Here is a 72,089-nt window from a genome sequence, read left to right as displayed (position 1 = left end):
TGAGATGGTTACATTGCCCCAACTGTCAAAGGAAAACAGAAGCACCCTAGAGCGGGAAATACAGCCAGAGTAAATAACTCAAGCTATCAAGAAGCTCCCAAAGAACAAAGCCCAGGGGCCAGATGCTTACACTGAAGCATTCTACAAAACGTTTCCAGCCTCGCTGGTCCCAAGACTCACCGTATTATTCAACAGTTTTAAATCACAGGGAAATATAACGCCCTCCATGAACGAAGCAAAGCTGGTGATATTCCCCAAGCCGGGAAAAGACCCAGTCCTACCAGGTTCATACTGTACAATCGTCCTAATTAATCTGGACGCCAAACTCTATACCAAGATACTCGCGGATAGGCTGTCAGTGCATCTAATGATCTTGGTGGATCCAGATCAAGCAGGTTTTATGCCAAAAAGACAGACAGCGGATAACACGAGAAGAGTCTGCTATTTAATAGAAAAGGTGGAGCGAACAAACATTCGAGCAATACTAGTAGCACTAGATGCTGAAAAAGCATTCAACAGAGTCGAATGGACGCATCTCTTCCTCACGATGGAGCACATGGGATTCGGGAGATCATTCATGCAAATGGTCAAAGCCAACTATAGATCTCAATAAATGGTCTCCTGTCGGCCAGCGTGGCCCTGACAAGAGGTACGAAACAGGGTTGCCCACTGTCTGCCCTTCTCTACGCCCTATTCTCTGAACACCTGCCAGCAAAAATACGGATTCAACATTGGATCAGGGGTGTTCAGATGGGGGGAAAGGAGCATAGAACTATGGCCTTCATGGACAACATGCTACTGGCCCTGTCGGAACCAGATCAATCCTTCCTGGCTCTAATACAGGAACTAGAGGAATTCAAGGCCATCTCTGGCCTCAAAATAAACAAAAACAAATCAAAGATATGACATTTGACAGCCAACCCGGTGGTGATTGAAGAACTATCCCGCACAAACTATATGAAAAAAGACAGTATAACTTATCTCGGCATCAAGCTGACCCAATCAATAACACAGATGTACGCAGCCAATTTCTCAAGCTTTCTCACCCAGCTGCAGCATCTCATGGATAAATGGAATGCCCTCAACTCACCATGGTGGGGCAGGATAACGGCAATCTAAATGACCATTCTTCCGAATGTCCTCTACTACTTCCAAGCGCTCCTGATAAAACTCCCAAAGTCATTTTTCAGGACTTTAAATAAGATGACATCTGCATACGGTTGGCAACACAAGAAGCCTAAGGTGGCAATGACAACAATCACAGCACAGGCTCAAGAAGGAGGGCTCGCACACCCCCACTTCAAGAGGTACTATGAAGCAGTACAACTAAGAGTAATTGAGGAATGAGTGGCTAGCTCCCCTCAACACACGTGGACTAAGCAAGATGAAGCAGTGGCCGGCTCCCTGCTATCCAATCTCCTGTGGTGTGATAAGAGACATTGGGCCTCATTACGAGGTAGGAGTTAGCTATTAGCACCATGGCTACCCCCTTACCGCATTCCAAGTCCGGGTTGTTGGAATAGGGACTTACCGGGTCATTCCAACCTTGGAGGACCCGGTAAGTCCCCATTCTGAAGACCATTCCCCATTCCTATTCAAGCCCCCATAGGGCTCAATGGGAATGGGGAAGGAGCTATTAACGGGCCAGCAAACAGCGGGCCCGTTATTAGCTCCATGGTCCCTTAGCGGCTCCCGCTAAGGACAGCTGGTAAAACCAGCCGGCCTTAGTGGGACCCGCTAAGGGACCTCGGAATACGGAGGTAAGGGGTTACCGGCACCAGCATCCTTACCGGTGCCGGTAACCCTTTACCTCCAACCTCGTAATGAGGCCTATAGACACCCGAATGCCAAAAGCAGTGTAATCATGAGTGCAGGCATGGACACGGCAGTCGAGAGGGGAAACCTGACCACACACCATCCCCCTTCATTCCGATGTTTGGGAATCCAGATTTCTGGCTAGGGATGGACCCTAAGGCATATATTTCCTGGAAACAAACGGGTTGCACTAAGATCTGAGATATGTATAAAGGCCAGAAAATAAGAACTTTCAAGGAAGAGTTGGGGGTGACAACAGTAGAGAAGTATCAACATACACAATTAGCAGACTGGCTCTCAACCTCGGAAAATAAGGAGGCCGGAACAAGACAGCTAACAAGGTTTTAAACATTCATGACAACGGATTCAGGCTCCCGTAAACTAAGATCGAATCTATACAATCACCTGAACGAACAAGGGGAAGAGGTACAATGGAATTATATGAGAAGATGGGAACAGACATTGGGGGAACCAATACCACAAACCCACTGGAAAGAAGTATGGCGCAACGTTCCCAAACTGCATGATCAATACAGCTGAGGGAAATGTGGCAGAAAGTCCTATTGCAATGGCATCTAACCCCAGAGAGATTGCACACAATCTACCCCAACTCCAATGGGAGCTGCTGGCGAGGCTGTCAGCAGCAAGGGGATTGGATACACATATGGTGGACCCGTCCAGCCCTCTCCTGCTTCTGAAAAGAAATCAGAGATCAAATGGGGAAAATGGTCCACAGAGCTGAAAACCTAGAGGAAAAGGTGTGGTTGGCGGGGTTGTGGGACCCAACGCAAAGAACACACACCAAACAACAGCGGAAAGCCATAATGGTCCTCATCATAGCTGCATGGCTAACAATAGGTCCGCGTTGGAAGCAGAAAGAGCCCCTGACACAACTCCAATGGCTCCAGAAGGGATGGAATTTTATTTCAATGCAGTGGATGACATGCTAGATTCAGGGCACTCCGGAAGAATTTCAGGTGAACTGGGGCACCATTTTGATGTACCTACAGAGCGATTACATGCTTCAGTGGTGCCCACATAAGATCTGTATCCTGAACATTCTTTGATCCTTTAAAACAGAAAGACTATGAACTCATAGACGGTTTCCGCCGTCCAGAGTTACAGGGGAGCAAGGGGCACGTTGGGAGGGGGTATGAGGGGAGGTTCCATTTGAAATGTTTATTCGAAATGTTATTTGCAATGTTAGACAAAATCAATAAAAATATCTTGAAAAAGAAAATGGAACTGAAGTTGCCCTCACACTCACAGGTGGCTCCATTTCGGAGACTACTGTGTGCTAAAACCCCTAGGCCACAAACAAAATGGTGTGACTATGAAGTACGTACAAGCTACTTAAGGGCATAGTCAGCACATCATCATAGGCTACCATTTCTCCTTGCACATTGGCAGTGTGGTTTGCATCTAGGAGAGAGTGGAGGAGTGCAGTTAATTTTTATCTTTGCCTATCAGCAATAGGGAAAAAGAACAAAGTGCCAGATTGTGCTCGCTAAGATAAAGGGTCTTGTAAAGTGAAAAATGGTCCATAGTAGTTATTACAAATGTTATTGAGAAGTAGAGTACACTATCATTGCCTTCACTTTAAACATATACGTTTCTCTCAGAGGGCTACGTGTAAGAACACTATATTGAACCACAATAGTCCTTGGAAAATAGCTTTAAGTTTATGTAATATTGCAATTACATGTCCCTCCGGCCTAATAGTAGAGAAGAACTATAGTCATAAAATTAAAAAACGCTCAGCATTCTCTGAAGACTGATACCTGTCTTATCTAAAAGGACAGTATTGTCTGTATACATTAAGCATGTAGGTATGGGATTTATGAAGTGCACACCTAGCTGGGAAGCAATGGAGTGCTCAATAAAATGGGACACCCCTGGTGCTACAAGTTGGTTGCCGAGGCAACTAAGGAGCTTGGGTGGGAAGCAGAGAAGAGGGGAACTCCAGAGAAGAATGGATTAATTAGAGTGATCAATGATTGGAGTGATGTTATTTGCAGAGAAGGGCTTTAAGGTCCTTCCAGAAATGTAGGATGGAGGGGGTCAGCCCTATCTGTGTTGGTTACATTTTCCAGAGACAGATAACAGGAAAATACTTTTTCCTGTTTTTTCCCTCTTGCAGGTTTGTCTTTCCAGCCTTGCCATGTTGTGGCTGCTGGTGGTGCACTGGTCTCTGAAGATGGTGAGTTTCATGGCCACTTAAAGTGTTTCTTGGTTTTGACTGCTTTTCGGGTGATGCAGTCTTGAACGTGATGCATGGTTGAAGGGGTAGCCAGTGCAGTTCCTTGTTGATGGGGGTGAAGTGGTAGCATTTTCTTTGTGCTGTGATGAAGTTGTGCTGCAGCATGATGGATAGACCTATGAGGGCCCAACATGGCATCTGGGATTCCTGTGCATATGATATTTCCACTGTGGGATGGTAGATTACCATGTCTTGGACAACTGTACTAAAACTCCGGGCAGGGAATAAGGGCTTGATGTTGTCGAGCAGTGCAAGGTGGTCCATGCTGCAGGGATCTTTTTAGTGATGTGTGTTTTGAAAGGAAGGTCACAGTCTACAGTTAACCTGAGAGATTTTGCATTAGGGGAGAGTTGAGGTGTGTATCCACCAGGATTCATGTCAGTATGCCAATTCTGATCGTGGGTACTTGGTGGGGTTTCCTAGGAGAATGAATTCAATCTTTGTAAGGTTAAGCTTCAGGTAGACACTTGACAGCCAGACGTTGATGAGCGACAGACAGTGCTTGAGTCGATGGATGCTGTTGATGTAATTGATCTGTAGGTACAGCTGTGTGGCATCTGCTTAGTTCTGTATCTTTAAATAATATTAATTATTATTATAATGGTATTTAATGACTGTAGACCTAGCTTTGAGAAGCAATGGAGCGCTTGACAGCCGTGTTCCACTGTACAGATACATAACATAACTCTTTACAGAGGTTTACAACAGTACAGGTGCATAAAAGAGCACTTTTCAGAGGTAACGATAGAACAGTTATACAGCGGTAGTAGGATACAGAGGGGCACAAGAATACAGAGGGGTCAGAGGAGGGGTACCGCTGATCTGGGTGGAAGGGAGGAGAGGGGCAAGAAGCATCTAGTGTGTCAGGTGGCGCAAGGGGCGATGTGATGGCCTAGCTGTTGAGGAGGAGAGACGCCTTGAAGAGGTGGGTCTTGAGCTCTTTTCTGAATTGTAGGAGTGTGGGGGAAATTCTAATGCTGATGGGGAGGAGGTTTCATAGTCTTGGGGCATAGGCAGAGGCAACTTGTTTTCTGGTCCTTTCCTTTTTGCTGCAGCAGATTTCAAGTCTGCACATGTCCTGGCTTCTGGTGGTGCACTGTCCGCTGAAGATGCTGAGTTTCTCCGTAAGGTAGCTGGGTGACTTGAGGGCGACTGCCTTATAGATGATGCAGCTAGTCTTAAAGGTGATTTGTGCATGCAGTGGGAGCCAGTAAGGGTTGATGAGGGCTGAGGTGACGTGGTCATATCTGTGTAGACCCTTGATGAGGCATGCAGCCGCGTGTTGGACACTTCCCAGTGGCACAGGGGAGGATGACAGGAGGCATTCCAGGAGTGCGTTGCCCCCTCCAGGTGGGATAGGACCTGTGCTTGCTTGGTGGATCTAGAGCTGTCCGGAGGGATGAATGGCTTGACTTTCCGCAGGAGGCAGAGCTGATACCAAGCTTCTTGATGTGGGATTTGACAAGGGCTTCCCCAATAGGTTTCATGTAGAGGTTAAAGATGACAGGGCACAGAATGGCGTCTTGTGGAGCACGACAGGTTACTAGGAAATGCCAGTGTCTGTTAGGGCCCATCTGGATGAATCAGTCTATGTTGAAGTGGTAAAATGCACACCACTTCAGTACTGTTCCATCAAAACCCATTAACATGGTGAGGATGTTAAGGAGTGATTTATTTTCAACAGTATCAGAGTCAAAAGTGAGATTGAGAAAGATGAGTAAGCAGGGATTCTCTTTGCAGAGGATGTGTAGAACATCATAAATGATAGCCCTTTCTGTGCTGCATCATGTTCGGAAACCAGATTGGTAATCCTGCAGGAGATTGTGCTGAGTGATTCTTTCATTCAGCTGGATGGAGGTGGTCTTCTCAATCATTTTGCTGAGGAATATTAGATGTGTGGTGGGGCAATAGTTGTCCAGGTTATCTGATTGAGTTTGGGGTTCTTCAGCAAGGGGAGAATATGTCCCTGTTTAAGTGCATAAGGAAAGGTGCCTTCTGTTAGGGGTGCATTTATAAATTTGAGAAGTGGTGTTTGTGCTTGACCTTTGATAACTTTCCCAAAGGATGAGAAGAAAATGTCATCTGTGTAGTTATTAGATTTCAGGACTGCAAGAGGTCTCTTGGGGAAATTGTGCTGAATTCGGTCCATAGGTGTGATCTTTGTGTTGCATTTGGAATCCCCAATGTCATGTCTATCATGTCAATGGAGAAGCTGCTGATGGCATTGTATTTGATTGTGGTATTGCAGGGTCTGGCACAGGATTAATGCAGTACTTCATTGCTTGGAAAAATACTCATCTTGCTGGATGGTTCCATGATTTTTTTGAAGTAATAATTGCCATTGGTTATAATTATAATTGTTCTTTTATAAAGCGCTTAAAACCATTGAGTGGTTTCTAAGCGTGGGATCTGGATTCTCTGTTGCTTCCAAGACAAACATGTTGCCCTTCAGCTATCCTGCAGCTTTCCTGCAAGCAGATCAAAGGTTCTTACAGTGGAGAGGTCTTCTGGCTGGAAGGATTTTCTCCAGAACTTTTCCTTGCTTCAGATCATGAACTTGTTGTTGATGTATTCCTGTGTTGCAAGGTGTGAAGGGCATATGTTTGTTGAGAAGACATTTTAGTGGTCCATGGGTCTTGGTTGTTGCAGTTAAGGTTTGGTTGAGTGCACTGAGCTGGGGTCAGATGTGGAGGCCAAGGTGATGAGGTTTCCTTTCATTTCATCCATGGGAAAGCTCTGTGATGTGGTATCTTGGTCTAATTGGGTTGGCCTCAATTGTGGATAGGTGTTTGATGGAAAAGGATATGAGTATGCGGCATGGTGTGTCCAGTTCAAAGGTATGGGAGAAGACCTGTGATGGCTGGAGACGTGGTGAATACCAGGTCAAGTGTGTTGCTTTGTTGTGGGTTAGTTCTGTGATGATGAGTTGCTTGATTTTCATGGTGTCAAGCAGTTTTAGTAGAGTCTCTCTCGTTTTCTTGTTTGCTTGGGTCACTTGCAGGTCTCCAAAGAAGATGTTAGTTGTGTTGTCAATGGAAGCTGTTGTGATAAGGTCTGTAATTTCATCGAGAAAGGCCTTGTTGGTTTGGGGTAGTTGGTAGATCAGGTGGAAGGTACCTGTCTGAGTGTGGGTGAGTGGGAAGTTGCAAAAAAGGAGTTCCATTGTTGCTTTGTGATGAGCCCCTTGCGTGTGCATGTCCACGAGGTCTTTTGGATAATAGCAAGCCCTCTCAAGTCTTACATTGGCAGTCCTTCTTTTGGATATGTGTGCAGATTGGGTGAACTAGGTCTCTTTAACAGAATGTGCATCTAAGTTGTGAGTATTAATAAGGTCAACAATGTGTACTGCATGTTGTACCGTGGAATGAGCAGTGATGAGCATGAGGTTTTGTGTGTGGTTTTGAAGTGGTGTGTAGATGATGATGTGAGTGACATCAATTACATTGTGTTGGTTGGAAGTGGTGAGTGTGGGGTACATACTGAAGGTTTGGGTGTAGGAGTGAGGGTCTGGATGTGAATGAATGAGTGGAGCTTGATTATCATGCTGCTGGGTAACCTAGGATGTGTCATGTAGGTGTTCTGGCCCTTTCCAGGCCCTAAAAGGATCAAAACGGAAATCTCCCTTTTCTTCATCTACCCTTCACTTCAGATGCTCTCATGGCAGGCACCCTGTAATTTAACAGTGATGGAAGGAAAGGACGGGATGTAGCTAAGCAGTTGCATGAGGCCACATGACATAGGTCCACTTGCACCAGTTGTACAACTGTAAAAGAAAATATTCTGCAAGGCCGCTTATATAGGGAAATACAGCAAACATTAATTTCAAACAATAGGGTAGAGTGCAGGTGAAATAATATTAGTGCCCAAACATAGCTCTGGCCAAGACCTTTTTTCGGACAATTGCACCTAACTACCACACCTAAGCCTCACAGAGGTGTAGTTATGGAGTTTTTGAAAACAGATACCCAACCATGTAAAAGATGCCCAACTATCTAAGGCAACCTAATGCATCTAGATGTTGCCATATGGATAATAAATTACCCTTGGTTCTAATGTCAATGCATGGATATCAAAAGAAACTCTTCTCCCTTACTCTTCCAAACACTGACAACGTCGACAAATTTTGCAAGGTATATGCTTGAGTAAGAGTTCCAATTCCAGCTCTCAAATCTTACTGATGGATAGGCATGCAACCAGATAGTTTTATCCTATCTTGGATAATACCTTGAAGCCATTTTGTAAAGACATTTCTTGCAACAGCTAATACATATATTAGCATATATGCTGCAGCTTGAGCCTATTTTCTCTTTTGAATAGGGAGTGGACTATTAGTGCCCATTCCTAAGGACCTTGGAATCTTGCCAGTCTTTAGCATTTCGGTATTCATTTAAGTTAGCAAAGTGGGCAACCACTCCTGAATCTTGTTTAGTATGTAGCTCGATTCACCATCTGGACATGGAACATGGCTAGCTTTTAGGCCTCTCAATAATTCTTAAATTCAATTTTCATCAGCACACTATTGAGGCATAGAAAACAATGGTCCACTTGAGTGACTGATATTAAAAATATATACATTGTTTAGGAATTCTTGCCCAGCTGCTTGCATGGCTGGACTAGTATTTCTTTCTGCTTTCCTCAATCCAGAGGCCCCTGTTGCCAAGATAGTCAGCTATTAAGGGATCAGACGACCTTCACCATATTATTGCACTGAAGTAACATTTTTTGTCCATCAAGAAAAAACCTATAATGGCACAATTTGGCCTTCTTCCATTCTGCCCTGAGTTTTGGATCCCAAAACTCTGTTACTGACCAAATTATGGACCTCATTTCTTCTGTTGCCCTGCTATAGATACTATTGAACCATCCTTGTCTATTCTAATGTTCTGATACTATTTAGTTATAAGTATCAGGTCTCTGATGCTCCTTTGCAATTCCTACTACCACTTGATAGGGAAGAGATTATAACAATCTGTTACCTGCATTACATTACATATATAAGTGCTGGGGATGTTCCTAAATGAAACCATACAGGCAGATTCCATTTAATCAGCCCACACTATCCTTTGGAAGAATTAGAGTACCAATTACCACTATCATGACTCCCTTTGAATCTCTTTGTGTGGAAACCTATTTTCATCATTTGAGGAGTTCACTTCCTAATGTCTGCTCTAATTGAAATTTCATGATGCAATTTAAATAAGAAAAATTAACAAAGGACAGCAAACATTTAGATCATGCATATGTTCAAAAAATGCTTTTCTCTCTTGAAAATATGGCTATCCTCAAAACAAGGTGTAGAGGAGCTGCTGATTGCATCTACAGGAAGTCCCGCCCCTATTCTGCCTATATTTTGGATACCGGAAAATTGCAACATGTGCAACGCCAGTAATGATACCTATACCGCAAAGAGTCTTTGAGATGAGGTACCCATTAAGAATGCCCTATGTGAAGTATCCCGAAAGACTGATGATCTCTTGAGAAAATCACCTAAAGAAGTGTGAAGATGTGAAAAGGAGAAGCTGGTGTTGTCATGAAGAATGAGAATGATGCACTGAAATGGATGAACAGAAAAGAGAATACATAGGTGATATAAAATCTGATGTGAAGTAAAGAATTGAGAAAATGTTATGTGCAGAACGAAGATTGCATGGGTGTGAAGATCACTGAAGAAAATGCAAGCCGTTCAATAACTGTACAGATGCCGTAACACAAGTAGTCTAAGTATTCATAAGGCTGGCTATCCATAGTATATAGACTGCAGGTGGTGCCGCCAACATGTATGTATATAGTATCCTGGACATTCAATGACATATTTTAGTAAGCGAGTCTCCATGAAGAAAGGTGGATTTGAAGCTATGTGTATCACAACAAAGAATAGGCTTGAATTCGAAGCAAGATCAGAGAGGCTGTCTGGCTTGGTGTCAAAGACTGGAAGCAGCCAAGAATTGGTTATCAGAGTGTGAAGAACAGTACACGTGAGAAGCCAATGCATCTGTTGTTAAAGTTGCAAAGGAGGAACACCATGGGTGCCAAGTTTCTTCATTAAAGACAAACAAATGCTATAATATGAGCAAATTCATGGTCTCTGATCACGCGAGCTGAGGATGAAAACAGATGAAGAGCATGGTGCACCGGACTGAAGCTCGCAAGTGCTCATGCTCCCAAATATTCCCAGAGATGAGGAGCTACTGCAAGGTCAAGTTCAAAGACCATGTGAATGGCAGACGGCATGAGTGATGAGAGATGGCAGGCTAATTGGGTGGGAATGCTTCCTGTCCCACCTATGGACTCTTTCTCGACCTCTGTGACTCTCTCTCTCTCTTTCTGTTCTCCCCTCTGACCTGATTCACACTGCAGGGCAGAACTCTGGATGTTCTGATCGCCTCAGACCTCCCCCTCTCTATCCCGCTCACCACTCCTCTCTCCTGGGGTGATCATGTTCTACTTTCCACCCATATCTCCCTCTCTATCCCTCAGGCCAAGCCAACTCCAGCACTGCCACCTACCTTCTCAGGCATCAGACCATGAAGCGTGTGTCAGTTGAGGCTTTCGCCACCACTTTCTCTCCCCCTCCTCCTACTCTTGCTGACTCACATCCTGACACAGCTCTTTCCATGCTCCACTCTTCTATCTCCAATACTCTTCATGTTCTTGCCCCTGTTATGAGGATCTGCTTGTAGCCCAAAGCCAAGTGCAACTCCTGGTATGACTCTGACATTGTCACCCTTAAGCACAAGTGCAGGATGGCTGAGAGGAAATGGCTAGCATCCTGCGCATTCTCTGACAACCTGGCCTTCTGCCTGCTCCAAAGGCAATATGGCTATCTGTCCGCACCAAGAAGAGAGCCCACATCCAAGCCTGCGTCTCTGTGGCATCTAACAACTCAGCCAAACTCTTTAAAATCTGCAAGGGGCTGGCCAATCCTGCTGCAGGCTCTACCTCTCCTGTCCCATCCCAGGCCCTCTGCACAGCCCTGGATTCTAATTTCATCTTTAAAAACGAGGACATCGTGTCCACCCTCTCTTCCTTTCCTCCTCCCTCTACTCTCTCCTCTACCTCCGACCCCCCTGCGGCCACCTCTCCTCCCTCTTTCTCTTCCTTTCCTCTGTTCTCCCCTGACGAGGTTTATGAACAAGTACAATCTATGAAAGTTTCATCAAAACAGGTTCTTCCCTGTTCTTCCAAAACCATCAAGGACCACATTGACACCCTCGCTCCTGCCCTGGCTGACTTCTGCAACCACTCCTTCACCACTGGAGCCTTCCCTTCCCCCCTGAAGCACTCTCTTGTGCACATTCTTCTCAAGAAACCCTCAGGCGACCCCTCCTGCCCGGCTAACTATTGCCCGATCTCCATCACTCCTTTCCTGGGCAAACTCCTGGAAAAGCTGGCCATCTTCCAGCGTAATCTTCACACTGAATCTGTTGATTGTCTCCATGACCATCAGTCTGGCTTCAGAGCAGCCAGAAGCATGGAAACGGCTCCCCTGAACATCCACAAAGGCCTGCCCTCTAACCTTGATTCTAATCTCCCCTCTGTCCTCATCTTACTCAATCACTCTTCTGCCTTTGACACTGTCAACAATGCCATCCTGCTCAATGGTCTCCATGATGACATGGGTATCACCAATCAGGCCCTGGCCTGGCTGACCTCATTCCTCTTTGATCGACCCTCCCACGTCCAACTTGGGTCCTTCCTTTCCTCTATCTCACTCTCTACCTGAGGTTTTCCCCAGTGGTCTAACCTCTCTCCCTGGCTCTTCAACCAATACCTGGCACCTGTCGCCCACCACATTGCCGCTCTCTGCACCAACTTTCAGTGCTATGCAGATGACACTCAGCTTATTTGCAGGCTCCCCTTTGCCACCTCTTCTCCTTCTCTCATCTCTGACTGTCTGTCTGCTATCCAGGAGTGGTGTGCCACCAATGATCTCTTCCTTAAGGCCAGTAAGACAGAGATTCTAATCATCGGCACACCTGCACAATCCTTTCCTGTAACTCTCTGGCAGGCCTCCCTTGGTTCTCTTCCTGCTCCCACCTGTGAGGCTAAGAACCTCAGGGTCATCTTCGACTGCACACTCTCCTTTTCTCCTCACATCTCTGTCGTCTCTAAGAAGTCAAACTACCAACTGCACCACCTCATAGGTATTCTTCCTTTCCTTCCCCCAGAAGCTCACTGTCTCTAGAGCTCTGGTTCTCTGTGGGCTGGACTACTGCAACAGACTAATTCTAAATCTGCCTGCTTCTACTCTCTGCCCTCTGCAATTCCAATTCTCTCTTTGTAAATACCTTCCTTCTGCAGCTCTTCGCTCCTCCACCTCCAACTCCCTCAGGGTCAGTCGCTTCTCCAAGCAACAAGTTGGTGGTAGATCTCTTTCTCTGATTGGGACCTCCTTCTGGAACAGCCTCCCTGCCTCTCTGAAATTCGAGGAGAACCATCTCCGGTTCCAAAAGCACCTCACAACCTTCCTCTTTGCTTCTGCCTTCTCTCTTCCTCTCCCCTGCTAATTTCCTGTCTTATACTACACTGGTCACCTGACTACCCTCTGATTTCGGGCCCAGGTCTCTACCTGCCCAGTTGCACACCTGCACTGCCTCCCAGCAACCCTTTCACTTGCGTCTGTATCTGTAACCCTACAGTCCCCCTACCCGCACGTTTGGACAGCTGCTGTCTGCACTTACCCTTGCACCTGCCACCTGCTGACTGCACTTCTTGTTTTGATCCCATGTACAGCACTGCCCCCTCCCTTCCCCCTGGCACTTTTCCCCTCCTCGTCCCTTGCACTTGTCTTTGTCCTCCCTCTGTTCCCCCTTCCTTGCCTCGTCACGCCTTGAAACACTTGTGTGTAGGTGCGTTACAAATGCCATATCATATCATATCATATCAAGATAAGGGCAAATCCACCCACCAGCACCTGGGGTACCAGCTTACATGCTGCTAGAGCATCAAATGTTCCAGAAGGGTACAAGCATGACAACCAATTATAGATGGCCGTATAACAAAGAGCCTTATAGTTTAAGAGCCAATGAGGTGTTGTGTTTTAAATAATTGTTGAAGATGGCTTACACGAAGGGAAGGCATGAGTGGCCCACCTGACTATAGAGACCCAATCACAGCCTCAGCCCCTATAGAAGTATACTTAGATGTTCCACTTGAGCCAACCACAATCTTATGTAGGTTTTCTTAATTTGCCACGCAATATGATATCATGAATGACAGGTTTTTGCTATAAAGGTGTGATTTTTTGCAAGAATCGCTGAGATCATGCTTTGTGACGTCAGTTGATGTCCGTTGTATTCCCTGTTTTAGATAATTGTTAATAAAAACAGTGTTATCAGCCAACTTCCTGAGTCAGTCTTTGTGCATAGTTTGAGAAGTCATTCTCTGTACTCTTCCATAGTATGACATGTTACCTTGAGTAAAAGGGCCTAAGGGTTCAAAATAGTACTGATAGTGCCAAATGAAGCAGTCACTCCATCAACATTTACAGGTAATATATATACACCAGAGTACCTAATTTGTATTTTACATTGAAGCATACCATTAACAAGATATAATCCAATGGAAAGGAACCAGTGTAATAATCCATCAGGCCTATCAGCCTCAATATCACATTTTTACTTTTTGCTTGCATACTGTTTATTGTTTAAAACAACAATTAACAGATTATTAAACATACTTTCTTTTTTTCATTTAGGTATGAGAAACAGAAATGTTTAAATGATGGACCAAAATACCCACGGGTGAAGGCAACAGCAAATCAACATCCATGGAAGATGGTCTCCTAAACATATATCTATATCACCTTTAGTGAGGATCCCTTGCAAAATCAAAATATCACATATTTCTAGATCAGGCAAATGTTTCAGTTCAACCAAAAGTCACTTAAAACGTTCCGCCTATTCCTATTAAGGACTTGAGTAGCAGCTTGTGTAGTATCACTCAGATTGTCAAAGTAGAGTTGCCCCATTTGGGGAGTGAGCTTAGCCCTACAGGTCTGTAGTCTTTCTGAGCACACACAGGGTCAGCAAGCCTAATTTTATAACAGTCAATATTTCAACCTAGTTATCTTTTCTGATACATTTTGGAGTCAATCCAAAATTAGCATTAGAGCATCCAACTACCTAGACTCTTGTGACATTCCTTGTATTTTTCTGTAGAATATTTGGGTTTTATTCCAAAACTTCAGGAACCATTCTGTTTGTTAAACCTGAAAGCCTTTTCAGTTGTGCTTGTTCTTTGCATACCCATCAACATATAGCCCTTCCTCGATCTTCCTAGCTCTTTACTGATTAGCTCTGGACAGATGTATGTTAAGATCTCATCAGCCCTTATGAATGGTTTTAGCTTGCCTTCATGTTGGTCTTCCTTGATGTTCTTAGGATTATGTTTACCTGAAATGTCTTAGTCATTTCTGGTCCCTTGTTTCTGTTATTAAGTATGCTCTATTTGTACTCCATTGAAAGCATGTCCCTTGGTTTCCTATTCACTCTGTTGGAGGCTCCTATCCTTGGGCTCTAGTCACTTCCTGCCCTTGGGCTACTTGGGTGGAAACTTGATTCTGTGTACTACAGAAAATCCCTAAACTTGTTTCTTTTAATTTGGTGAAATGACACACATGCAAACTATCTATTGTCCCAACCACGTGTCCGAGATTTCTTTTTATCCAGTGATTTAAAGCTACCATCTTTGACTTTGTTAATTATAAACCATATTTGGAGAACTGTTTTGTGTCTGGTGTGTGTTGAATTAGTTTTCATCTCACCATTTTGTATCCAGAAGGATGCAAGCCAGAGTACACAGAAAACAGAAATCACATTTTGTGTCCCCCAATCTTTACATGGAAACACTTGGACCACTCCTCACTCCATACAACATCCACATATACCATTACACAGATGACACACAGATCTGTACTCCATCGAAGACCTCCATAGGCTTAAGGTCTGGCTCACATTGATCCAGTCCTCGATGTCCAATGCTTACCTGAAGCTCAATCCCTCCAAGACTGAATTCCTACTGCTGACCAACAACAATGTGACATCCAAACCTGGATCCTTGGTATGAACCTCAAGGACTTCACACCCCAGCTGTGAAGGAAGACACACATGGCCTGGTACCAAGGTTCTCTCCTATGGAAAATCAAGCCCTTCATCCCTGGAAACCTTATATCCACAGTCCAAGCCTCAGTCCTCTCCCACCTGGATTGTTGTGATGCTCTTCTGAAAGGCCTTCTGGCGACTACCTTGGCACCCCTGAAATGTGTCCTGCACGCTGCAGCAAGACTCATTAAAGGACTTCGCAAATTGAACCACATCACCCCGGGCCTCATCGAACTGCACTGGCTCCCACTGCAAGCCTGTATCATCCTCAAATCCTGTTGCATCATCTACAAGGCTATTATTCTGATGTCCCCAAACTACCTCACTGGGTAATTCAGCATCTACGGTGGCCTGCGATCCACCAGAAGTAGGGAAATGTGCAGATTTGAATTACAGTGGTGCAGGAAGGAAAGAACCAGAAGACAGTACTTCTCTGTCTACACTCCAAGAATCTGGAACCTCCTCCCCATCAACATCAGACTTACCCCATCACTTCTACAGTTCAGGAAAGATCTCAAGAATGTCCTCTTCAAGGAATGGCTCCTCGTTAACACCTAAGTCCACACACCCGCGCTCCCTATCCCACGTGAGACTCGTTGATCTGATCCCCCCCGGTTGCTTCTAGATCCCTTGCTGCCAGTTGCCCACCCCCGCCCTCCCTTGTTAGCTCCCCGCTCCTTTCTTCTCTGCTTCCCTCACCCATACATAATGTCTCCATACATAATGTCGCTGTAAAAAGCCATTGGCGACATTATATATGGTGACATTATGTATGGGGATGGGTTGCAGGGATGTCCCTTACTCCCATTGAAATAAAATAAAACAGGGGTTGTGGGGGTGTCCCCCTCATGTTCAATGTAATAATCTCTCCTCATAAAATGGTGACTTTTTTGTCAGGGGACATGTTCGCGGGGATATTATTACATGGAACCATAATAATAACATAATAATAACATTCCACACAATCGGCATCTTGTTTTGTTATGGTCTTTCAGTTCACAGCAACAGAAAATTGTGGTAACTTTGCAAATGGACAATTGGTGCCAACAAATTCCCTAGCTGGAGATAACTTTACTTACATTGATTAAACACCATGCATACTAAGATGATGAAAACTGATTAAGCATTTCATCCACAAAAATGTATTCTTGATAGAGCCAGTAAACACCCACTACTTAACGTGTCCCGCGAGGGGACCTCGTAATGTGGCGGAACGGGTTGAACGGCGCCGTCACCTTTGACAGCGCCGTTTAACCCATTCTGCCAGGGTCATAATGAGGCCCACTGTGTTCTTGCCACTATGATTGTAAAGTGCTACGTTGCTTCCCAAAGCAAGTCTCTGCTCAATAAATACCCTAATAATAATAATGTGGTGGCAAAGGGTGATTTTATTGTACCCATCATAGTGGTGCCATTAGCCCAGAGCTATTACTACACCGGGCGCAGGCAATTGCCCCGTCATTATATGGGGCTGATTCTGGGGACACGTGAGAGTGAAATCTTTGAGCACACCTGAAAAGAAATTTCTAAAAACGGTGCTCATGTCACTAACTTCTTCGCCCAGGGCTCGAACATACAAGGAATGTGACCTACAACCAGTTGAAGACCAGGCCTGGTTGAAGCCCCTTTTGTACTTGATGAGGATTTGGAGCTGGCCAGATTTGGTTACATATAAAGATGTCTTGGTGCATGTTCTGTCGCTTAGGGGAGCCAAGTCCCTTCAAAGGTTTAAGTTTGTAAAAACAGAACTTTTTAACCTGGACCAATATTGGAGAACACCCGATTTTTCAATAGGTCCTTGAGACAACAGATTAATTGTGTGGGTGGTGCCCGCTCCCGTCATAGGCTGGAGGAGGAAAGAACTATCCTTTGCACCGGCATGTACTATTTACTGCACAGATCCGATTTGGGGTTTCAATCCTATTTGGATGGGATTAGCCCATGATTCGCTTGATCGTTATACATGCAGTTTCACCTCAATATCTTAAAAATGTGTCATCCTCAAGGTGGAACACTTGCCTGGTATCTGGAGTTAGTGATGAATCGATCGTTCACTTTTTGTTTTTCTTCGAAGGATACAGTTCTGACTGAGTAAAATACCTTCTTCCACTTTTTAGATTAGCTGAAATCTGTCATGAAAATGATGCTTTATCCTAATGCAAGTATACTAGTAACCTAACAATTGTATATTTTGTATCCAAATATATCCATAGGGCATGACTTAAAAGAAACAAAGTGGGTGATGATATAATAGTGCCTTAACTAGATATTGATTCTGCACTAATTTGCATTCTGTTTATCACCACTGTCATTTGCCATTTACCTTTGCAATAATAATTGCATTTGCTAATTCCACATTTTATTGATTTTATCTCTCTGAATTTGTTGTCTTTTTGCAAATACTGCCGGTCAGTTTATCACTTGTAATTGTCTATTGTTGTATTTATATGTTGCTTTTTGGCTATCGCCATAATAAAGCTTGATGACTGGCTGATAATCTTTAAAAAAAAAAAAAAATCAGGTGGTAAATACATCAAATATAAGCAGTGACAAAGCAATCGTTTTTGGCTTTTATAAGGATTGTGTGGCTAGTTGTCAGATAGGGTAATCAAATATGTTTTTATGTTATGCTACTTTATATTTGTATAGCCATTGTTATGGATCTGAATTGCTGTGGGTTAAAAGTTCCTTTGGCAGACTGTAGCCTCAACAGACATGAAATCCAAAGAGCAATACATTGCACATCATTAATATTTATAATGTATAACAACTCTTCAGTTATTAGCCGGGAAGACTAGTGTAGTGCCATCATGATAGCTATTGTATGAAGAGTGATCAGGTGTGATGTGGATTGCTGTGGGCTATATGACAGCTGTACTCAAGTTTTCATGGGACTAAAGGTGGAACGGAGCTGGTATAAATCAGTCCATCAATCCATAAGGGCAACTGTCTACAGTTGATGGCTTTGCTATACTGTACATGTACATTTAACACATGAACAATAAATAGCATGCAATCACATGCAAATTGCATGCACATCTAAGTCAAAGATACATTCAGTGAATGTATAGTAATGCCGATAAGAGAAGTATTTGGCAAAATCAAAATTGGGCTTTTGATCCTAGAAGCATTAGACTTGGGGCACACCAAGTATATATGCCAATGATCATTGTAGGCTATTGAGTCTTCACATATTTTACTCCCAAAGCAGTTATGGCTCTGTTGCAATGGTTTATGTTCTATGTCAAAATGGAATTGATTGTGTCTTGAATGTCTACTATAAATTCATGTAATATTTTCTGATATCATGTAATCTAATATTATTTGTCTTTGTATCTGAAGCAGTAAGAGTGACTGGACAACATTCATAAGGCCAATTAACCCCTTTGAAATAGGTATATCAAGACAATGTGCAGAAACAGACTTAAACAAGTGCATGGTGTCTGCCAGGAAGAAACATCAGACGTCCTTTGCTGTCTAGCTGAATCAAAACGTGATACAATGGGGGCTGGTTAAAAAAACAACCTCCAGTCTGCAGGCAGCGTTGGTTCTGTGGCAGGAACAATTCATCTATCATTTCTTGATGAAGACGAAAACATTGAGGCAACCCTGCAACAGCGGAAAGCTCGGTTTCACAACTCACATATGTTGCAGTTTAATTAAACAAACTTTCAGCAAGCAGAAAAGAGGAAGATGCCAACAAAAGGCATTGTTTATAATTCGAAGTTCACCTATAAGAATGATGAAGAAAAAAAGTTTGTCTAGTTCAGAAATATGCTTTTCTTTGACCTATATGTCCCAACTGGTGGGCCTTTGAGAAAAGCACCTACCTTTGGCCTTGACACTTGTTTTCATCATTGTACACCATAACAAGACACCACACACACTACTTGCAACAATAAGTGCAGGAGGTCTAACGGTACTTAATGCCATGTACCATATACATTGCCTCATCTTACTGTATAATATAGCAAGAGACACAAAACACAAGAATATGGCGTTGAGCAAATTAACCAGATATTTGCCTTTGCAGAACTTTTACTATGCACTGAAGATGCTCAAATGGACAGTGAAGTTGCACACACAAACCTGTGGACGTTTGAAGTCTATAAAACTTCAGAGGAAAAGATTTGGATTGGTGCATTCTCTAGCAAAACTGAGAAACAGGATATTTGCCTACCTTCCCAACAAGGAAGTGCATAAGCAGGGCAAAAATGTAGTGCTAATTTGTAATCAAGATATTGGTTCTGCACTGGGAAAGCAAGCAAGTACAAAGCAGAGAGTGATGGTGGCCATCTTGTTCAAGTAGCTAATTTAGTGAAAAGGGACAATTTTAAAATTAAAAATCCGTTTGGCGTATCGTTTGGAGAGAGTGGGCCTCTTTATGAGTTGGGTAGTGCAGTAAATATCGGCAGCAATACATCAGTGATACCATATACTACTGCATAAACGCACCAACAACCTATGAGTTTGGGGGTAAAATGGAGGAAAAACCTCAATTTATAAGCTGGAGATAATGCCTCCACCTTACTGCCCACATGTGGCCAAATTGACGAAATTACCACCAGCAGTAATACCACTGAAATCCCCCATGGATTACTATGGACTCCAATTAATGTGGACTAACACCGCCTACCACCACTTGAAATCGGCAGTAATACTACAGGCCCAAGCGGCGCTTATGGTAATTCTGTTTGGTGGTATCTTGGCAGATTTACCGCTGAGATGCCACCAAGCCTGTTATGAGGCCCAGTGTCAGGAAGGCTCTTTCCCAGCATCTCTCCTTAGCACTTGTTGCAAGGCTAATGAATGGACAACACATTAAAGCACAGTCAGGTTCTTCAAGTATACCACAACAATTTCTCAATATTGTGCAGTTACGTAGGTACAACTCTTTGATGTGATGTCGGGAGTAGCTGTCTGTAAGTAAGGTCCTGCTCATCCGAAAACAGGAAATACCCCTCCAACACACAAAAACTTGCAAGAGTGATGTAGTTGAAAACGTCTGTAAGATAGGGCTGAGTATATCATATGATCATACGTGCTACATATGTATCAACAGAGCTAGGAAATACAGCATGTTATGATTATAATTTGAAAAAAGCTATTATTATTCTTCAGCTCAAGGGGCTCACTACAAATAGTGTGTCTGACAATATTGATCATAATCCCATCTCTGCTACTGCTTGTGAGTCATTTAATAGGACAGGAACATCACTGTTTCAGCACATTTCAAACAAACCGATTAGACCATAACCAGACATTATGATACTGTTGCAGAAGAGAGTGTCCTGTACCAATGCAAGACATCCCAAACAAAGTTGAATAGCAACTAATAAAGCAAGCCATGGAGAAAGAATATACATAGCTGGAACATGTGACATAGTCCTGACTAGGGACAAACTCCAAGGGAATCGAACAATCTCCTGAAAGGCATACTTACAAGAAAAACCTCCAAAAGATGGTGAATTGACAAATCTTATCAGTTGCCTTTATTTTCAAACCATGCCATATGAGTAGGTATGATTCACCATTCAATTGATATTGTGCAGACAAATGGTCACACCCTTAATCCTGGGCAGGGGTCAAACATCACATTCAAGCAGCCACTCCACTCAGTGTCGAAACAAATCCAGTTGAACTGGCCAAATATTCATGTTAAGGATACATTGAGATCAATGTTTGATGGGTTCCTATGATGGGCTCGATATTTAGATGGCAATTATCAAGGTACTTGGACATTTTTTGGATAAAAGTGGGCAGACTGGGGTGTTTGTACAGACTGGTGCTACCACAGCTGGAAAAGCTGATTAATTCATATATGTGTTCCATGTGACAGGCACCCATAGGGCTCATCGACTCACAGTCAGTAATCTCTATGTACTTCTCTAGCAGCCCTTTAATGAGCACCACCAGGACTCATAGCAGTCTAGTTACATTGCCAGAAGACAGGTGTAAGGAAAGAAATGTTGTATGTCGAGAGTTCTGATTCTGGTATGTCTTTCTACAGTTGGAACCTCTATTGATGATTTTAAAAAAATAGAATGATACATGAGGAAGACATCTTGCTCTTTGTAAAGGCAATGATTGTTTCCTGGGTGTTTGCTGTGGATCCCACTATGCGAGCTGGATTCCTGACCACTTACGAGATAGGATTTCACTCAAGGAGCACCATTGTAACCCATTAAGATAACATGCAAGGGACAAGACAGCGTTGAGCAGAATGTGTTCAAAATGGGTTCCCATACGTTGAGGTTGGTCTGGCATGAAGCTTGATATAAAAAAAAGTCTAAACTTGCATTCACTGCTATTGCCATTGAGCAAGCACATGAGCAGAATAATGCATTTGGGAAAGGAAATGGTGGGGTTGCAGAACTAACAAGAAATCCAGCAGCTTTCTAGTTAGATGATCTCTGGCCCTGAAATGGCTTCTTAATTGAAGAAGTTGAGAGATCAACTAAGAATTGATACAATATGGATTATCATCATAATGAAGTTAACAAAATAATCACAGATACAAAAGATGTCACATCTCTTGCCCGAGCAGTAGAAGATATAGGAAACCCATGTATTGAAACCAACTGTGATGTTGTTGTATTTAACAGTAGACATATAGCTATCCTGAAGTGGCAGGCCCATTGGAGTTTTGGAGTTGACTGATATTCGACATATGTCAGTGAGAGGCATGTTAACCAAACCAAATGTATCACAGTTATGTACAACTCTATATCTTCAGTTGTTCCCTATCAGAGAACAAAGAGTACCTTTGTCCTCATTAAAGAATGACTGCTTACTCTTGTCTACACATTGTATTGCATCCCAGATATGTAATAGTGATCTGGATGCCTGCTCTCCTTATTAAAATCATGCCTATCCACCAGAGCTTTCAAATATGGGTGTTTGCGAACCAGAACAAAGTTTGATTTATTCCATTGCCTGTTACAGGTGACGCATGTGAAAGGAAAAATCTCCACACCTGTAGTCCAGCTTGCCATTCTGAACATGCTGCAACCAGATTTCTCAAAAACATTCCAGGATTATGCAACTATTGTTATGGTGACCTGCATCAAATCACAGCTTCAACCTCCGTTTAAATTTCACATAATTTGGGATGTCTATAGTCCTGAAAGCCTGAAGGTTGATCCATGCAGTAGGGAGGGAAACTGTGTTTTGAAACAATTTAAGCTAACACGTCAGTTTCAGTAAACTAGCAAACGTTTCTCCACATTTATGAAAACACATCTGTTCTCCTTCTTTGCAACAACTGCAGGAGCTATTGCCATAAACAAACATATAATTACCACAAGCAGTACTAATGTGCTTAGTATACATCATCAAGATGTCTTCATTCTTGCTCAAGGCTCACATGAAGAGACAGACAGACCCTTGCATTCTACTCCATGTGAGTGATGTTGTGCAGCAAGGGTATTCTGAAGTCCTAATATGCACTGTAAACACCAGTGTTGTAGGTCTCATCAAAAGTCAGCACATTGTCTCAACATTGATGAAATATAGGTTGCAAATGTAGTTGGGAACAACTTCTGGTTCTTTGCTGTTCATGATTTAGTAAGGCTTCTGGGCCCTGATCACTGCATTGCCTTGCCAATGTCCCTTACAATTACTGGCTGCAAACCTGTGTCTCTTTTTGGAGGCAGAGGCAGTAGGATCACTTGGGATACCTGAGATACATATGAAGATGTCACTTCAGCATTCTGTTCATTGGCTAAAAGGCCAACTCAATAGTTAGTAAGAGAATTGATGAAGCCTTTGAAGCGATTTTGATTCCCTATGTAGCCATATGAGAAGAGCATGTCAATGAGACAAGATATCATATGATCTCGCCGAAAGGTAAAGCAATTGACAGTCTACTTCTACATATGATGCGCTCATTCAGCATATCAAACGCGCTGCATACAAGACACATCAATTATGGGCCCAAATGATGATCACATAACTGCAGCTTCCCTTGTCTAATGATTGGGGGTGGAAAAAGATGGATGGGGGGATGGGAAATATGCTGGACAACCCTACAAAAGGCTATGCAAGATTATAGGGAACTCGCATGATGAGTTCAAGGAAGGCTGTATGGGACATTTCAAGTGTCTGAAGGCTTCTCTACTTCTCTTTGTTTTGGTGGCACACTGTGTGATTACTAAAGTAAAGAAGAGGGTATACAAGTAGCAAATTGTATTGGTCTAAAAAAACATTTACTGAAGTAGGCATAATAATGACAACCTAGTTTTTAAAGGCAATAAAGAGCAAGCACACTTCAATACTCATTACAATGCCCAACCATTGAAAACAATAAAAGCCTCTGTTATGTTATACACTTAACACTTCTATGGGCTAATTCAGTCATCACAAACACTAACATATGTACAATTATCCAAAGATTGACAAACCGTAACAGCAATTGGTGGACATATATCAACATGTCTGGCAGGTTTATTAAAGGCAAAGGGCCTCATTACATGTTTCACGAATCCCGCTGTTGTTTCTGGCGGGATACCAGCAGAGGCGTTGCTAGGGGGGGGGGCTAAGGGGGCTATAGCCCCTGGTCTTTTGGTTGTAGACCCGGATAGAATCTCAGGAGCTACAGCCAAAAGGCTAGCTAGCCCCCAGTCCCAACAGTTCCGATATCAGCGTAGTAACACCCCTGGATACCAGCAAGCTGTAATACCATTTCCACCACTTGATCTGCCAAACTTACCGCCAGATTCCAAGTGGCAGAAACACCAGTAAATCCCCATGTACCAGTATTACCGGCACTAGTGTTACTATAGGTCAAAGCTGGAGGTAAATCCCCATCCTACCTGCAAACTTGGAGTGTGCCAGTGCAGTAATGTTCTAGTCTTCGGTAATACCAGCATTTCATTACCGCACCTGGACACTCATAATGAGGGCCAAAATCGGAGATAGCCCTATAGCCAAACATCTTCAATATGATAAGGACTAAAAGTGTGGCAAGGTTCATGCTTCTATCATCAAAAGCATGCCAGCAGTACTAATATGACATTCAGAGGTTGAATAATTAGCATTTGCCGTGTCTGCATACAGGGTGAAATATGCAAAATGAATGAAATGTAAAGAAAGCATGTTTTAGCGAAACGCTTGATACTAGAGGTTTTTATACTTCTAAATGCTATCAAGGTGACTATTCAATGTTCTATTCTTGAACGGAATTCCATTCGTAGGGTCAGCTGTCCAAATAGGCCTAATTCAGTCATCTTTGTGATTACTTTATAATTTTCAGTATTTATCCTGTAAGAAAATATACTTAAAAGAAGGAAAGAGTTGTTCCCTTAGTGGCCAGAAGAACTTAATGTACTTCACTATTAGTCTGGTGGTAATATGTTATATCATGCTATTGATATCTGTTAGCCATGCAGTCAGTTCAAGGTGAATCTGGCAAGGCAGAGCCCACTGATGGAAGTGTCAATGCCACGAATTAGCTGTGTGTAGAATGAGTGCTGGCGAGCACACATGAAGACTTTGACAAAAAGCCTTCCACCCCAAGCCATACAAGATTGGACTCCTGTGGACTGCACTGCTAAGGAGAATTAGGTAGTGAGAGGAGCCAGGAATGAGACACAGACACAGAGACTTATGATTTTGACCATAAACCTTTATTAACAAAATAGCTTGTTATTGCAAACATTTTTAAAGCAGCGATTGCTTGTAATACTTGACGGTACAACAGATTCCTGTCAATGAACAAGTAAAAACAATAAAAATACTGGAATGTATACAGACAATATTATTGAAAACACAGCCCTCCCCTAAAACTAATTTCACAAGGTTTATAGTCTATAACATGGCAATTGTGTAAACCGGCAGCATCCGTACCATGGAGGCTGTAACACAGCAATCAGCCTATAGACAAATGAAGACGAAAACCAATGGTCTTGGTGCACTCAGTAAATAAGATTATTTTTTATTTTTAAATATGTTTCTCCAGCATGGGGTCTGGCATGGATTCACATGTTCATGAATATTCCCCGTCGTCAGGCTGGGAATCCTCGGTAAAGAAAAAATCAGTATCAGTTTCGTTTCTGATCTGTCTTTCTTAGTAGCAACCAATCACTGATCTCTGGGTCATACTGCCCCAGCCAATGACTGCCCTCTCCCTAAGCACCTCCCCTGGCAGCCATCCTCAGATTTTTACCGCACGTTCAAGTGTTGGGAGTCCTCGTGCTATAGCTCTCGAGCTTTTGCTGCGTTTTCGCGCTTTTTCCAGGAGATTTTCTCATTTTTTGGTTTAATCGAGCCTCAATCTCCACCGTTTCTACTTCCGATCAACGGGGACCCATTTCGGAATTTTCTACGCCCCTCAAGGGTGAAGTTTTCATCGAGTGATGCTTCTTGGAGGATTCCAGAAGATCAGAGGCCTACCAAGGATGCGGTCCAGGACAAGGGAAGCTCGACGCCCGGATCCAAGCTGTTCAGGAACTGCCCTGGATGCGGGTTACAGAATGTTTTCAAGGAGGACGAGCACTCGAGATGTCTCTACTGCCTTCATGTGGACAAGTCGCACGTGGAGAAGGACTGTGCGTTCTGCAGGAACCTATCGGAACGGACCATGAAGGATCGTCGTTCCCGCCTCGCCAGCTGGCTGGAGATGGGCCCAGCAGATGAGAAGAAGAAAAGGTCCGAGCGGTCTTCTAAGTCCTTTGAGGGTGCCCCGGCGACGGGGGCCCAACAGAAGGCTAAGCACCGCGAGTCCGCGGGCACCGGGAGCGCCGAACGGTCGGGCTCTTCGGCTGCCAGGCATGGCACGCCTTCCCCGGCACCATCAACCATGAGCCAACGCTCTGGTTCGGGGAAGAGGAAATCCGAGAACCCTGGTAAGCTTCTGGAGAGCCCCCGGTCGATCTCGAAGGATTCAGCCGAGGGGGAGCGAGGCAGTGACCCTCCCCCCAAGGTGAAGGCCTCAAGCGCACCCAAGGTGGTGAAGGCCTTGATTCACCCGGCTAAGGCCGCTATCGAGGGACTCGCGGCGACCCTGATGAAGCCTGTGGAGGCTACACCAGTGGAGGTGACCTCGGGGCCCAGAGTTTCCCTGCCACCACGGAGGGAATCCTCTTTCCAGCCCATCGACAAGACCCCCGTGAAGACCCCAGTGGAAAAAGAGGGGGGGCCGGTGGCCATTACAGACACGGATTCAGCCTCTGAGGAGGAGCTGGTGGAAGCCATGAAGAGCCTCAACGAGAGGTTCGAGAAGGTACGATCCCATGGGAGAGATCCCGAAGAGGTGATCGAAGATAGCGATGGTGGCGCCAACGAGGCCCCAGTGGAGGAGCGGCCATACCTCCCGTCGCAGCCATTGCCCGAGTTTCAGGACAACTCAGTGCCCATTTTGATGGCAATCCAAACCTTATGCATGGAGATAAGGACGAGATTAACACAAACCCTGGCGGACGATCCAGAACCAGGCCGTCGGGAAGCCCTCCGAGCAAGCGGAGGAGAGTTCATCCCCCCCTTCATGCCCTTGCGGCCCGTGGAGCCTTCATCCCCCTCTCCGGATCCCATTGATGACACGGCGACGGACACGACGACGGGGACGGATGACGACAGTGGTGACGACGGGACAGACCTTCCATCACCACCCCCTCGGACTTCCCCACCCGACGAAATTGGCTCCTTTCACGCCATGATCGCCAGGGCATCCGAGCTCTTCCAGCTCTGCCCTGAGGAACAGAAGAAGGAAGGTTTCCTCTATCAACGGCAAGAGCCAAGAGAAAGACGGTCCTCGTGGTACCGTTATTCGACGATATCTGGGACGAGGGACTTGCGGTCCTGAAGAACCCGACGCCGCCCCCTTGTGCCTCAGGGCTCAGCTGATGCCGGATTCGGTCGTCTCAGCGGCAGCCAAGAAGAAGGCGGCAGGGGCGACAGCTTCAACCTCCACTTCCCCACCTGACGGCGAGGGAAAGAAATTGGACGCCATGGTGCGACGGGTCATCTCGTCGGCGTTGACGACAATTAAAGCGGCCAACGCCTTAGCGATTGTGGCCCGTTACGATAGGGAGCTATTGTACAAGATAGCTCCCCTACTGGACTTCCTACCAGACGACAAGAGGGCGAAGGCCCTAGAGATTCTGCAGGAAGGTGAGGTGGCATCGGACCACGCCATAACGGTGGTAACGGACGTTGCCGACACCGGGTTTTGCCAGTTAGGCAACGGTGTTTGCCTTCGACGACGAGGCTGGCTCAAGGCAACAGACTTCCATCAGGACGTGCAGACCAGGGTGTTGTACATGCCGTTCGACGGCAACAACCTGTTTGGGAAAACGGTGGATGAGTCACTACAGGCCATCAAGGCCGACACAGAGACAGCCCGAGTCCTGGGAGTCCTTCAGCAACGATGGCCCTTTCGGAGCACCGGAGGCAGACAGGGGGCCTCCTAGGGATCAGGCGGTGGCTCCTCTATGTACCGGCAGGCGGCCCACGCCTCGTCCCAGGAGGCCTACAGAGGGCGCGACAAACAAGGAGGATCTCGTCGTCGTCACCAAGGAAGCGAAGGCGCCAAGGCCGCCTCCAAGCAAGATTGAACCGGCCGTAGTGTCAGGCCCCCACCAAAGTACCCCGGTGGGAGGCCGGCTGGCGAAGTTCGTCAGTGTGTGGGAGTCCATCTCCACTGACCGTTGGGTGCTGGATGCTCTGGCCCACGGGCACACTCTCGAATTCCAAAAGAAGTGTCCCCGCATTCCTCCCGTGGCCAGGAAGGAAAATCACATCCCTCAACTGCTGTTGGAGGTAAAGGCGATGCTCAAGGATGGTGCCATCGAGCTCGTCCCCAAGAGGCTCCGGGGCTCCGCAGTATACTCAAGATACTTCCTCGTCAGAAAGAAGACAGGCTGTTGGTGCCCCATCCTGGGCCTACGTCGGTTGAACAAATACATCAAGGCACAGAAGTTCAGGATGGTCACTCTCCAGCACATGCTGGGACAGCTGGAGGAGGGCGACATCCTATCGTCGTTGGACTTGGAGGATGCTTACTTCCACATCCCCATCCTAAAAGGACACTCAGATTCGTAGTTCAAGGACGCCACTACCAATTCAGAGCTCTGCCATTCGGATTGAAGTCGGCACCCAGGTTTTCACCAAGTGCATAGCACCAGTGGCGGCGCGGCTGCCCCTGCAGGGCATCCACGTCTACCCCTACCTGGACGACTGGCTCATCCGTGCAAGGACAAGAGAACTCACCGTCGAGCACACGGCGAAGACCGTCCGCTTACTCACGGAGCTGGGTTTCTCCATCAACTACCCGAAATCCCATTTGGTTCCGTCGCAGGTGGCATGGTTTCTGGGAGCGAAGCTTGATACAGTGGAACGATTGGCATCTCCGTCGGAGGAAAGGACGAAGGCCATCTTAGGCAAGGTGCAGCGCCTGCTAGCCACGGACGTGGCCAGGGTGAGATCCATCAAGTCCCTCCTCGGAATGATGTCCTCGTGCATCTACCTAGTGCGCCTGTGCAGACTACGGATGCGTCCTCTACAGGAGTTTCTCGACAGCCGCTGGATGCAAGCGGCGTGCAGCTTCGAAGACAAGATCCCGCTCAATGAGGTTTTTCATCGGACGATTCAGTGGTGGGGCACCCGTACGCACCTCACGGTGGGCACGGACTTCCAGACCCCGGCACATCAGGAGACGGTGACGATGGACGCCTCCCTGGAGGAATGGGGTGCGCACACCGGAGATCTCAACGCAAGAGGCCTTTGGCTCCCGGAGGAGAGGTCTCTCCACATCAACATCTTGGAGCTCCGAGACGTGTTCTGGGCGCTCAAGTCGTTCCTCCCGTCCCTCAAGGGCAAGGTCGTGAGGATCTTCACTGACAACACCACCACGATGTTCTACATCCGGAAGCAGGGAGGCACCAGATCCCCAGCCCTATCCAAGGAGGCCCAGCATCAGTGGCACTGGGCCGTCACCCAGGGGATGTTTCTGGTTCCCTTCCATCTGGCAGGAATAAAAAACACCATATTCTCGGGAACTACAACAGGATCAAGTGGATCAGCTCTTCCAACGATGGGGCAACCCCAGATCGACTTGTTTGCGATGGCGACGAACTCCAAGTGCCAGAGGTTCGCCAGCACGTTTCTCCAGCCGAGGAGCAAGGGCGATGCTTTCTCGTTCCCCTGGGACGGCCTGTTCCGGTATGCATTTCCTCCGTTGCCGCTGCTGCTTCGACTCATCAGCCAGCTCAAGAGGTCCCAGTGCAGGATGATTCTCGTTGCACCGGAGTGGCCGAGACAGATCTGGTTCCCGGACCTTCTGGACCTCTCAGAGTCCCCACCAGTCAAGCTGTCGATGGACGTAGATCTTCTCTACAGAGAGGGGGGCGCCATTCTTCATCACGACCCGGAGTCGCTGAACTTGCAGGCCTGGCTCCTGCAGCACTAGAGTTTGGAGGGTACGATATCCCGGCTGACTGCAGAGAGGTTCTTGCAAAGGCCAGGGCGTCCTCAACTCTCAAGTGCTACGGACAAGAGTGAAAGAGGTTATCTGTCTGGTGCCGTGCACAGAAGATCAACCATCTATGGTTTACGGCACCGCAAGTGCTACCATAGCTACTGTGGCTGGCCAAAGCTGGACTAGTTCACACTTCCATCAAGATACATCTGGCAGCGATCTCCCGATACACCAGAACTACAGGACGGCTGTCCTTGTGGTCTCATCGACTGGTAAAGGAATTTATGAAGGGACTGTTCCAATTGTTCCTGCCGGTGAAGGCTCCAGCCTCGGCGTGGGAGCTCAACGTGGTGCTGACCAGGTTCATGGGGCTGCCATTCGAGCCTTTGCATTCGGCTCCGTTGAAGTTCCTGTCATGGAAGACAGCGTTCCTTGTGGCCATCACCTCCGCACAATGTGTGGGAGAGATTCAGGTCCTATCCTGCAAGCCTCAATACTTGACTTTTCACGATATGAGGGTGGTGCTGAGGATGCACCCCTCCTTCATGCCCAAGGGGCCATCGGACTTCCACCTTAACGAGCCCTTGGTGTTGCCAGTTTTCTTTCTGTCGCCTTCGTCGCCGGCCGAGAGGACTTTGCACTCGCTGGATGTAGCTAGAGCGCTTAAGTTCTACGTGGACCGAACTAAGAGTTTTCAGAAGACATCACAGCTGTTTGTGAACTTTGGACCTGTGAACCAAGGGAAGGCTCTCTCGAAGGCTTCCATTTCCAGATGGCTCTCCGGCTGCATCATGCACTGTCATCGGTTGGCCAACCGACCGGTGCCTGGCCGTCCGAGAGCCCATTCGACCAGAGCGATCGTTGCTACTACGGCGTTCTTGTCTGGTGTGCCCCTGCTGGACATCTGCAGGGCTGCTACGTGGAGGTCGACGCACACCTTCACACCTTCACAAGATTCTACTGCGTCGACCGGGATTCCAGGCAGGAGTCCAGAGTCAACCAGGCAGTGCTGTTCAACCTGTTTGCCTGAAGGTGGGCCTGGTGAGGAGGTAAGAGTTGCTTAATGTTGAGTTGATGTAATGCTTAATGTTGAGCCTTTTGCCACCTCCCATGGTTGTCCATGTGTGTACTGCTATGTATTCTTATATTCATGAGCATGTGAATCCATGCTAGACCCCATGCTGAAGAAGGAACAAGTTACTTACCTGCAACTGTTGTTCTCCAGAATGGGTCTTGCATGGATTCACATGCAAACCCTCCCTCCTTCCCCTCTGCGGCTCTTCACTTGGTCATACTGTCACTTTACGTGCTACCAAATCTGAAGATGGCTGCCAGGGGAGGGGCTTAGGGAGAGGGCAGTCATTGGCTGGGGGCAGTATGACCCAGAGATCAGTGATTGGTTGCTACTAAGAAAGGCAGATCAGAAACGAAACTGATACTGATTTTTTCTTTACCGAGGATTCCCAGCCTGACTACGGGGAATATTCATGATCATGTGAATCATGTCAGACCCATGCTGGAGAACAACAGTTACAGGTAAGTAACTTGTTCCTTACCATGTACCTTAATAGCTCTTATAGTAGTTTGTTATATATCGACCATGTACCTATACCCTAGTGTCTGCATTGTACCCTGTCACCTCTAACAGTGGTGTGTGGATCATCAACCTTGTACCCTAGCGTCAACATTCACCCACTGGTGCACTTGCTAATGTTTTGCCCTTTTTGGTCTTTGTTTAATACACACATAATCCAACTATATTAATGTACTCTATTTATCAATTCTTGTTATACTTGTATGTACCTCCCTCCACAGCTTCCGTGGCAAGCTATGGCTATGCTTGCAATTCCCTCGTATACACGAAAAGGGAGGGTTTAAAAAGAATCGAGTCACTCCCTAATGTCAACAAAATCTCATGGTGACTTATATATGCAGGTGTATTGTAAGATCTTTCAAGAATTTCGACCAACTGTATTAGTAATGTACAGATCTTTCAAGCTCTCTGATATTCGTATGGAGTTGAGATATCTCTGACCTCAGTCATTTTGTTGATTATTTCAAGAATGGAACGCCACCCCAAAACAAAATCGTTTAGAGGACACATTCGATTGTTAAGTTTAATACAGAAAGCTTACCATATAAATAGAAGTTTTCATTTTGATTTTGAACCGAATTAAGCTGTTAAAGAAGTCAATGGACACAATCTTACAGATGTGGGAACCCGCTAAAGGGTTATACCAAGGAATGTATGCACAATCCTCTATATGAAGAGGTTGTGTACCTCTTATTATTTCATGAGAAAGTTGCCATTACAGAAAGCTGATGTAACCTTTGCAACTACTGAGGAGAGGTTTTGAGAAATGGTATTGTGAATCTAAAGGAAGAAAAAAAAAACTGTAAGTCCCAAAAACCAGATCTTGGAGGTAGAGAGAGTTACAATGAAAATATACTTCTATACTTCAATATTCAATATTTACAAGAGTCCTGTACACTTCTTAAGGACAATTGTCCTTCCTTTTGCCTGACTGATAGCATTATAAGTCACATTAAATGCTGCAAACCATGTACCGTCATGAAACGTGAGAAAGCACTGCTTTGCAGGGTCATTCGTGGCTTGTCTCTTCAAAGGAAAGTGTACTAGCAAGTTCCATGAATTGTCTATTCTGGCTGTGCACCATACCAAAATGTGTCACCTTCATTTGGATTTGGATCGTTGCAAGACACTATCTGTCACTCCTTTTCACTGCTGAATAAAGTCTTCATTCCTGGAACAGTGAGTGAACTGAACCATGTTTTGAACTCTGCACAAGACATGTGTTAGCTTCAGATTCTTACATTGAACAGTCAGATGTTGGAGCAGGGTGTGTAGGTGGCAGAGTTTCTTCAGAGACCACCCTGCAAAACCTTGGCAAATGAATAGCTGTCTCTGAGTCTATTGCCTATTTTTATATCTGAAGACTTTCACACTCAACATCCACACTCTAACAGACAAAAGGAAATGCCATAGCCTACTTCATTTAAATACACATAGCATATGTTCCATTAAGTACTTCTTGAGCTGGCTTTCTTAGCAGAAAAGTAGCGACACTCATGGTGAGCACTGCTACACAATTAGATATGGCATTCTAATTAGACAAATGCAATGCTCACTGATTCTTGCAATTAGAGTATTCCTCACAGACCAACAGGAAAATCCAGTAGAGTCCCTATATTGATGTTATTGAACACAACAGACTTTCATTCCACTGGGCCTATGCTAAAGGACAGATACAATTCTCTGCATAGACACACACAAACGGCATCCAGTACATACTTCTCTGCTGTATCCATAGGGCGCTGTTGCAAACCATGCTCCTTTTGGTTTTCCTTTCATTTGAGCCATTTGGGTGGCTGTTGTCTTTCTACTATATCCATAGATTGTCAATTGAAAAGTACTTAATTATTTTTCAAGAAACAAGGTTATATCTCGTGTACATTCACTTCTTGTACTAGATCCCAAAAAGGATTCTACTCTCTTCTTCTGAGTGTTCAGGAGGACTGAAAGACTGATCGTCCACTCTGAGGCCCAGTTCTACCGGTAATGAGAGGGAAGTTCACAAAAACTAGCCATTTGTTTGATAGCTGTTGGAAAGTGCGAGGTAGACCAACAGATCCTCAAATATTGAGTCCACGGATGGAGCACAAAGAATAAGTTCACTACTAGAGTACCTGCTGGGTTCCTCTTACTCTTGCACAGAATACCCCAGTGCCCCTGGCACACATTATCTGGCCAAGAACAGCTGCCCTGAAATGATTCATTCAGCCCTAAAGTGCTATTTCTCGCTTTACCTTGATGCATATACCCTTAGCTGCAGTTTCTTGGCGTGCCTTATTGTGCTAACAGGTAGATAGATTATTGATTATTTTTTTGAAGTGTTATGTTAAATGTTGCAGAGCAGAGACTCATTGAAGAGGTGGGTCTTGAGTTATTTTCTGAATTGTAGAAGCTTGGGGGCAAGTCTGACGCTGATGGGGAGGAGCTTCTATAGTCTTGTAGTGTAGGCCGAGAAGGCTTGTTTTCTGGTCCTTTCCTTTTTGCAGCGGTGGATTTCAAGTCTGCACGTTTCCTGGCATCTGGTAGTGCGCTGTCTGCCGGAGATGCTGAGGTAGCTGGTTGACTTGAGGGCGACAGCCTTACAGATGATGAGCTGATCTTTGGAGTCTATACTGGCTCATCCACCTACAAAAGCTGAAAGGCCAGAAGTGATGCAACAAGGAGCATACCCAACCACAAGAACCCTGCAAACCAGTTCCACCCCTAAAGTACCGAAGTCATACTGCATCATGCGAGATACCCATCAGGTATTATCCTCTCACATGCATTCTTGCTTCAGGTTCACTTTGGCCCAATTATTGTGGAGCAACCCATACGACTAAGGCCCCAATCAATTGGGTACACCACTCTGTTTTAGTCAAACCTTGCTGTCTATCTCTGTAATCCCAGACGCAGGTATTGAATTAGTCCCATTGCAACAGAGCAACTAATTCAAAACAACCACAACTCAATAGGGTGAGCCACTCCCAAACAGGCAATTGGGGTGATGTGGATTTATTTTCCTTACATTGAAAATAGTATCTTGTTTGTAAATAAAAAGGTGCTTTCCTTGTTGGGAAAATGTCCCCTTTAACCACAAACTTATGCAATTATGCTACAGTATTTATTAGGGATCAGACTGATATTGAAGTCCCTACAGAGATGGTGTTCTGTGATATTTAAGTCCCAACATGGACAGTGTGTGTTTTCACAGCACTGTTGTGTGATGATTCTAAAGTCCCCACAGAGTTTATGGTGATATTAACTAGAAACCATCTCATTACTCTTGGGTTTGTGTCCTTTCTCAGGGTCATCCAGGTTAATGGTGAGTGGTCAGTAGTAAGCAACCTGAATATCCTTCCTGTGAAGTAGTACCTAAGATGCATGATGGCCGATTTGATGGTTAGGGCTTTGAGCTCCACCATGGCATAGGACTACTCTCGGGAAAAGAGTTTTTGGCTGCTGTATAAAACTGTATATTCAATTACATCATACTCTTGAGAGAACACTGCACCTGAGCCTACTTTCTATCCTTCTGTTTGCAGAATACATTATTTATTAAAGTCTGCCATCTTAAGGACAGGCTCCTGACATAGAAGGGTCTTCAGGCCTTCGAAGCTCACTTTGTCTTGTTTATTCCAATCCACTTTCCATGGGTGTGAATTTTTTAGTTTGTCTGTCAGAATAATGGCAGGGTTGGTGTAGTTGGGGTTAAAGCTTCTGAAATGTCGGGTTAGACCCATGAAGGTTCGGAGATCGTATTTGGTTTTACGGGTTGGTGTTTGTCGCACTGCTTTTACCTTCTCCGTTTAAGGTAGGATTGGACTATTCCCCACAAAGTATCTGAGATATTTTACAGAGGAATGGGCCAAGTGACATTTTTGGAGGTTTGCTCATAGACCTGCCTTCCTAAGAGCATGGGCGATCGAGTAAATAGGTGTAAATGTTCTGGCCAGTTATTATTATGGACCACTATGACGTCCAGGTAGGCCCCACAGAAAGCAGTGAATAGTTTCAGTATTTTATCCATGAGCCGTTGAAAGATGGCAGGAGCTTGTGTGATCCAAAGGGTAAGACTTTGAACTTGAAAATGCCTTGTGGTGTTGAAAAGGCTGGCTTTTCCCTATCTGCTGAATTTAAGGGAGACCTGCCAGTATCCTTTTGTTAAATGAAGAATAGAAATGTACTTGTGTGTACCTAACTTCTCAATGAACTTGTCAATGCATGAAATTGGATAATGGTCAAAGATGGAAAATGAGTTCAGCTTCCTAAAATCTATACAGAATCACCCCAAGTTATCAGGTTTGGCAGCTGTGAAAATAGGGGATGACCAAGGACTCTCAGAGGGCTCGATGATATCAGCCTTGAGCATAGTTTTCCCTGCCAGTGTACTGATGAAATGGAAAGAATTATCGACCCGCCCTGGTTGTTCTGAAAACACTTAAGGGAATTGAACCAGTAATTTGCCTAGGTCTTCTTGGTGGGATAATGGCAACTCAGATAAAATCAATTGGGTCTCAATTTCCGGATCAGTAAAGAGGGTGGCCATAGTGACTGTAGTAGTCACGCTGGGATCTACTTTCCATTCTTGCAGGAGATTAACAAGATATAATTGGGTTTTCTGACACCTATCAGCTTGGGAGATTAGATGGTACAGGGAAACCTTTTTTTATAGGACTTCATGGCACATTATCTCATTATCCGATGTCAGAAGGAGAACTAAAACTTATTGCCTGATAGAAAAGCATTGTGTTACAGTATGTTTATTATATGCTGCCTTTTGCTGTTCTTGAGCTTGACCTAGGTGTCTTTTTACAATCTCCCATTCTGACGCCATATGGGCTTTTAATTTGTGGACCAATTGGGAAATGGGGTAGGATGGCCTCCTCCCGTTCTCCTCCCAGGTTTCTTCAACATGTCTGAAACATCCCAGGTTCCCTTCCATAGAGTAATTCAAAGGGAGAATACCCCAGAGAGGTCTGAGGGGTCTTCTGGAATGCAAATAGGGCCCCAGGTATCATCACATCCCAATTTGCCCATTAGTTTTCACCAGTTTCTGCAAAATTCTTTTTAAGGACTGTATAAACCAGATTGTTTGTCTTTCCTTCATCACAATGCTTTCCTTGCATCTGCACATCCCGGACCTCCAGTGTCCTGTTTTGGCGTTCTCTGCCATGTTGAACGTCACGGTCTCTGTGACTTGCCTTTGCTCCACCTCCACAAGGCATAATGATATCAGTGGACTTCCCCTGCACACAAGGCTCTCCTCCTTCTCTCTTACTTTTCCAAGTTAGATATATGTCCATTGTTAAAGACACATCTTCCATTTCTCTTCCAAATGGGCTTCTTTTTGCATTGCCTTCAGCCAACAGTAAAGATGCCACATTATTTGTTTTAACATGTATGTGGCCATGGTAGATGGACTAGGGAGTTCCTCAATGGAACGGGAGAGCACGTCCCCAAAGGGGGCACTTGCTTCGATCCCTAGGCAGGTATTGCGGAGCAGGCTCATCTCTCTAGCGTCACAGGGGGGTTTCCCCCTTGGGGAAAAGGGCCAAAAACCTGCAATTCATCACATAGCCCTGTTTTTTTTTTTATTCTGGCCAGAGTAGGGTACAGAAGGCATTAGGTGATAGACAGTGGTACCTTCCAGATGCAACAAGGTATATATATGAGTGGCAGAGACTGAGGTCCTCCTAAATTCCTCACTCCACCTCTGTAGCCGGGCTGTTTCTAGTGAAAACACGGGTAGGCCTCCTGCCCCATGTGGAGAGGGATCAAGCCCCCACCCCACTACAGCTTGACTAGGTCAAATCCCTGACAAAATATAATCTATGCAATTTCATGGAGCTTCGTTCGCCATATCCTCACTTAGTACACTATTACATGGAATATCACCTTCAGAAATTAAGCAGCGCTCTAGGATTAATAACTGCACCAAGGAATATATGGGCAATTCCTTTATATTACCTGCAGCCCTATAGCATATTGGAGGAGCCCCCTTGCACATGTGGCACAACGGTGCCATGCTGGCTTAGCAGAACAGTGTTTGCCATGCCAAACTGTGTCCTTTTGCACATCTGTCATACTCAGGTTTCTTGTCCCATAATGATCAGTACTGTTACATTGTATTATATGTGGCATCACTGTGTTCTATTAAGTACAACTGTGCATAACAAGTATAGTTTTTTCACATTAGCACATTCCAGAATTCACGTATCGAGTGCTAGAGGTTATCAGATCCCGCTTTCCTCTGCATTTTGGGACATGCATAGAACAAAAGAAGATGTTGCCATCAGATTTCAGTTAATTACTTCAATCTTATAGCTCCATTAATTATTTAACTGAGAATGTTCAAAATAACCGTTGTGCACCATTGCATGTTATGTATAATGTGAGGGTATATTTCTCATGCTATGTAGCATGCAGCATTCATCCCATCCTAATGTTATATTTCACAGTGTACTAAGATGTGGTTGGATTTGTTAGTCATTTTAATGTGAGTTGTGTTATGAAAATCAATCCAATAAAAAAATCTTTCCTTCACCCACCGTCTTTTACCTTCCACCACCACCCACCTGTGGCCATCAACTAGGCTTGTGCCTATGCCTCACCGACCTTACTCTTTTCGTAGAGTTCTAACTGTGTTCTGCTTTAATGGAAACACACTTTTTCAGTTTCTTTACAAACTTCTTTTGGTGCAAAGTGTGGACATAATTGTCAATATTTAAAGTGGTTACACACGTGACATGAAAGATTCCATTTTTGCTTTAGCATTAGCAATACAAGTATATTGTTATTTGCAATACATTTATATTGTTAAACTCGCCACAATATAATTAATGTTTTAAATAAGAAACCATGAAAATGTTTAATTACAGTAAATAACTGTGCACTTTAAATATGCTTAGATTATAAAGTGAGCAGTGTTGTTTCACTTCATGATCCTAAATGTAAGGATTATTTTAAACTATTTGTCTCTCAATGAATGCAGTCGCTTTCGGTTCACACTGGGCGTCATATTTCACCAGGGCCTCTGCTTCAAGACTACAGCTATTGTCATATAGAAGCCTCTGTGCCCTGTGGAATTTCACACCTCCGTTCCACTCATCAGCTTAGGATTTACCATTGATGTGGAGTTGGGGAAGGAAGCAAGGTGCACGCAGAGGGTTGATTAACCATAGTGGTTTAAGACCTGGCTTTCCCAAACACTTTCTCCAAAATGGTACATTGTTCGACCGCATATATACTTTTTAATTTAAAACGGGTGCTATTGCCATACTTGAGGCCTCATATCTTTCTTCAGAGCCCATCCCACAAAACAATTGTGACTATAACAGAGTTTCCAAAGTATTGGCTTAATAAAACAATGGGTCTCCTTGCAAGTCCAGCTGTAACTGTGCCGGAAAATCCGGCAGTTTGCTGCCAGATCTGGAATGAATTACCAGCTCCGGACTTGCTGAAATTACGTGGCATTACAACCCCGGTATCCGGTAATTTCGGAGCCAGCATTCTGTAATTCCCCATTCCTGTGGAGTCCCATAGGACACCATGCAAATGGGGAAGTGGAAACACCAGCACCATGCAGTAATGGTGCTGGTGTTTCCGCGTCCGTCTGCAGGCGGGTGGCGTTACTCCCGCCATGTCAGACCTGGCAGGCGTAACGCCACCCGCCTGCGGTACTCGTAGTTTACCGGTCCGGAAACAACGGTGGAGGCAGATTTACTGCCACGGTTGTTTCCGGACCGGCAAACTCTGAATGAGGCCCAATGTATTTTATCACTGCAATCCTGCTTCTCATGTTTCCATATGCTGTGTTAAATCATTAGGTGTATGACCCTGCATGCCCTAACCGAGTCTGAAATTACGGAGAATCTGTAGGAATGTTCCATTTTAAAGTCAACTGGATTTATAATGTTGGTGAAAGCTCAATAGGGTTTAAATATATATTGGTAGGTTTTTGTGTAGATGACATGTTCCAATTGACTTTTTAGGAAATTACTGGCAAATGGTGCATTTTAAAGTACACTCGGTCACTTTATTTCACATAATCAGTTTGTTAGCTAAATATAATGTTAGAGGAGTTTTTCAAGTACAAAGAAAGTTGTTTCAAATTGTTCATTCCAAGGCCTTCTGGCCTGGTGGTGGTTCCAAACATAGGATGTGCTTTAAACTACTATAGATGATATATGTCTCTCTTTTCTCTATACAAAAATTAATTTTGGAAAAAACGAGTGGGACAAGGGAGAATACACGCACATTTGGCATCGAACCTCAATGGCAAGTGAACTGGATTTCTAAAGGTGGCTTGAGCTGGATAGTAAAATGCTTGTGATTGGTGCACACCAAAATCAGAGCTAATAACGATCAATGCCAGTCTTTCATTCACCCTCAGAATTAGTGACAATACCTCTCAGTGATAGCTTCCTTCATTAGTATAGCTCTTGCTCAGCTCATTGTTCCTATTAATAAATATGCCTAATGTTACCACATTCACAGGGTAATTCATAGAAATTCGCACAAAAGTGGAGCACGCGACTGGCGCACAGCATGCCCGTGCGAATGTCTGCGCCAGCCGCGTGCGCTAAAATCGATTTCCGCGCACAGCGTATTGATGGATTTTCGCATCCAAAACCAGCCGTGGCGCAGCGTGGCGCAGCGACCCTGCAGCAGCGCCAGTTACACCCCCAAGAACGCCCTCGCGCAAGGAAAAGCCTTCAAAATCCCCAAATAATCGCAAAGGGCTGCGCTAACCCTGGACCAGTTCACAGGGCTGGCAAACAGCAAACGCCAAGCGGGGAACGTGTATTTCAGTGGTTCGCGGGAAGTTCCATACAGGATTGTCCTGTGTACGTGTGCATCAGGGGTGCGCGGGAAGTTCCACACTAAAATCAGCAGGGTACGTGTATTTCAGGGGTGCGCTGGAAGTTCCACACGCGAATACAGCAGGGTACGTATATTTCAGGGGTGCGCGGGAAGTTCCACACGTGATTGGCCCCGTGCGAGCAGGGTACGTGTATTCCAGGGGTGCGCGGGAAGTTCCACACGCGATTTCAGCAGGGTACGTGTATTTCAGGGGTGCGCGTGAAGTTCCACACGCGATTCCATCAGGGTACGTGTATTTCAGGGGTGCGCGGGAAGTCCCACACGCGATTGGCCCCGTGCAAGCAGGGTACGTGTATTTCAGGGGTGCGCGGGAAGTTCCACACACGATTTCAGCAGGGTACGTGTATTTCAGGGGTGCGCAGGAAGTTCCACACACGATTTCAGCAGGGTACATGTATTTCAGGGGTGCGCGGGAAGTTCCACACGCGATTGGCCCCGTGCGAGCAGGGTACGTTCTTTCCAGGGGTGCGCGGGAAGTTCCAAACGCGATTTCAGCAGGGTACGTGTATTTCAGGGGTGCGCGGGAAGTTCCACACGCGATTTCAGCAGGGTACGTGTATTTCAGGGGTTCTGGGGAGTACTACACGTGAATTGGCCGTGTGGGTCCTCCCAGGTGTTCGCTCTACAACCTCCATGGCCCCTGCAGGCATCCCACACCACGGGGGACTACCCTGCACCCCTGCTCATGTCCCGCAGGCAGCCCATCCACCATGGGCATGCCCCCCAGCCAACCCACATATCACCTTGCACTACTGATCAACAATGCATGTCTCCCACCACCCCCACCCCCCAGCAGTGCAGGGGCAGCCTCCACCAGGCCCCCACCCATGTCTACCACCACCCCCACCCCCCAGCCACCAGGGGCAGCCTCCACCAGGCCCCCACTCATGTCTCCCACCACCCCCACCCCCCAGCAGTGCAGGGGCAGCCTCCACCAGGCCCCCACCCATGTCTACCACCACCCCCAGCCACCAGGGGCAGCTTCCACCAGGCCCCCACTCATGTCCCCCTGCACCCCCACCCCCCAGCAGTGCAGGGGCAGCCTCCACCAGGCCCCCACTCATGTCTCCCACCACCCCCACCACCCAGCCACCAGGGGCACCCTCCACCAGGCCCCCACTCATGTCTCCCACCACCCCCACCCCCCAGCCACCAGGGGCAGCCACCACCAGGCCCCCACTCATGTCTCCCACCATCCCCACCCCCCAGCATCCAGGGGCACCCTCCACCAGGCCCCCACTCATGTCTCCCACCACCCCCACCCCCCAGCAGTGCAGGGGCAGACTCCACCAGGCCCCCACTCATGTCTCCCACCACCCCCACCACCCAGCCACCAGGGGCACCCTCCACCAGGCCCCCACTCATGTCTCCCACCACCCCCACCCCCCAGCCACCAGGGGCAGCCACCACCAGGCCCCCACTCATGTCTCCCACTACCCCCACCCCCCAGCATCCAGGGGCACCCTCCAACAGGCCCCCACTCATGTCTCCCACCACCCCCACCCCACAGCAGTGCAGGGGCAGCCTCCACCAGGCCCTCACTCATGTCCCCCTGCACCCCCACCCCCCAGCATCCAGGGGCACCCTCCACCAGGCCCCCACTCATGTCCCCCTGCACCCCCACCCCCCAGCAGTGCAGGGGCAGCCTCCACCAGGCCCCCACTTATGTCTCCCACCACCCCCACCACCCAGCCACCAGGGGCACCCTCCACCAGGCCCCCACTCATGTCTCCCACCACCCCCACCCCCCAGCCACCAGGGGCAGCCTCCACCAGGCCCCCACTCATGTCTCCCACCACCCCCACCCCCCAGCCACCAGGGGCAGCCACCACCAGGCCCCCACTCATGTCTCCCACCACCCCCACCCCCCAGCATCCAGGGGCACCCTCCACCAGGCCCCCACTCATGTCTCCCACCACCCCCACCCCCCAGCAGTGCAGGGGCAGCCTCCACCAGGCCCCCACTCATGTCCCCCTGCACCCCCACCCCCCAGCATCCAGGGGCACCTTCCACCAGGCCCCCACTCATGTCTCCCACCACCCCCACCCCCCAGCAGTGCAGGGGCAGCCTCCACCAGGCCCCCACTCATGTCTCCCACCACCCCCACCCCCCAGCAGTGCAGGGGCAGCCTCCACCAGGCCCCCATTCATGTCTCCCACCACCCCCACCCCCCAGCAGTGCAGGGGCACCCTCCACCAGGCCCCCACTCATGTCTCCCACCACCCCCACCCCCCAGCAGTGCAGGGGCAGCCTCCACCAGGCCCCCACTCATGTCTCCCACCACCCCCACCCACCAGCAGTGCAGGGGCAGCCCCCACCAGGCCCCCACTCATGTCTCCCACCACCCCCACCCCCCACCATCCAGAGGCACCCTCCACCAGGCCCCCACTCATGTCTCCCACCACCCCCACCCCCCAACAGCGCAGGGGCATCCTCCACCAGGCCCCCACTCATGTCTCCCACCACCCCCACTCCCCAGCAGTGCAGGGTCAGCCTCCACCAGGCCCCCACTCATGTCTCCCACCACCCCCACCCCCCAGCCACCAGGGGCACCCTCCACCAGGCCCCCACTCATGTCCCCCTGCACCCCCACCCCCCAGCATCCAGGGGCACCCTCCACCAGGCCCCCACTCATGTCTCCCACCACCCCCCAGCCACCAGGGGCACCCTCGACCAGGTCCTCACAATCCCCAATCATGTGCGTTATGGTCAGCCTCCACAGCCAAAAAGCCCTACCAAGTAACCCATTCACCCACATGGAAATGGAAATTACATGTCACACCCCCAATGTTCATGAAGCAAATGAACCCATGTCCGTCACACACAATGTTTGCAATTGAATGGGAAAACACCCAACATGACATGCATGAAACCAATGAGATGATACCACACAGTGAAGTATGAAAACAAAATTGTATTGAAAAAAAGAAAGAATGCTAAAGAAATGAAACAAACTACAATGGGAAGTAAAAAAAATCAAGCTGCATGTCCGCATAAAAATAAAGAACTGCAACTCATAATCAAAAAAAATGTTGTCCAAAGTCAAATGTAAAAAAACTATCTATCAAATCAAGAACTATGTACAAAACTCGAAAGGGTCCATGAGCCCAACTGTACAAAGGAAACCTAAAAAAAACCTAACTAAAAGCAACTATATACAAAAAGTGGAGCAGTGTCCGTCGACTCCAAATCATAAGAAAAAACAAAGGAAACCTAAAACTAAAGAACTATATACAAAGGCAGCGGGCAAGTTCAGCGGCTCACTCCGTGGTGTCCTGGGCCAGGGCATCATCGAACTCCTGTTCGATGTCCCGGAGGCGGTCCAGTTTCATGGCCCCGAGGGTCCGCAGGGACGATGCCGTGTCCTCCTCCAACCCCCTGCGGATTGCCTCGAGGCAGTCGGCCCGCCTCAGGGCGCTCCGCATGGAGTTCTCCGCCCTGACCATTGTGAGCCGCGCCTCTTCCGCCCGTCGCCGCTCTGCACCTATGGCGTGGCCCAACCCCTGCCACACGGAAGACACTCTCTGTCCTGGGTCCTCCTGCCCTCCGGCCGATGCCTGCCCCTCCGATGTTGAAGGCCCCCAGCCTTCATGGCTCCCACCACGTTGCTGCTGCTGCTGTGCCTCTGCCCGTGCACTGCTTCCTGCTGCCTGCACATCCTCCGCCGGCTGGGGTGCAGTCGTAGATGTGGCCACCCCTGCTGGACGTCCGACTCCCGACTGTGGCAGGGATGCCTCCTCCACCAGCCTGGCCGCACCGTCAGAGGCAGCTCCACAGGACACCCAGGTGACTGATGGGTGGGAAGATGGCACAGAGGACGACTGGCACGTAGAGGGTCCAGTTGAGGAGGGGGTCGGAGCAAGCCCCATCAGACGGAGGAATCCGGCCTGGGTGACCTGTCCCAGCAGGCTGACGTGGTCAATGAGCCATTCGAGATGACGTGCAGTCTCTTCATGAAAAGACTGCAGGTCACCTCACATGGCCCGTTGACGCAACGCCACACCAGCCAGGACAGGCTCAACCCGGACCTGGATAGCCACGTCCGCAGGCAGAGGAAGGCCAGTTGACGTGAGCTCATCCCCTGCCTGAAAACGGGTCTGGACGTAGGCATCCCTGCTGGTGCAAGATGATGCAGGGACAGGAACAGGGACAGGATTGCACACAGGCACCTCCGCGGCGGCCTGTCCTGCACTGCACTGCACCACTAGCACCAGTGGGATCCCCACCTCCAGACCCCGTCTCTGTTGCTTGCACGGCCTCCTCCTCCACCAAACCCCCCACCAACCTGGATGACTCCGTGCCATCTTCCCCTGTTGGGCCCTGTGGGGTCCCAGCTGCCCCTTCAGTCCAACTCCAACCTCCGCCTCTTGGACCTCCCCCGGCAGGTGCGGCCTGGGACGCGGCACCTGACTCCTCACTCCCCGACGAGATGACAACATGGGAGGGGAGCCGGGCCTTGTGTCTCTGGCTGGCGGTGGGATCCCCGCCACTGTGCTCCACAGCACCTTCTCCGCCCTCTTCATCAGTTGACGCTGCAGACAGGGAGAAACAAAACACAGGCATCAGGGCACTGTACAATGGACACATACACACATGACAGTTGTACATGAGTGGCATTGGAAAACCTCAGACATGTCATCACAATCCCCAACACACATGTCATTACAACTCGCACACATGAGCCATACCACAGCCATATCGCAACTGCCACCACCATCCATACACATACAACAGCATGAGCAGCCAAAGGTGAGCCAGACATCACATGCAACACAGGAAGTGCACCACACATGTACACACCACACCACACTTGCATGCATGTGTACACCTCTGCCAAGTGTCGCAGTGTTCAGATGGGCATCCATGTCACATCTGCCAATCAGGCTTCCACATACCGCTGTCACATGCATCCATTTTGCATCACTGTTGCACCCTTGTCAAATACACACACATGCACATGTACACAGTTCTGATACATGCAGCTGAAAACAACATACATGCGTGACATCACGGACATGTCTACTTACATACATATTCAACCAAACATGTGTGCCCACACAACTGCATTTGGCATGCAAGCCTACACACACAAGCACCATCCATGTCTCACACATTCCAGCCCTTGCATGTGTTAGCCCCACGGCCCTGTACACCCCCACCCATACTCGACCCCATACAAACAGATGTGCAACTTGCACACTACTGAAAAATCACCACACGCACAGCTCACAATCAGGATGCATGTACACTTACCGCTCGACTCCAGACGGGTCTGCCTCTCAAGGACCTGGACGTGGAGCGCTGGGGATATGCATTCCAGGACCCTCATCTGTTCTTCCGACAAGTGGCCCCGGTGCCCCTTGACATCCGCTGCCTTCAAGAGGCACCGGGCCTTGTTTAGGGTCCTGGACCTGAAGTCCTCCCAGCGCTTCTTGACATGTTGGAAGTCGCGGACTGCCACCCCCTCCGCATTGATGGCAGTCACGATGTCAGTCCAGATCCGAGTCCGTCCTTCCTTGTCGGCGCGGGAACTTCCGAATAGGGCATCATATTGCCCCAGGACTTGCTCCACCAGGACACCAACTTCGGTGGCACTGAAGCTGGTGCCCCTCTGCCTCTCTGGCCGGGGGTTGTCAGTGGTCTCAGATGGTGTTTGCCCCGACATGACAACCCCAGAGGCAGGAGTGGGTGGGCAACTGGGTCCTGGGGCTGGGCTGGGGAGCGATGGAATCCCAGTCTTGAGTCTTCGGTTCCAGCAGGGGTAGTCACAGCAACAGCACCCCTGGCTGATGTGCAGGCAGCAAATGGCAGGGCACGTGGGCAGCAGGCAGTCAGGCAGCAGCAGATGGCAGGTGGTAGCGTGCTCGGGGCTCTGGGGGGCAGTAGTTCGGCCTTCTGGGCAGGAGCGTGGTCTTCCGTGTGCTTACGCGTGGCCAGCTTGATACGGAGTGATTTGGCACGTGAAAATCCTGCACGTCTGCGTGTAAATCGAGGAAAGGCCCTTAGCGCGTATGCACGTCAGCACGCATATGCGATTTCATTGGATCAAAGGCCCTTAGCGCGTGAGCGCGTCTGTGACGTGAGGCACGCGGTGTTTCCCTCATTACACGTGATGACAGAGCACACGTGGATTTCCACCAATCGCGTGTGGAACTTCCTGCGCACCCCAGAAATACACGTACCCAGGCCAATCGCGTGAACGCTCACTTCCCTCCGATTACACGCGATGACACTCAGACGTGCAGTTTTACCACGTGTGCTCGCATATGCGATTTTATTGGCCCAAAGGCCACCATGCGCAGCTGTGACATCACGCGCATGGCCGTAGAGAATGGCGCGTGTAAAAATGAAGAGATACACGTCCGAGTGTCAAAGCGCGTAATTGATGGAAATGGCCTCATTGCGTATGCGCGTCTGTGACGTGTGTATAAAAGGTACGTGTAGAAAGCCATTTCCTTGTACGTGCTTTTCGTGGAGAGCGAGTGGGTGAAATCTGTACTTCTTGTCTTTTCACATGCGATTTACTTCACGGCGTTTCCAGTTCGTTCTCCCTGTTACCTCTGACAGCCTTTTCTCTTTTCCTTTTTTTCCTGGGCCTGTTTCCTCAAACAGCTTCCCTACTACTGTTGTCCTGTCTCCTCAGACAGCGTACAATTCTTCTTTTGGCGGGGGTGTTGCCAATGCGCACACGCAAATATTTTTCACGCTTTTGTTCCTGGCGGAGGGTGAGTCGCGCACGTATCTAACATCTGTGCTTGCCCCGTGTGTCGCGTACCCCTTCAGAGGTCATTCTAGGCTGCGTGTGACACGCATACGTTCATTCTTGTGTTCCTGGGTGCCACAGCGTAGTGCAGGTTTATTTTTCCACGCACATGGTCTAGGAGGGGTTGCGTGCACCTTACTTCGCTTTTTTGGGGTGCCTGTGCGTTGCGTGACCCGTCATCTTTCCCCAGGGGTGACATACAGCCTTGCTAGAGCACTAGGGTACGATTACCATCTGGTACCCAACCCCTTTGACCCCCAATTGCCCAGGACAATAGTTCACATCGACTCCCATACGCACAATAACATCAGTGCCATGGCTGGGAGGCGAACAAGCCGTAAGGGTGGCAAAGGTGGCCGAGCCCCAAGTGGTGGCCGTGGTGGATCCGGTATGGGACATGGCCGTGACTTGCAGGGTGCTCCTAGCCCCCATGTATGGAGGATCAGTCAGGGACACCCATGCCCCCCCCCCCTGGTTGAGGTTACCTTGGCTGACACCATCCATGCTCAGCCCTTGTTGGACCAGCCCACTGTGGAACCAGACCTGGCACAGGGTGACTCCATGGCTGACTTCCAGGTCAGCAGGTCTAGGCCACGTGCACCGGTGAACGTTGGTGTCATCAGGCCACGTGGATCAGGGGCAGCTAGGTCATCTGCTGCCCCACGTAGGCAGGCTGGGGAGGCTGCAGGGGCAGCTGCGGCTCCATCCACCCCACCTCTCACACACCCATCCAGGACAGTGTCGGTCCAAGTCCATCATGCTGACATTCCCCCTGACACCATCACACTTGAGATAATGCCTGCACCAACTCCCATGCTGAGTGTGCAATCCCACGCTCCTGCCCCTAGTGTCCAGAGCGGCGCAGGACACTCCGGATCCCCACCACCTTCCAAGCGGAAGAGGAAGAGTGCTCGTCCAGTAGAGGCTGATGCCCCAGCCACGGCTACACAGTCCGGCCCGTCAAGGAAGCCCAGCTTCAATGAGGCCGAACTGAATGCACTTGTAGATTATGTGTCCGCACATGACCGCGAAATGGTGATTGTTGCAGGATCCAAGACCACACCTGCACAACGTCAGGCACACTGGCAGACCATTGTGGACATCATAAGTGCCCTTGGAATCGTGAGGCGCACAGCTAATGAATGCTACAAGCACTGGAATGACCTGAAGCGCAGGGCAAAGAATAAGCTGGCCTCAAGTCATTCCGCAACTCTAGTGACTGGAGGTGGGTCTCCAGCAGACGACATAGAACTCACTCCACATGAGCAGGTTGCTGGGACCTACATCACGGAGGAACAGATCCAAGGCGTGGGAGAAGTGGCAGATTACGAGGCATTGTCCGGTGAGTGCACATGCATGTGTGTGTCATCCATGTGCATGGTGTGTGTGGGAGGGCTTCTGTTTGGGTGCCAGGGGAGGGTGTGTGTGCCTGAGTGGTTCGGCTCACCCATGTGCCTCTTCCTAAACATTCTTGGCAACAGCATTTGGTTATAGCAGCATCCCTTCTGCCAACATTAGACATCCAGCCCAACACCACGCCAGTTGCCCTTGGAGTGTCATCTTGCCACTACACTGTTGCTTATTTACCTCTGTTTATTCAGGCAGATTGTTTGCATACCACCACTTTTACTCAGGATTTCTCAGTCCTATTGTCACATGTCTGACATGGCTATGGTACAGTGGACTGGCTCAGTTTCATGGACATGATTAGTTTGGACATGTCGCTGTGCTATAGGACCATTTTTGACTGGCAGCTGCATGTTAAACATTTGAACCATTACATTGAAAATAATCAATCATATGAACAAACTGGACTGAATGAACAATTGGTGACCTCCTCTCCCTCTTCACTTCATGGCTAGAGTACATGCCATCTGTGTGATGGCATGTGTATTTGACCTGCCAATCACTGGCCAATGTGTGATGCCACTGCTAGGCAGCATGCAACAAATGTGTTCATCTTCCATCTTGGTGTCATCAATGTGTGCCATCTGCCTCCCCATCACACGCAGTGACGGTGCATGCATGGGAGTGTTTTAGTCATGTGGGACATGTGTCAATCAAGTACTGTTTCTGTAGCCTCTCAGCCCTCATTGTGTGCCATAGTGCTAATGCCTGTTTCCATTTGTTTTCTTTTATGTCTTTGCAGGGGAAGACGCACCTGATACTGCTGGGGTTGTGGGGATGGTGCAGACCCAGGAGGGGTCTGAGGGCCGACCGACCACCAGTGAGGGACGTGGTGTGGTGGTGGGTGAGAACCCACAACTGCTGCAGGTCGTGCTCTCAAGGGGTGTCTCTGGCCGCACCTCCCCCGAGCTGTACTCAGGTGTTGATTCGGATGATGAGACCTACGTGCCGTCGCAGGTGAGTGTTCCTGGGAGGGATTCTGTTCTGTCCGACCCATCTGCACCAGGGTTAGAACCCTCAATGGGGATGTCAGTGTTGGCAGGTACGCCTTTGGTGGTTACGGATGCAGGGTCGCACTCCGCGACATCTGATCCTGTTCCTGGGCCAGCAGATCAGAGGGGGAATGCAGTCCTGCAGCCTCAGGCAGTGCCGGCACAGCAAGGCGCAGTTCGCCTTGCCCCAGACAGGTGTGGTGCCCGCCGACGTGGTGGCCGTACGCCACCTGGCAATACCGCATGGGAGCAATCCATTTACGGTATGGCAACCCAACAGGCAGCATCATCAGAGATGATGGCTCAGGCCATGGATAGGGTGACCACTTCCATTGTCCCCCCCCGAAAGGCTGATGGAGCGACTACAGCAGGCAACTGACTCCATCTGCCAGTCACACAGGGAGGACATGTTGGCTTCCGACAGGGACAGGCGGGAGGCACTGGCGACTCTGCAGGAAGCCATCTCCATAGAGTCCCAGGGCAACAGGGAAGCCCTGAGGCTGGAACTCCTTCACCTCAGGACGACTCTTGTTGAGCTTGAGGCTTCAACAAACCGAAGGACAGAACAGCAGCTGGAGCGTCTCACCCGTACGCTCTCAGCTGAAATGCAGGCAACTAGGGCGGAGGTCCGGGCATCCCGTGAGTTGTTGCATGGGGACCTCTGCACATTCATCCTCCAGAACGAGACCTACCACACCCGCATGCTTGCAGCCAAGGAGGAACAGACTAGGGCTTTGCGTGGGCTGCCTCCCATAGTGCGACCACCTCCGGATGCAGCTGCAGAGGGTGAGGATAGCGACAGCAGTGATACTCCCACAATAGAGTAGCCGTGTAGGCCATGAGCCCATGGAGGTGTTTTTTTTTCACAAGATCCACACAGGTGGGTTTTGGTGTGCACCCTGTCCTCGGACCTCCTGGGTGGCCTCCCCAACCCCCCCCCCGGGCCCATTAATGGCCATTTTTGATTTTTTTTTTTTTTATTTATTTTTTTGGGACAGTGTGTTGCCTTGTGTGGCTCCCGTGGGCATACGCTGCATTGTGGCTGGGCACATGCAGGCTTGTCATGGATTTGGTTCAGATGCTTGGGTTTTTGTCACACACACCCCTCCTGCTTCCCGTTTCCATGGGCTTGCAAAGGGTGTGCCCAAGTGACATTGACGTACATGGTGACATTGGACTCCCATGAGCTGTGTGGGCAGTCTGTAGTCAATACTGTGTATACATTCATAGTGCATATTGTTGTTGTATTGTACACTGCGTGGTGTATTGATATGTGCCTCTGCATCCATCTCATCCTCCATATTTGCAGGTCCATTCCTCATGTCTTCACAATGCGGTCCACCTTGGAACTGGAGTCCATGTTGTAAGCAGTGCACCTACACTCTTGCGTGGCGCTAACACTGTATACTTGCAAGTGTTCGGAGGGCTGTCATCATCAGGTGGTGAGGCTAGCTAATTTTTAAGTCTGTAATTTCATGTTTAAGGTAGGTTGGAGGTTGTGTAGGTGATTGGTATTCTTGGTAAGTATTTGGTAATGTGGGTTGTAGGTCCTGCATTACTGTGAGCATTTCATGTGTGGACATGTTACCATTAGGGACACTGTAGCTGTTGACACTTGGGGCATGTTGTGGGGATTCATTCCTTTCCTCTCACATTGCATGACATGCCATGGTGTGTTGTGTGGCCGTGTCGGGGAGGGGGTGGGTGACATGGCACTGTTTTCATGTAGTATTTTGCAAGTGGGTATTCATTTCTGCAGCATGGAAGTGTCATTTCATGACACTGCATTGGTGGTGTTTGTGTAGGTAGGGATGCACACATTGTGACCCTTCCACATGAACAATCTCAGGCTGCTATGGTTCTGACAGTTGACAGTCCCTTTTCTTCATCTTAATTGTCAGGTCGAGTCATCATTGCTTGTCAGATGGTATGTGCCAGGGCTGTGTGCACTCCACTGGGGTGTGATTTTTATGTGAAGTAATTAGCCACCAGCTGCATACGGGCTACCTCACCCCGTGCCCTCTCCCCTCCCATGCGCAGCGGGCGTGCATGTGGTTGGGGATGTGGGGGCACCACCATGTCCATGGCCAGGCCCCGGCGTGTTGCTACATTGTGCAGGACACATGCTGCCACTATGATCCTGCACACTACTGGGGGCGCATATAACAGCTGCCCGCCAGAACGGTCAATGGAGCGAAAGCGTGACTTGAGCACTCCGAATGTGCGCTCCACTATGCCCCGGGTTGCAATATGGGCTGTGTTGTATCTTACCTCTGGAGGCGTGATGGGGTTCCGAATTGGCATCATCATGTGGGTGCTCAGAGGGTAGGTACTGCCCCCTGGTGAGGAGGTGATGGGTATCATTAGTGGGGTAGTGACATAACTCTGCATCTGACATGCATGCATGTGCAGTGGCATTCATACTCACCAAGCAGCCATGTATCGCCATGCTGCCCAGCTTCTAGTTCCCGGCTTAGGGTAGACATTCGGTAAATGAAGCTGTCGTGGGTGGACCCTGGATAGTTGGCATATACTGAGGTGATGATTCCCTTAGCATTACATACTACCTGCACGTTGATGGAATGCCAGTGCTTGCGGTTCATATAGATGTGCTCAGATGCCCTGGGGGGACGTAGTGCCACATGGGTGCAGTCAATGGCACCTAGCACTTTTGGAAATTGTGCCACACCGTAGAAATCGAGGGTGGCAGCCTGCCTTTCTGCAGGTGTCCTGGGCAGGTATATGTGCCTACGGACTGATGGGCGTGCAGTGATGATGTTCAAGACCTGGTGTAGGCAGCGTGACTGCGTGGCCTGTGACACCCCACCCACTATGGCACTTGTCCGCTGAAATGATCCTGTGGCCAAGAAGTGCAGTACATTGAGAACCTTCTCCAGGGGGCTAAGTGCTTGGGAGCACAGGGTGGGTGATGTGAGGTCATCCTCCCACTCACTGACCAGGTCCAGTATTATGTGTGGGGGAAACCTGTACCTCCCATACACCTGGTCATCAGGCATCCCAAAAAGGCTGGTTCTGGGAGTGAAAATTCGGGCCCTCACTATCCTCCTCCTCCTTTGGTAACCCACGGCCACTGCTGCTAGGAATGGTATATTCATCCTGGCGTATGAGCTTGTTTGTTGTTTGCGTGCACTTTTATGCTGCGCAGGTCGACGTACGCCTGCTTCATGCTGGCGTACGTGTCTCAGGATTGGACCATTTTTCGGCACGTCGTAGGCGAACGTGTGAATCTTCCCGCCCACCCCAGGAATACACGTAGCACGCTCTCACAGGCACAGTCGTGGGTAAATATTCCCGCCCACCCCTGGAATACATGTAACCCACTCTCACAGGCCCAATCGCGTGTGGAAGTTCACGTGCAACCCGAAGTACACGTACCCAGGCCAATCGCGTGTGGGACTTCCCGCGCACCCCAAAGTACACGTACAATCACGTGTGGAACTTCCTGCGCACCCCGTAGTACACGTACCCAGGCAAATCGTGTGTGGAAGTTCACGCGCACCCCGAAGTACACGTACCCAGGCTAATCGCGTGTGGAACTTCCCGCGCACCCCGAGGTACACATACACAGGCCAATCGCGTGTGGAACTTCCCGCGCACCCCGAAGTATACATACCCAGGCAAATCGCACAGCTGGGGGGTGGGGGTAATAGGGGACATGAGTGGGGGCCTGGTGGAGGGTGCCCCTGGTGGCTGGGAGGTGGGGGTGGTGGGAGACATGAGTGGGGGCCTGGTGGAGGCTGCCCCTGCACTGCTGGGGAGTGTGGGTGGTGGGAGACATGAGTGGGGGCCCGGTGGAAGCTGCCCCTCCACTGCTGGGGGGTGGGGGTGGTGGGGGACATGAGTGGGGGCCTGGTGGAGACTGCCCCTGCACTGCTGTGGGATGGGGGTGGTGGGAGACATGAGTAGGGGCCTGGTGGAGGCCCCGCCTGCTTTCTTGTGGCGTACTTGTTTGGCCCTGTGCGCGTATTTGACCGTGCACTGGTTTGCCCTATTCGATTCCATGAATACGGGTTGTAGGCGAGCGTGTGGGCGTTCCGCGCACTTGCCTCCTGTACTTCCCATATTTTCACGCGTTGTTCCCCATTCCGAGTGTTACGCCCCGTGTTCCGCCTACTTTTGTGATGTGCGCCGCTCTATGTGCGATTTCGCAGTGGCCGTGGCGCACGCTGTTGGATGACCTGTGCGCCGGCGTGCGCGGCGCACATTTTTAGCGCACATCCAATGTTTTTCTCGCGCACGGACTTCCATGAATGGCTGTGCGCTGGTTTTCCTGCGATTTTCGCACTTGCACTGCGATTTTCGCACTTTTCCTGCGATTCGCACGTTTTGGCACCTCTGCGCGGGAATTTTCGGCGCACATTAATTCCATGAATCGACCCCTCAATAGTCATATTTAAAAACATAACATATACAAATGTCAGGGTTGGTTTCTATTTTTAAACAATTTCCACCCGCATATCTGAATACAATTATTTCATCAACTTCTAATATTTTTGTAGTGACTTTTTCTGCCAGGGTGCAAGCTGAAGGATACATACTAATGAATAAACATCGTGACCCACTGCAATTATTTTTGTAGTTTGTGACAATATCCAGATGTTACTATATATTTCCCTAAGCCAAGTATGCCCCAACCAGCAAAAAAACATAACACAAGCTATCACGATAGGTTTCTCCATATCAGTAAGTGACTGCCCTTCAACATGTTACCAATTTGTACAATGGTGAAGCATTGCATATACTTTCGCAGGATCCACAATTTAGCAGTTATGCATCAATTTTCCCAGTGCCAACAGCGCAGCTGCAACACATAGATTTTTCCAATTGTCTTTAGGCCAAAGTAATGAACTTAATTGCCATACATACACATTTACATACAAATGCAGATTTTGGATTCATGTTCACAATGTGCAGTAAACACACACTAATCCTCACACACAGAGAAACACAAAGGTTCACGTGCAAAAATACCGCTCAACTCATCCAGGTTTGGGGGATGTCACTCCCCCTGGGCTCATGAAAAGCTTTGTACCATTACATAGATTTCAATGGGTTCTAGCCCCCTAAAAACATTGAGGCAGAGAAAGGCAGATAGACCGACACACACCTTTAGGAAGGCACACCCATGATAGTGATGTAAAGTTTTCCTAGTTCATACCAGAGAAGCTGATATATTTCTAATTGAAATTGTTTCTATTCTGGGACATGTAGATCTGCTTCTCCTATTTTAAAATCAGGATTCCAAGTCCCAGAAATGCGAAGAAAAAAATCAAGATTGTAGCTACTACACGATTTATCACAAGTACACAAAGTCTGGTACTTGTGATACTTCAAATTTGGCCCATGATGTAGTCCTTGAACTTCACGGGACAGTGATGGCCCTCTCTGCTGGGGTATCGCTCCTCTGCCACTGTCTCTCTCTCCAGATCATCAGATGCCAGTTCTCGATCCCTTGTATCTTCTTCTTGGGGTTGTTCTCTGTCTACAGTTCGGACCGGGGAGGCTCATCATCTTTGGACCCCTCTCTCCCCCAGCCCACCTTCTGAAAGAAGCTGGAGTTCCTCTTCACCGCCCCTCTCTGATCATCAGCAGTCACCATGAACCCTTTTACTTGGGTCACTCCGATTGGAGTGGGTTCATAATTGAGGGACAGCTTTCCTTCCGGGTGGCGGTTCCTCACCAGGACAGTGTACCCCACCGCAATGTCCGGTGGTTTGAGCCGATGTCTGGCATTTTCTCCCTCATTGTGTGCTAATTGACCCTCTGATGTCCTTGGTCATCGATGATGTCTGATGGTCGACCTTCCGCCTCAGGAATGAGCCCTCGTGGGCACCTGTTGAAGAGGGCTTAAGCTGGGGGCACCCCCGTGGACTGGTGGTTCGGTATTCTCTGAGGAACTGATACAGGGTCGTTTTCAGTTCTCCTGCCTGTCCCTGAGCTATCCTGAACACTTTGTTGAGCGTTCGCATGAAGCGCTCAGCCGCTCCATTCGCCCTCGGCCATCCAGGTGTTATCTTCCTGTGTGTGATGCCACAGTCTGTCATGAACTCTGCAAAATTCCCTCCCTGAAATGGCGGTCCATTGTCCGAGCAAATTACTTGTGGGAACCCATGGGGGGTGAACACCTTTTCCATCACTTGGATGATCTTTTCACAGAATGTCGACTCCACCAGCTCTACCTCTGGATATCTTGACCACTGGTCGATCATTAGAAGAAAATACATTCCTCTCCCTGTCTACCCGAAGTCTACATGTAAGGTGTCGCAGGGGGTGTCACTCCTCTCCATGGATTATATGCATAGCTCCCGGTTTACCGGGGCGGCTCCTGGGCACCATACACATCTGCTGATGAACGCGTCCACCCTTGTCTCGAGGCCAGGAAACCACACTTAGGGTGTAGTCTCGCCTTTGTTTTTGCTGTGCCCTGGTCGCCACAGTGTGCCAATTCCACCACCCTTTCTATCAGTGCCCTCAGAACCACTATCTGGTGGCCCCGCAGTAGTAGTCCATCTCCGGTCACCGAGAGTTCATGTCGGACTCACCACAGCTGTTTCAGTTCTCGTTGAGTCTCCCGGCTTCTGCAAGTACTACTGGATAGTACTGACCTCCATTCACTGTTGATTATGGCCTCTTGAATCAGTCGGAAACATTTGTCCTCTCTCGAGGCCTCAGCCACCTCCTACAGGGTCAGTGCTACAGGCTTTGCTGTGTCTACCACCACACAGACATGTCCGTCACTGTCCACCATTGTTGTCGCTTCTTGATCACTGCCACTCCTGGGATGTTGCGACAAGTAATCCGCTGGATTGTGGGTACCTGGCCTGTAGTGCAGTCTGACTCTGTATTCCATTAGGGCTAACATCCACTGCTATATCCTGGGAGGTGGTTTGGTTGAGGATCCCACCAGGATGATTTGATATGATATGGCATTTATAACACGCCTATACACAAGTTTTTCAAGGCGTGAAAATCAATGGCTTGTGATCGTTGATTACAGTGACAGGCTTGCCAAGGATGTAGATGCGGAAGTGCTGACAACCCCACAGTACTGCCAGTACTCCCTCTCAATCTGCGAGAACCTTTGATCCGTGGAGGTAAGTGCCTTGCTGGCATAGGCAATGGGTTTTATTTGCCTTTGAGCATTAGGCTGGAGGGGTACCAGCCCTAGTCCGACCAGACTGGCATCCACAATCATTTTGGACTCCTTTCCTGGATCAAAGATGCCATTGTTTCTTCCCCGTAAGCGATTTCTTGATGGCGTCTAAGGCTTTTTGTGTAGCTTCTGACCATGCCCAGGTGGTGTCTTTCCTGGTCAGGGTCCGGAGATGTTCTGAGAGGGTTGCCAAATTCGGAATGAATATCCCGCAATAGGTCATCATGCTGAGGAAGCTCCTAACCTTTGAGATGTTTTCTGAAGGTCTCGCCTCCTGGATGTCCCTGACATTTTGTGGATCCAGGGAGATCCCATTGGCATGAAAGATGAAGCCAAATAACTCGATGCTGTCTTTAAGGAATTCACCCTTTTCGTGGTGCAGCATCAAAAATAGACTCCTAATCCTCTCCAGTGTCTTCTCCAAGCGAGTCATGTGTTCAGTTTCCAATGTCGCATAGACCAAAATGTCATCGCTCAAGTTTATAACACCCTCCAGGACGGCCAGAGCACCCCGATGACATTTTGAAAGACCTCGGCTGCTGGGAAGACCCCGAAGCTCAATCGCTTATATTGATACAACCCATGGTGAGTCGTGAAGGTCATTATGTAGCGCAAGTCCGGGTGCATTTCTAACTGGTGGTATCCAGACCGCAGGTCAAGTTTGCGGAATACCTTTGCCCCTTGCAGTTCCCCCACCATGTCATCCAGAGTGTATGTGATATGTCTCTCCCAGTTGATGGCGAGGTTGCGTAGCCTCATATCCATGCAGATGCGAACGGACCCGGGTTGCTTTGGTGGCTGCCACGATGGGGGACACCCACGAGGTTGGGCCTTCTCCTCTTTCAATAATATCTAAGTCAACTAAGTTCTGCAGTTCTTTCTCCACTTGTTCCCTCAGGTGGAATTGTATGCGCCGATGTTTTAGCACCGTTAGGCGCACAGTTTCGTCAATTTGTAACTTGATTGGCTCACCTTTGAGCTTCCCGACTCCTTGAAAGATGTCAGCGAACTTCTCCAATATGTCGTTGATATCCTCTGCGTACACTGTAAGTGCAAAATGTACGGTCACCAGTGCGTCTGATGCAGCACAGCTTAGAAGCGAGTGTGTACTAATGTCTGTTACAAAGAAATTCACTCGGATGACATTGACTGCATGGGCCACCGGAGCCACAAACGTGCCTGCAAGGGGCAGTGGTTGGGTCCCACCAAACGAAAATATCTTGGTGCGTGCTTTTGCCAACACTGGAGGCCCAGGCAGCGCCTCATAGTGGCGGGTTGCTAGTACACACACAGATGTGCCCGTGTTTAACAGCACCAGAGTCAATGTTCCGCACATCACTACAGTGCACGTGGATATGTCTTCTTTTCTTTTTGACAGATTATCTTCGTCTTCCTCCTCTTCTGCTATTTCCAGGCCGTGCATTTCCTGCTCCACCATGGCCACTTATCTTTGTCGCCGAGGCAGGTCATTGGTCATCCTGCTCGGCCCTCTGGGAATGGGGACTGGAGCGGCCTCCTGTCACATTCTCGCAAAGTGATTTGCTGCCCCACAGCTCCAACACATTCTTCCCTTTGCCGGACAGCCACCTGCATGTGGGAGATCGTAGACACATTTGGGGCATGGTTGTGGTGCCTCGGCTCTCCTTGGGGGCCATCTGGGTTTTGAAGGGCTGACGTTCGATGGTCACCCAATCGCACAAACATCATCCCCTTTTAGTGACTTCACTGCAGCATCCATCTTGGTGGCATGGCTGTCTGCAAGTTTGTAGGACCAACCCATCTCAAGAATGCAAGCGAGCAACAGCCCCGGCTCTGCATAGATTTCCTGAGCAGCACCCTTGTAGCAGCTGATTGTGGATCATGCCCGCCTCATTTTCCCAGTGGCACGTGCTTGCTAATTGACGAAGCCTCCCACAGAACTGATCAAGGGACTCATCTTCCCGCTGCTTCTTGCTGCACATGACGTATCTTTCAAAGTCCTGATTCGCAGGCGGAATAAAATGCTCATTAAGGCAGTCTTTCAGAGCCTGGTACGAGTCATTGCTGGGAGTAAGGGACTTGAAAATGCAATGCACCTCAGACCCAGCAGCATATTTGAGCGTCGCGATATTCGCTTCATCGACCATCTGTCCAGTTGCTTTAAAGTACATATTGAGTTTTTCCACCCACACCAGCCATCTGGGCCCCAGCTTCGAGGGGGTACCTGATGTGTCAAATTCAGGCATTTGGGGCCAATGTTCCTTGCTGATGGGCGTACTCCTACCTTGTGGGGCCCCTCCTGCAACTTGGGCGTCATTGTCAACGTTGCTCATGGTGACAGATCACACAGGCACCTTTCACTCCCGTGAAGGCCGCAATCTGCATCTCCTGCTGGACCACCGTGGCATCGCCACCGCACAGGCACCCTTACAAGGGCTGCAGTGTGGACCTTTTGGTGCACTTCGTTGGTGGGTGGTCCTGTCTCTAGTCCTCACCTCAGGACAATAAGTAGGATGGAATTCTTTTTTTTGCCCACCGTACCTGAAAGGAGATGCGGGACACAGGTCTATACTCATCGGGCTCCCGGCGCGCACTCCCTTCACTTGGGTACGCCCACTTTATTGTGGCAGCGCACGCGCAATGGCTAACGCTGCCGTCATGCTCACGTGACACCATCACACTTGTAAACGTAGCTGCCCATCTTTTCAACGCTGCTTTACATAATATCATGTGTTGTCTTAAAACCTTCTCTGTAAAGTATTTTATAAAATGAGATGAGATGAAGTAAACTAAAAGCCACCTTAAAAGTGAATGCATAACCTGATATTTGGATAAATGATACATCCATTATTGAAAGCTGCAGTTCTTATTAAAATGCACTCATACTTATGTTACCGTGGCTGGAATCAGACATCTTTTTGCCTGAAATCAGACAGCATTTTATTTTAATGAAACCAGCAATGATAATTATTTAAAGCATGATGCTGTTATTAGTCTAATGCCTATTTATTTTTGCAAGCGTTCAGGGCAACATAGGTCTGAAACTCTCGTACACAACTAGGTATTCAGTGCAAGATCATTCATTCATGCACTCATTGAAGTGAAATTATATTTCCATCTATTATTTCTAGGGGCTTGAAGGGTCATGGCTTGGTTAAAAGAAAGGTAACATTAATATACAGGAGGCAGCATTTTCTTAGCAAGGAAGCGCCTTAGCACAGAGGGGGGGTGGGAATGTGAAAAAGAACGCTATTTGATAGAGTTATACGAGACAGAGGTTACACTCACAAGCTCAATTTAGAAACTGCAATACACAAGAACCAAACACTGTATTTATGTTAAACTGCTTATGGCTACATCACAGACACTGGCAGGTGCTAGACCTAGAAACTGGAAGAAAAGATAAGACACAGAGAAAAACGAAGAGAAATTGGGAGCAACCTACAGCTGCTGGGTATTACAATACAGTGTGCCAAAAAATGCTAAGCAGGTGAAAACAAAATTTCCTGGTTTGAGTTTGTAAAAGGTATCAACATTTGTTTCAGCATTTCCCAAAGTGGGTGACCCGCAGCTAGCTAGTGACAATATCTGTGCCTGACTCATACTCTAAGGCAAGGGGGCACAATTCCTTGCTGCTAGGAGAAGTCAAGAAGCACTCCAGGTGCTATAACCCTGAGAATGAAGTCAAGAAGCATGTTGGGTGCTATTACCCTGAGACTGAAGTCAAGAAGCGTGTTGGGTGCTTTTACTCTGAGACTGAAGTCAAGAAGCGTGCGTGGTGCTATAAGCTTTAGACTGTGAAATAAGACAAGAAATGAGTTAGGCACTATTATCCTGAAACAAGTTGCGCCTGGATACCTGCTATCTCTGAGTCTGTGTATTAGGAAATTATATATAATAGTAGCATTCCCTTTGTAGGCCTAGACGTCACACTGAGTTAAAACTATCCTGACACATTTTAGTAACTGTACCATAGAGCAACAATAATGTTATTCTATTGTTTTGTATAGATCCTAAATTACAGGGGGATGGAGAGTGATTCATTCTGTCTGTTCTGTGGCTCATTTGTCACACCAGACTCTGATGTTGTTTCTTTTGTTTCAAAGTCATATCCCAGACATTTGGCAATACCAATGGAGTGGTGCCCCTGTTTCTTTTACTCATCACAGATATCGCCAACTTTGTGCCATTATTTCACCTCCTGGTGGATTTGTAGTAGGCAATTATTGATGCTGTTAAGATGAGCTTTTTCTTTTTCCCTTTTGCTGATGAACGTGGAACTGTTTATTGTCATGGTAAAACTGGAATTGTATCAGATGGAGCGATATGATCTTTGCCAGTAGATGCATATCAATGTTCAACAACAATGGTGAATGAAATGAACTCGGGTTGTGAAGCTCACTTAGATAATATATCAGATATCCCTACTAATTTCTCCAAATGTCCACTGAGGATAATTGCACTGTGGAGAGGTTGAATAATTCCGGTTTGATCAAGTTCCTTGGGAAGGTTTCCTCTAACATCAACCAGGAAGGATTCTGTGTCCCCGAGGTTTCTGAAGCCAGGCTGTTGGTCATGAAAGATGATGTGCCGTGCCACGTAATGTTGTAGTGACATCAGCTTCAAAGACCTTGATTGAGAATGGGAGGAGGAGATCAGGCAATTATTTGCTTATCAACTGAATTGGGCCCACTGTGAGAGTTGTTAAAAGGGGAATTATTTATTTATTGTATGATTTAGCACAAGCATGAGAATACACAAATTACAATAGATTAAAAACAGAAATTCAAAATTGATTAGAATACATTTCAATAAAAAAAGAACTAGTATAACAAATGCTTTCCATGTAAAAATAGAGAAGATAGAAACTGCATAGCAGCAATGCAACAGGGGTGAATTATGATATGTTTTGAGTTTTCCCTCATGTTAGGGAGTTGTTTAGCAGATGCAGCATGTTTGTGCCAAGAGTGCCAAAGTTCTCTTTGTGCAATGCTGACAGACAGGGTTCAACTATGAGGTTATATGATTTTATTCTATGGGAGACCTGCATTATTTGGGTGAGGTTGGCCATCATCCCTACCTCCTGACCCTCATGTCAGCCCACTTTGAATACTGAAAATTCTTATACTGTATTGTGTACATTAGTTCCCAGTGCAGACCACTGGAAATCTGGCAGCCAATCAGGATCCAGGCAGTTAAAGATTCTTCTGCCAGTCAGGATTCCAGCTTTCTACCCAGTACTCCAAGCTCTCTGCTCCCCCACCCCTCATTCTCTCCCGGCCCCCCTCCTGCATTTAACTTCTGACTGCAATGCTGCCTATATGTTCTCACCTGGCAGCCCGGGGTATCTGCTCTGGTCCTCTGTCCTCTACAGCCCTGTCTCCATACTGTATAAATTAAGAAAGGACTTCACTTCCTCATCAGTCGGGGGAGCAAGGACAAAGGCGGATGTCCCAGGCTCCGCAGCATCAATCTCAACCATCCCCGGGTGCTTATGGCATTATTGCCAATGCCTGCAGGGCAAAACTGCCTCTATGTGACCCTCAGCCCACCTTATGTGCTCTTGCTTCACGCCGGCCCATAAAACAGGCTCATGGTCACATAAGAGACCATATTGTCTGACAACGCAGGCAATAAATCTCCACTTCACATTAAAAAATGGGTGGATTAGTTGTGGGGTAATTACCATTCACAGTAAATATTCAAAAATCCCCATGGAGTCCTACTGACTGACACTGTTTTACCACCACTCGATTTCTCAAATGGAATTTACAAGGGACCACCAAAGTTCTTTTTTGGAAATTGTAAAAACTGCTAAATAAAGCCGCATGGGGCAGGACTGGGTCAGCAGGCTACCGTGGTGGGAGGGAGAGGTTTCTTACTCACCCTCCCAAATCAAGGGTGTGATAACTCTGTCTGGGGTCTAGCTGAGGTGCTCCTCCCCGAGGTGCAACAGTTGAGGAGAGAGTCACTGGAGCTCCAGGGTGAGCCAGCTGCGCTGACACTGCTTTGTACAACAAATACGGCTTTGCACAACAAATATAGAGAGGCAAGTGGATGGTTCTGGTGGCTAACTTGGGTGCGGATAGCCCATAAACGCTGTTAACATAATTTAGTTGCACAGCACATAACGAGTTACTACAACTGTTTGCCAGCACAGTTCATTTGCTCTACTTGCACACGTGAGTTGAGAGATGACTAGGAAGGAGAAAAAGTGTTTTTTCTCTCCAATGTCTCAATGCCCTCGGAGCTTCAGTCGCTATCAGCTATGGTGGGGGTGAGGGAGAGCATGCTGGGGCGCTGCAAGTGAAACCTGGGGAAGGAATTCTTCGGGACCTTAGACTAAGCTTTATGAACATCAGCAGCAAGATGGATGCAATCACATGCAAACTATACCAAATGGATGCTAAACCTTGAGAAGCTAACAACTAGGTGAGATAAAGTGCCACACAGGTGACATGGAAGATGGGCATAATCAAACAGTTTCAGCCATTCAAATGCTACAGTGCAAGCTGCACAGACTTATAGTGAAGATTGAAGACTTGGAAGGACAATGAAGCAGGAAGAACCTGCAAGTAATGAGGCTGCCTGCAAAGACACAGATTGGCTCATCCTTTGAGCTTTTTATGAAGACATTCTTGACTCATCTCCTTCTGGATCCTCTGTTCTTTAAGCAATATGTGATTGAGAGGGCTCACTGTACCTTAGGGCACAGGCTACCACCATGTACTTATCAGAGACCTGGAGGGATCAGATTATTGAACTACAGAGATCAATACCTTGACCTTAAGGCTGCAAGGGAATGCAGGATCCGAATGCAGGTTGCTAAAATATACATTTTTCAGTCCTGTGGTTCAAGCAGCGAGGAAATCCTTTCTGGAGATGTAGAGGATGCTGAGACAAAAGGGCTATAAATATGCAATATTGATCTCGTCCAAGTTGAAAATTATGCACCATCATCATACATCTTTCTCAAATTCTGAAGGGGTGGGACAGTTTACTGAGAAATTACACCCACAGTAAAGTGGACCCTGAGACATTCTGACCAAAGCAAAAGTGACAGGGTGAGGCTCTCCTGGCACTGAGACATGCTCAGCCCTGATGAATAACAAGGGAAGGGTATAAAGCTTCATGGTGTCTTATGTCTTTGGGTGAGGATATGCAGTCACTAGAGGTGTAGGTGAGGACTAGGATGTGGTACTAGTTACTTGAGCTTAACTGGATTAAAGTTCTGAGGTTAGGAGTATGTGGGAAGCATGTGGGTGAAAGATGCTTCATGGATCTTTGAAGTGTGGGGGTGTAGTAGTAAGGAATAATTCTTTGATTGGTTTTTTGTTGGTTTCTCATAGAAGAGAATAGGGGGGAAAGATCTGGGAGGATGAATTGGAAGGGTGAAGACACAACAAGTAACTATGCTCTTCTGGAATGTAAATGGGCTGGGGCTTAAATTAAAAAAAGGTGTTCCTTAGTAGATACATCCAAGAATCGGTTATCCTCCAGGAAACTCATCTACTGGCAGAGAACTGCTATTTTTTTAGGACTGGACATGTACGACCAGGCTTATCAAGTGGGGTAAAGGAAAGGTTTGAGAAGTGTAGTAATCATGATTGTGAAATCCTCTCCTGCTAATGTCGACAATGTCCACTCAGACAGGTCCAGGAGATGCATATTGGTTGGAAGTGAAATGGGGATATCGCAAATATTGTTGTTGAATGTTTATTCTCTGCCATTTTTCTCCAATGCTATCCTGGAGGGACTACAGCAGCTGGTGTTAGAATATGCCATGGGTCCCCTTATTATTGAGGGGCCTTTGATGAAGGGGTGCACAGGCAGCAGCATAGCGCCCCCCCCCCTTAGGATAGGCTAGCATGCTGACAGGCCAACCTGTGGATAGTGCAAGCCTTTCTTTAATTATTTCAACATCATTATCATCACACATCCCTTTTGTGGGTACTTTAACTTTATCAATACCACAGAACAAGTCTGAAGGATGTGATCATCACCATTATCAAACACCATCTCTGTGGGAACAGTAACATCATTTTTATTATAGATCATCTCTGTGGGGACTTAAGCATCACCACTATCACACAACATCTCTGTTAGAACTCTCACATCATTATCATCACAAATCATCTCTGTGGAGACATTGAGACCATTGTGATGAAGCCAGGGAATTTGTCCCAACTCCACAAGGGGCAACCACCCTCATTGGGACTAGGGATTTGAGCCAGCTAAGCCGAACACCCCACAAGGGACAGGGCAAGTGGGATCCCATTGAGCCCCCCTTAGAGGACAAGCCATCCCTTATCAAGGATATTTGTTATCCTCCTTTGTCCCAGGCAGCCAATGTCTTTATGGGTTATATGGTGCTTACATAAAACAGTGTACCTGCTGAGGATGCCTGTGTGGTTTCCGATCCTGTACTGTTTCCAATGTTGTCTGAAACCTCAAACCAATGTGATGTTTCCTCTTCACACAGGGAGGAACAAAACGTCCCCACGATTATGACACAGGGCGGTGGAAGAGCAGTAGATATTCAACTGACTGCAGAACCATGGAGAGGAGGGCCTCTCCCCCTTCGATGTGGACTCAAGAAGAAGTCCTATGCAGATGTCGCAAAACGCAGAGGAGAGTGAAAGCATGAAGAACGCTACAACCTGGAAGGAGCCCGGTAGCTGGAAATGCTCGGGCCCATCGCCATGAAGAGGAAATACGACTGCACGCCAAGAGGGATTCCAGTGCTTACTGGAACCGATGCCGAAGTCCCTTACTGAACTGATGGGATAAACCGATGCCTGCAGAACCACGCAAAAAACCAAAAGACATCAAGAAAACTGCGCTGCCACCTCAGCTGACAAGATTGCCTTCACTGTAGGACTCTGCAACAAAAAAACAGGCACGCGGAATATCCAAGAAGCAAGTGGAGGACCGACAGGCCCGGTCAAACCCCAAGATGGGGCTGAGGGAATGAGCAGCCCAAGAGAGGCTGAGTCACTGAAGAGCCAAAGATTGGCTGAGAGACTGAAGAGCCCAAGAGGGGCTAAACAACTCAGAAACCCAAGAGGGGCTGAGAGGCTGGATGGCCCAAAATGGGCTAATGCTTTATCATAATAAAGGACCCAAGCAAGGCTGAGAGACTGAGAAGCCCCAGAGGGGCTGAGAGACTGAATAACCCAAGAGGGTTTGAACAACTGAAGAGCCCGAGCAGGGCTGATCAACTAAGGATCCTAAGAGGGACTGAGAGATCAAATAGACCAAGAGGGGCTGAGAGACTGAGGAGCTCAAGAGCGACAGAGCAACTGAGGAGTTCAAGAGTGCATAAATTAACTGAGAAGCCCAGGACGGGCTGAGAGACTGAGGAGCCACGAAGGGCTAACAACTGAAAAGCTCAAGTGGGGCTGGGAGGCCAAAAGGGGCTAAAAGAGGAGATACCTCAAGAAGGGTTTGTGAAACCCAGGACCCTAAAGTGGGGTGAGAGACCGTCAGGCCTAGAGTGGGCCACCATCAAACCAACCCCAAACAGGGCTGTGAAACCCGAGATCCCAGGGAGGGCTAGGAACGTAAAGGGTTCTGAAATGAGCCAGAAGAGGCTCAGTCATGCAAAGACATTAACAGGAGATGTCTTGCATACCGTAATGGAACTGTGTAGGGAGCAAGGAAAACTAGAGACCGTTCCTATTCTCTTATACATCAGCAGGAAGCCTTTAAAAATTGTAATGCCTTTTTTCCAATTTGCCAAGATGGTGAAGACCCCAGAGACCCTTGCTGGAGATCAACAGGGATTCTTGCTAAGGGCATGCAGCCCTACCTACTCCAGAGTGCAATGGGGGTCAGAAACCAGCCCAGGACTTATCATTTGGGAAGATGGCCCTGGGAAACCTTTTTTGTGTTCATGCTAGGTGTTTTTCTTTTTAGTGGTATGGACTAGGATCTCACTAGCTTAGGTTTCTAGACAGCAGACAGACTTTATGTTGTACAACATCCTTTTTTGGGCTTTTCTTTCTCTTAGCATAAGGACTGGAAGCGTAAAGTGAGTATAGTGTTTTGACACACACAACAAATTATCACTTTGCAATGCACTAGGAGTGTTCTGTCTCTTAATTCTGACTTACCACTGTATCATAATTTCTATATGAGGTTAATATCAACATAAGGCACTATGGGCCTCATTACGAGTGTGCCAGTTCGGTAATAATGGTGCGGTAACTCTACCCGCACTGTTGTTACCGGACAGGCATACTACGAGTCTGCGGGTGGGTGCTGTGTTGCCCACCAGGGGCAGACATGGCGGGTGGAAAGGCACCCGCCCTCAGACTTTCACGGAAGCACTGGCACTGTTGCACACTGTGACGGTGCTTTGTGCCCCCCATTCCCATTGAGTCTTATGGGACTCAAATGGGAATTCCGGCACTTGACTTCACGGACCGCCAGGGCTGTAATGCTCCAGTGTTTCCGTGAAATCAGGTGCCGGAATTGCAAATTTGCAATTCCGGTGGCAACCTACCGGTTTTACCGGCACGGTTACCGCCAGACTTGTAATGAGGCCCTAGGGGAACGGTAACATCAATATCACCATACAACATTATTAGCACACATCATTTGTGTGGGGACTGTAGAATTATTTAGTGTGTTTTTGGAGTGCAGCACCACTGCATGGGATCAATGTATTGCTATAATGCGGTACAGCAAGCCATGTGTTGCCAGTGTAACATATGGACATGCAAATGAAGACAGGTTACACTTTGTAAAAGCACATCATTTTTAATGGTGTAACATATGGACATGTAAATGAAGAAAGGTTACACAGGTCAAAAACAAACCATTTTCTCATTTAAAAGCACACCATTTTTTTATTTCTTTTCTCACCTGAAATGCCTCTATTGCAGGAGACACATTAGATAATTAATGAACTAATATAATTAACAAGTACTAACACGATTTTAACTTCTTAATATTGTAATGTGTTCTCCATGTGCAAAATGAGCCAGGCTGAGGCTCACTTTAAACATGCATTCAGATTTTTTTCTCTATTTTTCTCTGTGCTTTTCACAGTCCTTGCTCAGGAAACAAAACTCGAATAAGCAGGAAATCAATTTTGTTACAGTTGCTTACTGTAAAAGTGAGCTATTGTTTGAAGAAGGAGGGTATGACATGATGGATTTTATTGGACAGGCGTCATGTTAGGGGCTGTAACAGAGGTTTCTTCGTGCACCTCGGGGAGGAAGAAAGGCAGTGTCCATTTTGCATTTCGGTGAGGTCTTGGCTGGAGTGGCTCTGGGGTTGCCTGGCTGAGAGGTGTCGTTCCAGTGCACTATTGACCTTCACAGGCTGGGGATTCTAGTCGATTAGCACCGGCTTGAGAATAGAAGATTGCGGATTGGAACTGCATGTTCTCCTGCATGTTCTCGCTGGGGTGCTCTAAAAGAAAGCCCTGAGCCATTTAAAGAAAGCGACCAGCCCAGAGATTTCGCGTGCTGAACAGCTACAAATTGCTGGTAATTATCTTATACAAAGTGAGAGTGCAGTGTGTGAATGAAATCTATTTCAGGCATGCAGAGTAGTGATAGCTTCTATTGAAGAATCACTGTATTTAAATGCTACACTCTAATGTTGCCATCTAAATGCAAGTCCACTGATGCATTGTTTTCTTTATTGTTGCAAAGAATCTAATGAAATGCCATGTATGTTGCAATTGTTTCTCTTATGTTTATTTTAGAAAAGACTGCCTCGCAAAGCTGGTAATGTATGATTTTTTAAATGAAACTGATGTATATCACAACCTGTGTAAAGGCTTCTTTTTTCTTCTGTTTTTCTCTGGTGCAGTTAGCCCATATCACATGATAAAAGGCGAGGTTATTAGGTAATATATGCCAAGCATCCTATGTGGAAAAAGTGATGTTATGAGTAATTATAAATAGCTGTGTGCGTGGTTCCACTCAGTGTATATGTGTGTGTGGCTTCTGAGTGGAACACAATCCGATAGTCTGCTGGGCGTACATGAATCAGCAGAGAGAGAGGCCTCTGGAAATAGTTTCACTAATGTAAATAAATTAGTGATAATACCACATGTTATTGTGAATACTTTATGGAAGCATAGCTCACTGGTGTAGATAAATCAGTGATAACAGTCGTAAGTGGCACTCCATATGAAACTGTGGTGTTATTGAATAGAGATCACAAGAACAGTCTAAACAAAAGAAAGGGGTTTTGTATGTTGGGGCCACAAATAAAACAAAGAAATTATGCTCATCACTATACCACAACGAAATGTATACCAACCAAATGTGTCTGTGTACTGAAATAATGCATAGCCACTATACCACTGTAATACCAAACCCAATCTAAATACAAGGAGTGGTTATTACTAAACTATTTTTGTTTTTGGTGGTAAGAAAATACAGCTAGGTCCCAAATCTACACAAAATACCCAACATATTTATGGTGCGTTTGAGGCCGGAAAAGTGATCATAGAGCACCTGCTGGGCGTGGCAAGTGTGTCTCACACTGCCATCAGTACATTAAAGGGAACCCATTTCATAATAGCAGTGTGTCACTAAAAACGAATTTCAGAATGTCTCAAAGGGAAACCACATTCTCAGACCTAGTCAATACTTAGAGGCAAAGTTATTTGCACATGGGACGTGATCATCGAATAGTACCTCAGAATGGCATGACCTCATTCATGGTGAGGTTCAGAAAGAAAAACTAGACAATATTTTTGCAGAAGGCAGCATAATTGTCTGCCTTCTAAGGTTATTAAATGCAGCCGATAAAAATTCAGAGAAAGACTGTTTGATACGGCTATGCGCCAAAATCTGGTTTATTTTGAATAGGTCCCTGCAAATGCAAGAAAATGACACCCAGCTAATTAACAGGTTAAAGACTGACTTAGATAGGGCAAGTAAGAAAGAGGAAATGTTAAGAGCAGAATTGGATGTATGCCAAAAAGACATGCAGTTAAAATGCAGAGATTTTGATGTTCAATTGTCCAAAAGCAAGAAACAGTTTGAGGACAGTGAACAAGAATTGGTACACTTAAAAGCATTTGTGTACCACATTAGACAAGATAAAGATGATACAGATTTTACAAAAAGAACATTATGAAAAAGAAAGTGACCTCCAAAGTGCGGTACAAGAAATGGTTAAAATGCTTCAAGAAAGAGACAAGAGAAATAAAGAATTTAATGAATGCCAAATGCAAATGTGTGACATGCAGGAGGTAATTAAAAAAATGAGTGATGAAAACAACTATTTGCAAAACGAAGCAGACAGGCTCCTTAAAAAGTGTAAGGACTTAGAACAGCAAATGTGCATACCCAGGTCCCAGGAGAGGCGGCAAGGTACCACATTCAATGGAGTTGTGGTGAATTCTATTTCTACCCAAAGGGCTAGTGCCCCAGTGACTGGGCCGGTGACTGAACTTGGTTGCAGCGCCCTTGGGGGATTTGATACTCCCATTGGGGGCCGCCACCAATCCCATACACCTGGAACCAGGGTTAAGTCACCAAGTAGCGCAATTCCATGCATTGCAACAAGTAGCCCCATAAAGATAATGAAATCCATTAAAGCCCTGATCAAACCATTTAAAAAAGGAGGGGAATGCTGCATAGAGGATCACTTAGAAGCAGTTCATGACATTTTTAAAGCCCTCCAGATACCTAAGGAACAGTACAGACAGTATTTTCATTTAACTTTAGATGCCCCGACAGCCAGTATTATAAGAGGAGTGAATGAGCAGCAGAATATGACATGGGCAGAGTTCGAAAAAGAGATTAGGCATCATTTTTCTCCTTTCCAGTCATTGCAGGAGGCAAAGAAAGTCGCTTACACAATCACTGCTGTGCCTAATACATCCCCTAGCCAGTTTTTACAAGACTTAAAAAGAGCATTTTCTCGCTTTGATGTATCTTTTGACCCCAATTCCAATGAGTTTAAAACTGCCTACTTCTATGGGCTACAGAAAGACATCATATCCCAATTGGTCCGTGAATTTGACCGTGACAAGTCCCTGGAATGGATTGTACACCAAAGCACAAAACTATATGAGGTACTCTATTGTCAGGGTAGAGAAAGTGATAAAATGAAAGATACTAGACAGAAATCTAAAGAACCCTCAGCAACAGTGATGGAAATCAGGTCAGCCAAAATGTCCCTTGAGTCTGCTCAAAGTCCAAGAAAAAATAATTTGGCACCTAAACAGAGGGGTAATCAACAAAGGTCATCACACCCTGCACCAATGTTCCAATCACATTATCCTAGTAATAGGGAGAGCTACATCAGCCCCAGGTACTTAGGAGATAGGCCCCGGGCAGGCTATCGACGTGATAAGTCAGGTATGAATAATAACCAGAGACAACATTAGGATCAAAGAAATGATGGTCTTTATCAGACATTGGGGACACAAAGCAGATTCGATCCCATACCATGATATATGGTAATCAGTATAGACCCCGATATGTGGATCGATTTGCTGATAATGGGAATCAACACAGGGGCCAGTACCCACAACCTGAGAGACAGGACATGAGGCAGAACATGAACTACACTTCACGTCAGTACAATGATTCCCCACCAGGGGACTACAACCAAAGGATGGGTGCACCCCGCTCCCCTCCGCAAATGAATCAAGAGTTCAGGAACCATCCCAATAGAAATCATTCTCCTGAAAGCTATCAGAATAGATCCAATCAGGGAGAAAACAACCAATATCGGTCTAGGCCACAGACAGAGGATTCTAGAGAGATGGAAAGATTCCAGTGCCTCGAGGCCCAAGTGAAAATGTTAGCTGAGCAAATAGGAAAGCTCTGCACAGCACAAAAACAGTCATCAAAGGAGGGGGCAGAAGGCCATAGCAATGACCGGGGGGCTTCTGAAAGGTGACTAAGTACTTATGATACCTGCAGCACCAAAAAGACAGTTTGCTCTGATGTAATTTTGCATAATGACTCTGAGATGCCTAATGATTTAAAAGTGAAAATACCAGTACGTGAACATGTAACAGAAAATGCAAATACTTCTAAAAGAGAGGTACGGTTTAACCTAGAACTAAATCAAACATTGGCGATCTGTACAAATGAAATAGGAAAACCTGAAAATCCAAAAGAACAAAGAGACAGGTTTAAGAAAAATGACTCATGCATGGGGAATACCAGTGAACCGGGAGTAAGTGGCGATGTTATAACTCCTTCCCTGGGCAATCAAAACAATGACCAAACACAGGCAGGAAAAAGAAATGCTCAAAAGGAGGGTACAGGTCACTCACCTGAAGAATTCTTTGAACCACATATTTTTGAAGAGGTTAAAAGGGCTGGTACCATACTGAATAATCACAAATGCACAGAATTAGACAATGACAAATTGCCAAGTGATGTTGTTGCACATGTTCAGTTGGAGGGTTGTAGTGTGACCTCTGATGATACCTGGATGGATGGGCGAACGGTGGCCACACTCCAAAAACCTCTGAACATGGGGAAATGAATAATGTCTCTCACACAGGAATGAGCAAAAAGGAGGGAAAATGTCCTTCCATTTAGCAATGTGCTTAGACAAAAGTGAAAAAGGCCTGAGAAAGGTGAGTCCTGAAATCAGTAAGAATTTGCATTTCTTATGTGTGTTAGAAGAGGTTGACGACAGGTATTATGCTCCCATCATTGTGGAAGAAAAATGCCATACATTTGCAATGATTGACAATGGCGCACAGGCCACAATTCTGTCTAAAGAAT

Source organism: Ambystoma mexicanum, chromosome 5p (genome assembly GCF_040938575.1).
Source record: "Ambystoma mexicanum isolate Mex_15411 chromosome 5p, UKY_AmexF1_1, whole genome shotgun sequence".
Classification (NCBI taxonomy): domain Eukaryota; kingdom Metazoa; phylum Chordata; class Amphibia; order Caudata; family Ambystomatidae; genus Ambystoma; species Ambystoma mexicanum.
Note: the sequence above shows the minus strand (reverse complement) of the source record.